At 36.2% G+C, this 72,089-nt stretch overlaps 5 protein-coding genes across 8 annotated transcripts; 1 reads left to right on the plus strand and 4 right to left on the minus strand.

Moving 5' to 3' along the window:
* Positions 1–3,655: 3,655 nt before the first annotated feature.
* On the minus strand, positions 3,656–11,656 carry LOC132308718 (heat shock protein 90-6, mitochondrial-like). Of its 4 annotated transcripts, none has more exons than XM_059806910.1 (20): positions 11,416–11,656; positions 10,056–10,235; positions 9,888–9,961; positions 8,898–9,023; positions 8,722–8,815; positions 8,523–8,606; positions 8,281–8,424; positions 8,076–8,189; positions 7,850–7,909; positions 7,655–7,729; positions 7,455–7,559; positions 7,006–7,146; positions 6,818–6,910; positions 6,633–6,710; positions 6,171–6,425; positions 5,970–6,072; positions 5,448–5,622; positions 5,259–5,364; positions 5,064–5,153; positions 3,656–4,136 (listed from the first exon to the last, which is right to left on the minus strand). In XM_059806910.1, exons 1-20 carry the CDS (start codon positions 11,521–11,523, stop codon positions 3,840–3,842), a joined length of 2,502 nt encoding a protein of 833 aa, XP_059662893.1. In that variant the 5' UTR covers positions 11,524–11,656; the 3' UTR covers positions 3,656–3,839. The 4 variants fall into 4 exon arrangements, with proteins under 4 accessions (XP_059662893.1, XP_059662890.1, XP_059662891.1 ...); XM_059806907.1 differs by having other exon boundaries at positions 7,844–7,909; XM_059806908.1 differs by having other exon boundaries at positions 10,056–10,238.
* Positions 11,657–16,317: 4,661 nt separating this feature from the next.
* Positions 16,318–18,942, plus strand: LOC132308720 (pentatricopeptide repeat-containing protein At2g29760, chloroplastic-like). The gene has a single exon (XM_059806912.1). The coding sequence runs from the start codon at positions 16,492–16,494 to the stop codon at positions 18,544–18,546; it is 2,055 nt and encodes a 684-aa protein (XP_059662895.1). The 5' UTR covers positions 16,318–16,491; the 3' UTR covers positions 18,547–18,942.
* Positions 18,943–19,075: 133 nt separating this feature from the next.
* Positions 19,076–20,443, minus strand: LOC132308721 (chlorophyll a-b binding protein 37, chloroplastic). The gene is made up of 2 exons (XM_059806913.1): positions 20,218–20,443; positions 19,076–19,890 (listed from the first exon to the last, which is right to left on the minus strand). Exons 1-2 carry the CDS (start codon positions 20,361–20,363, stop codon positions 19,239–19,241), a joined length of 798 nt encoding a protein of 265 aa, XP_059662896.1. The 5' UTR covers positions 20,364–20,443; the 3' UTR covers positions 19,076–19,238.
* A 374-nt stretch (positions 20,444–20,817) lies between these two features.
* Positions 20,818–32,749, minus strand: LOC132308719 (nuclear pore complex protein NUP133). The gene is made up of 8 exons (XM_059806911.1): positions 32,113–32,749; positions 31,546–31,670; positions 29,598–31,448; positions 28,253–28,971; positions 26,307–26,459; positions 25,744–26,080; positions 23,777–23,844; positions 20,818–21,759 (listed from the first exon to the last, which is right to left on the minus strand). The coding sequence occupies exons 1-8, from the start codon at positions 32,301–32,303 to the stop codon at positions 21,211–21,213; spliced, it is 3,993 nt and encodes a 1,330-aa protein (XP_059662894.1). The 5' UTR covers positions 32,304–32,749; the 3' UTR covers positions 20,818–21,210.
* A 1,187-nt stretch (positions 32,750–33,936) lies between these two features.
* Positions 33,937–39,400, minus strand: LOC132308723 (uncharacterized). Its single transcript, XM_059806914.1, has 4 exons — positions 39,266–39,400; positions 39,008–39,086; positions 35,398–35,590; positions 33,937–34,336 (listed from the first exon to the last, which is right to left on the minus strand). The coding sequence occupies exons 2-4, from the start codon at positions 39,059–39,061 to the stop codon at positions 34,206–34,208; spliced, it is 378 nt and encodes a 125-aa protein (XP_059662897.1). The 5' UTR covers positions 39,062–39,086; positions 39,266–39,400; the 3' UTR covers positions 33,937–34,205.
* Positions 39,401–72,089: the final 32,689 nt, after the last annotated feature.

The following is a 72,089-nucleotide window of genomic DNA, read 5'->3' on the forward strand; positions in this document are numbered from 1 at the left end:
CTATGTTGTGACAATAGTGTAGAAGTAGTCCAAACCAATGACCCAAGGTTCTATAGAGGAACAAGATACACTGAGAGGAAGTATCATGTTCTACATGATATTGTCCGGCAAGAAAATGTACTTGTAGGTAGAACATTGCATTGGAACACAACTTTGTTGATCCATTATCAAAGGTGTCATTGATCAATAATTTTGATCATCATCTGGATAACATTGGAGTTAGGTGCTATTTGAATTGGCTATGAGGGCAAGTGGGAGCTGTTGGGATTTATATGCCCTGGTATAGCAAATTCCTGTTTGGATTAAGTGACATATGTTCCTGACGTTTCTGAAATTTTTATGTTTTATACAATTGGTGAATTCAATGTATTATATTTCGATTCATTATAGAATTGATAGTGTCCATTTGATTATAAGAGATATTTATATATATGTATGTGATGGCAATCAATACTTGATATATAAATAGTAATCATAAATTGTTCATAGTCAGTAATTATGGATGAACTCATAATTAATTAAGACTTGAACTGGATCCGCGTTAGGTTGAGATATATTGCGAGAGCCGTCGTATGCAATTGCTCCCTATTACCGTCATGGCATTTGACTCTTAAGCATGAGAAAAGTATAGACTTTTTTGTTAATTAATAATTACTTTGATTTGTTCGGCGGATTCTTCGGGATCCTTAAACCGACACTTTGGGTAGTTATGTAATTAATAGTTAGATGGTTATATTTTCAAAATTTGCATCATTGCTACTTGTATTTATTTTGTATTGATTATGGTTGATCACAAAGTAAATTCAAAGGCCTTCGTATGTTTTTAGACAAAATGATTTATTATATATTTATTTATTTAAATTATTATTTTTTGTCAAACAAATGTTTTATTGTGATCAAGCCAGAAATAATCAAAGGTACCAAAATAAATATATTAATTAAGTAGTCGGATTAATGGCATTATTTATCCGATAACTAATTATGCATAGAGGGGTCAAAGTGCAACATTGACTTAGAGGTTATTTATTATTTAATTGGAGTTCAATTAATTTCTTTTAATGGAGTAGAAATTAATTTATGAATTAATTTAATTGGGTCCATGGACCGGGCCAATTATTAATTCATTGTAGTCAATAAAAATAATAAGCTCAAAGGATTCTCACTCATAACCCAACTTGATATTGGAATCATATTAGATTTGAGATATGTGAATTAGAGATTGAGAAGGATTTATAGTTTCCTTTTCCTTATCGTTATGTTGCCTATATATATACATGGTTTATGTATATTTTAGGGTGTGATTTTTATGAGAAGGAAAAAGGAATAAATTTTCTCTCTCTAGAAAATTAGGGTTAGTGTTCTCATCTAATGGAGGCTCCCACAAGCCTAGTTTTCCAAGGTCATTCATGGAGACTTATGAGTGATTCCTAAAGGCAAGACCATTACCAAGAAGATGGAGATCCATGGAAAAGGTGTCTAGCAAAAGGTGTCTAGCAAAAGGGATATACAATAAGTGAGAACATTCACTTTAGAGGAGAGATCTAAGGTTTACTCAAACCTTGATGTAAGTATTCAATCTTTTAATTGAATGATACATCATGTTTTATTTTTGTATAAAACTTGTCTCTATGTAATGAATCAAGATTTATGAATTAAAATCCCTCGAAAAGTTTTTAAAACTTGCACGTTTCTCAACAGTTCACACACCATAGCTGGTAGGTTGATTAACCATATAGGTTGCAGATAAGTTACATTCAAATAATATTTTAACACTTGCTTATCAAAAAAAATATATATTTTTTAACACTTGTTAAGGTTCTCTAGAGAACAAAATGAAGAATTCTTCGGCTTCTTTCTCACGTTCTCCCCTCTCTGTCTCTATGCTGAAAAATGAAAGTCTGCAAATTTCGACGACCAATTTAGTCTTTGAGATTCAATTTATTCGTTCGTCTTTAAATTATTTTTATCATTATAGAGGATAATATTGTAATTTTAAAAATATATAATTTAGGATAGAATTGTAAATTAAAACATCTATAATTCTTCTAATTTATATAGGGACAATACTTACCTACTCACCGACTTATACTCACCACGTATGTGGCGCAATGTTAAACTGACAAGTGTCTTTATATTTAAAATAAAAAAAAAAAACTTAATAGCTATCTGGTTTAAACACAAATGAATCCGAATCAAATTCTAATTAATCAGCTTAATCACTTTCGGTAAATAAATCCAGCTGCAAAACATTGCATTCGACATCAATCTGGATACTCTTAAATTCAATGTCTATCATAATTTATAACCAATTTCCTTCTGTTCGAAAAAACAAAAAAAAAAAAAAAACAATAAAAAACTTGTACTCATGACTAGGAAGGTGATACTAGTTAAAAACAAGAACAATCAAATTACGAAAGACCAACCTCATGCCCAAATTTCAGTTCCTTTATGGCTTGTGAATTTTTAGAAATGTTACTTACAGGTGCCATAGATTCATGCTAATAATAAAACACTAGTTTCTCTATGTAAAAATATGAGTGCGAGAGAGAGAAGGGGAGAGGGAGAGGGACAGAACGGATGAGATGAGGGCTTCTGCATGATAGAAGCATGAGAAAGAGGGAGAGAAGAGAGAATTAGAATTTGATTCGGATTCATTTGGGTTTAATCCGAAATATCTATCAAATTATTTATTTATTTATTATTTTAAATATAAGAACACTTGTTAATTTAGTATTGCGTTACATACTTAGTGAGTATAAATTTTCTATTCATCAATGAGTAGGCAAGTATTATCCTTTATATAGTGGGGTTACTCAATATTATCCTTCTACTCATCCTAATTTATTCCTAGTTTGCTATCTACTTTGGCCAATTGTTCGACTTGATATTTTGTTTGACATGAGACGAGAATAAGGGGAGAAAGGAAGAATAGGATGGAGCAGGATTCTATTGTTTAGTTGAAGGGAGTGTTTGGCAGAGGAGATTTGGTGGATGCAGGAAAGGAGAAAAGAAAAGGATCATTTTGCATGCCTTTGGAATTTAAATGTGGATATATTGGTAAAAATATTAAACCACATCTTCCTCGTCCTTACCAAGCAATGGAATGTGTCGTCACCTTCAAGAAACTAATGACACCCTTTTTTAAGTGTCTTTGTCCACGTTTTTCATCCCACTAAGAGGGGGATTAAAAGAAAAAGAAAATATTACATCAATACCTTACTTTAATGAGAACTTGCTAAAGAAAAGCATAGTGATTTTGAAAGAATAAAACAATTCTCACAAGAAAAAAAATGCAAACAATATGAAAATTCATTTGATTGAGTTTTCTTGAAGGCAACATTGAGGTAGACCCAATTTTAAAAAGATTATTTTCATATTCCTTGAAAAATTATTTTCTACTTCAGTGTTTCTTAAAATTGTTTTAAAGGAACACACCCATTGATCCTCAAAAGCTTAGACCACCAGCATACTAGTATACTCTAAAGCTTAAATAAGTATGGTGGTCTAAAATCTATAGTGCGGCGTTTGTCAATCAAGTATTTCAAAGTTAGTTGAGGTTTTCAATTGTATCATCAGAGTACACACGCCCACGCACAACCCTATCTATCATCATTCATCTTTGACTTATGAGTCATGTCCATCCTTTCCAAGACTCTAGAATAATCAACGCATTACATACCTGTTACTGCTTGGCAATTTCATCCCAGGTACAGAAATGCATCATCATTTGTAATTTAATTAATCCAGTACCAAACAAACCCACCCTATCTGAAATCAATGGTTTGAATCAACCCTCTTTTCAAGTACAAAAAGTAGTTAATGTATTCAGTCCACAAAAATCAGTGAATCTCTACTTTCTGACCATCAGATTCGGCTGGCTCCACTACCTCAGCTTCTACTGTTCCTTGGCTCTGTGGTTGTATCACTGGCTGTTCAAAGTCAGCAGCTTCTACTGTTCCTTGGTTGTGTGGTTGTATCACTGGCTGTTCAAAGTCAGCAGCTTCTACTGTTCCTTGGCTGTGTGGTTGTATCACTGGCTGTTCAAAGTCAGCAGCAGCTGAGGAAGCCCACTTGCCGGAAAGAGCAGCACCCATCATCTTATAGATCTTCCCACCGAGCTGCGCAGGACTCTCGGGCTGCATCAATCAGAAGACCAATGTGTTAAAAAGCTCATCAAAGTTAATCTATCACATTCACGGGCATCAAACTCTTGCAAGGGTCGCTAAAAAAAAAAAATCATGGTAACACTGTGGCTTCAAGCATTTTAAGCATTATCCCAGACTCTCCTAAGACAATCAATTATCCTCAAGGATCACACCAACAAAGTGACATGCTTTAGTATTACTAACTCCTTCGAAATCCTGGTGACAAAGGAATACCAAATAAACTAAAAGAAAATTTCTATAGAACGGTGGTTATTAGGCTGGGAATATTGTATGGAGGGGAGTGTTGGGGCAATGAAAAAGAACAAATACAATGCATCCATGAAGCACAAATGCAGATGCTACGTTGGATAATAGATATCACTAAAAGGTAAATAAATAACAACCGTGTGGGGGGAACAATAGGTATTGGGCCTATAAATGATAAAATTAGGGAAAGCAGGCTTAAGTGGTATGCTCATATTCAATGTAAGCCCGATGATGCATCTATTAATAGAGAAAGAGTTGTTTGTTTAGAAGGTAAGTGACAAAGAAGACGACCAGGACTCATGTAAGATGAAGTAATTAAAAACGACTGAAAAAAATCTAAATTTAAGAGAGGACAGTGTATAATAAGAAGGAATGGAAAAAGAGAATTATTGTGGTCAACCCATCTCTAATTCTCTATGGGATAAAGGCAAGGATGGTAACAATGATGATCTCTAATTCTCTACGGGATAAAGGCAAGGAGGAGGAGGTTGATGATGATGAAATGCATCATTAGAAATATAAACTGCCCTTGGTCTATAATTCATGTAAGATGTTGCCCCTGGATGACAATTTCGTTTGCAAGATAGAAGGTGCCACCACTAGCAAATGCCCAAATCAAATAAATGTAAAGATAAAGGACAATTTACTCACAGTGAAACCACTGGAAATTAAAGCTGTATCATACAACAGATCAATAACTCTCAAGGCTTCTTCATCATTTGGACTATTCTTGAATGCAGCCTGCATCATTTATAATAGATTAGAAAAAGAAAAAGTTGCTAAATGAACAGAATTGTGAAGGATGGATAGGAATCAGGTCTTCCATTATTTGGTAAAGCACCATACATTTAAGGTTTTGATGATGGAATGTTCAGGATTGATCTCAAACACCCTCCTGCCTTTCATGTATTCCAGGCTAGAAGTATCACCAACAGTCTGTGCCTTCATCAGCCTGCAAATATTCAATTTTCTATTAAGAATGCAACAGAAGTTAATAAACCTCATCGCAAGCGAAGCAACAGTAAGGCAATTCACCTCTCCATATTTGCAGACCAACCAAACCTCCCAGATACAAGAACACAAGGTGATGAGCTCAGGCGATTTGAGATTTGAACATTGGCAACTTTATTACCCAACCGCTTCTTAATCCAATCACAAGTTTGGCCAAACTCTTGCTTCATTTCCTTTTCTTTCTCCTCATTTTTATCACCTGCGAGAAATCAATTAAGAAGATATTTATCATGCCTGAGGCTCAAATACTACATAATAGGGTGGAACACATGGAATAAACTTCTACCATTCCCACAGTCTATATGAGGTTAACGTGCTTTAAGGTAGGGAACTGCAGTTCACTGAGAACAAAAGTCACCGTTTAAAATAATGAGCATGGAAAAGGTAGATTGAAATCATCTCTCTTGTCCGCCCAAAAGTTCAACCATATTGACTATCCCATATTATTGGTTTGACCAAATTTTTACCAATTTTTATCATATGATTATGGAACTCATCTTAATTCTACCCTGAAACTACCAAGTTAAAAAAGTCTTAATAAACTACCTATATCCAAATCTTCCTTGCTAATATCAACAAAATTCTTCTCTTTGTATGACTTTAGGTTTTGAATGGCAACCTCATCAATAGAATCAACCAAGTACAGCACCTGTAGCAATGACACCAAATAATAATAACACATTAAAAAACAAAAGCAAAACAAACAATATCATCTTAGCTCCATATTATCTAAAAGACAAAGCATACTTCAAGATCCTTCTCAAGAAGCCGCTCCAGGAAAGGAGTGTTTCTTGCACTAGTCACACTGTCAGTAGCAAAGAAATAGATATCCTTCTGCCCATCTTTCATATTATGGACATATTCATCCAAGCTGATCATATCTTCCTCACTCTGTGAAGAGAAAAATCGAAGCAGTGGAGCAAGACGCTTGTGGTTTTCATGATCATCAATGCAGCCCAATTTCAGGAATTTGCCAAAGTTCTCAAAGAACTTCTCATAATCCTAAAACATAAAGAAAAGGCAAGATGAAAAACAAAAAAGAGAGAAGATGTGATTCTTCATGCTGAGTTGCAATTACATTGGCATATAATGACAATAGATTTAATGGTGAAGCATAACACTGAGGAAAATATGCCACAAAGTAACATCATTAAAGATTTTCTTAGATAAATGCCAAGAAACAGGGAAGATCGAAAAACAAAGACGTACATCTTTGTTATCGCTCATGGATATGCCAAGAATCATGTCAAAGGCCTTCCGCACCAAACGCTTCCTCATAATCCGTACCTTTGAGAATAGAATACAAGGCAAGTTAGCAATTTAAAGTTTATTAGAGCCATATCAACCGTCTGCATCTAAAGGTTCAATATGTAGTATTCATTGGATGTACTTACAATACGACTTTCCTGGAGAATTTCACGTGACACATTAAGGGGAAGGTCATTTGAATCGACAACACCTTTGACAAAGCTCAGATATCGTGGGAACTATTCCACCATCAGAACAACAATGAATATTAGTTAGAATATATCTATAAACCATTATCCCCCTCTGCTGTAAAACACTTTGCCATTGTTCTTACCAATTCTCCATCAAAATCGTCTGAAATGAACACCCGTTTTACATAGAGCCTTATATTCTTTGTCTTGGAATTGAGAAGCTCATCCTTTCCCATGGGAGCCATGCCTGGCACATAGAGTATAGACCTAAACTCCACCTCACCCTTCAAGTTTAAAAGAAAAATATCAGCATATTTTTCACCAAGGAAAGCGAAACCAAACAGGGGAAAAAATCAGCATCTATTTGATTGTTTTTCTTTTTTCTAAAAATTAAGACACATAAGCATGCATTCCAAGACACAAAAGAATGCATTCTCATCAGAACTTGAACCCTGAACCTCTCTCTTTAAGGGTTATCCAGTGACACCACTCAAGCAAACATCTGGTGATAAGAAAATTCGTAAAATTATATAATTAGGTAGTATAAGAAAATTCATAAAACTATATAATTAGGTAGTATAAGAACCATCACCTCTGTAGTGAAGTGTGAAGACGCTAATGGATCCAAGTATTCATTGAAAGTATTCTTATAGAACTCATTATATTCTTCGGTGGTGACTTCCTTGGGGTTCCGAAGCTGTGCATATACAGAAGGACCATATTTGATTATTCTTGAAGACAATGTGATTTTGAAAGCACATTAAGGAAAAGAAAAGGTATTTCAAGGCTCACCCATATAGGCTGGGTCTCATTAGTGAGTTCCCACTCCCAGTACTTCTCAATAACCTTCTTAGTTTTCTTCTTTTTCTGTTATAACACAAAAACAAACAAATTACCATTATTTGCTATATGGAAGTTTCATTTGAAAAGAAAGGGAGGAAAATATGATAAATATAATTAAATTCAGTGAAAGAACCAGACAAGTACCTCTGCTGTCTCATCTTGTTCATCCTTCTTGGCCTCAGTTGGATCCTCTTCAACCTCAACCTGTAATAGATATTAATATTATAAAAGTAGAAAATAAACAGTGATAAATAGATAAACACATATACATAACATCAAAATCTTTGTGATGTAAGGGGCATTGGTAATAGACCCCTATAAATAGTCAATAAAGACCCTCTGGGGAAAAGACATTTGGCAAGTGACGTACCTCTTTAGTGTATCCCTTCTCCTGCCAGGTGTAAATTGGGAATGAAACAAACTGTGAATAGTTTTTCACAAGCTTTTGAACCCTTTCTGGATGTGCATAGCCTTTGTCATCACCCTATAGAGTATAAGTAACAAACATTCAGGTTAGCTAGGAGGTAGTAAAAAAAGGTCACAAGCTACCTTAACAAACAAATTCTGTAGCAAACCTTAAGATATAAGGTTAGACGGGTCCCTCTTGGAATGAGCTTCTCAGGATCAGTCTCCTCTCGAATTGTATAGGAACTAGAATTGGCCTCTCCTTCCCACACAAATTGCTTATCAGATTTTGGGCTCTTTGTTGAGACAACTACCTTCAAATGATCAAGAGATGTGAGATTGACAGAAATCCATGTTAATGAGTAGAGAAGATGAGCATATTCATATTGTACAGCTTCGGAATGTGACATACCCGATCAGATACTAAGAACGCCGAATAAAATCCCACACCAAATTGACCAATTAAATTGCTGTCAGCGCCAGCATCCTTGCTCTCCTATTAAATTATATAACATCCCGAAGTTTGTGAGATTACTCTTAAAAAATTTATATTGCATAATGTAAACACCACTTCACTTTCAACTTTTAAAGGAATAAAAGTGAAGGTACACCTTCAATGCCGTTAAAAACTTCGCAGTTCCACTTTGTGCAATAGTTCCAAGACACTCAACAAGTTCTTGTCGGGTCATACCAATGCCAGAATCCCTTCATAAAGAAAATAAAATCATAATATTGCTACTTTAACAACATTACCCTCAAAAAAGTTTTTACAGCACATAAAGCTTACGTGAGAGTGATTATCCCATTATCTTTATCAGTCTGGATACGGATATCAAGATCAATTGCATCCTTCAAAAGATCAGGTTCTGTAACACTAAGAAATCGCAGTTTGTCCAAGGCATCACTTGCATTGCTGTAGATTCATAATTTGCAAATAAAAATTAGAATTATCTAACATGAAAGTATGAAACAAACTTCTAATTCATGTTTAATGTTTTCTGTTCCCTGTTTAGGGCAGTCAACTAGTCACTTTCAATGCTTGGAAACAAACACAAGCGTCATGGACTACAAAATTAGATATGTTAAGTAATACAGAAATAGACCATCATACAACTAAAATTGGAATGCAGGATGTGAATGGGAAACCATTTCCACGAAATTTCATGGACTACAAGCATTCCCATGATAAATCATATGAATGCCAAGCATGCCCAAAATTGATGGCTCAGGGGTGGCAAAACTTCAAATTATATTATATTGGCCGTTCCAAGATTACAATGTAAAAAAGAAAGTATAAGGAAATGCCCACAGGTAAAAGAAAATAGAAAAATAAAATATTATCAGAACAGTTGTCATGTTAATGACACATTTTCAAGCCAACCAAGAGTCCTTTTCCCAAATCTGCAGTTGAGAAAGGCAGACCACATACAACAATGGCGGACAAAACAAAGTGGACATGAGAGAGGCCATAAGAGACATGGTCTCCACCAAAGTCCAGCCTCTCCTTTCAATATATCACATTACCTAAAAAAAAACTTTGTACAAAAATTAATTGTTTTGCTCATCTAAAAATCAAATGGAATAAAAAATCCAAATGATCTAGCATTCAAGATTTCTTTGATAATTGGTTCTATATCAATTCAAGATATTATTCACTCTCAATTTTGGCATCAGATCTCCTTTCATTAAAATGAAAAAGAAGTTGAAAATGAGAATATTTGATGCCAAACTTGAGAAAACACCTGTTTGTTGAAAGAACTAGTAGATCAATACATGCCTGATAAGCTCCCGAAGAAAAACCTCTTTGTTGCTGTATAAACTGTTAACAATGAGGTCCATAAGGCGGCTAACCTGCCACCAAGCAGAAGAAAGATATAAACTACTGACTCTGCCACATTTTACAACTAAACTCAATCAGCATTTATTGTTCAAGTGATGTATGTACCTCTGCTTGATACTCATGTTTCTCAGCTGGGGCATCTGATGCATCAGATGCCACAGCAGTCGATAAGTATCGGTTGCTGAGAAACTGCCCATTTCTCATGTTAAGCAGCTTAACAGTTGTGTTGCATCTCCCACTGCTTAACACAGAATACCATCTGAAATTGGTATCACTCCCTCCAGCCTGCTAATGGTGTATGGCATAAGATGATGTAAGTACCATAATACATGTGAAAAAAGGAGACATTCCAAGTAACTGGCACAAAAAAAGAAGATATATAATCTATTACTTTAATGCAAGGCAATCATCCTAGAAACAAACTATTTCCTCCCCTACTACATCATGAGGGCCAAATTTGATAATCGAATAAAAAGAATGGATAAGTTGAGAGGAAAAACCTTCAAAAACATCCACATTTTGGACCATATACATATATGGCTGAAATAAATAAAACTTCAGCATGTTAAACAAAATAAAAAGTTAAACTGCTTCAAGTAGGCAACTAGAAGGGAAACTCCAGCCATATATATATATATATATATATATATATATATATATTAAAAAAGTAATATAATATGAACTTGCAAAATAATTTATAAAACCAGAATAAATTCAATTGAATCTCATATATGAATGATCATTAGAAATGCTAAGCATCAGACGTTGCATTTCTAATTTAAAGAGAGGGATTACACACTAATATTATTAGATCTCGTTCCATCTTATTGAAATGTATTGTTTTCTATTCTGGGGTTTACATATACTCATAATTGTTGTTATAATTGAAATGGAGAAGGATTTTTTTTTATTGAAAAAAATCAATACTGATTAGTTATGTATCAATTTGGATTTTCGAAAACATAATTTTAGATTTAAATCCAAGAATCGTTAATGGTTAATAGTTAATGGTTCAAATTTGTCATGAATTTTGGTTTTTGGGACTGAAAATCTCAATTTTCAAGATTTGCTAGGATAGATAGGGTAAAAGGGTGGTTGTAGGCTTGTCTACACTTCTCTTTACTCTTAGGGGTGTGTTTCAGTGAGATTTTTATCTCACTTTCTCTTTTGTACTTTATTGCTTATTTATAATATTTTTTCTTCATTTAGGAAAAAAAAAAAAAATTAAAGAGAGGGAAAAAAAAAGTAAGCATTCAACAAAATTTCAATATAAACAAGTCTTCATCACAAACCTATTGATATAACTCAGAACCGTAATCTCAACATATCAGTTTATGCACAAAATGTATACAGATAAAAAATCAAATCGATAGAAGATCAATAAAAATTAAAACACAAATGATTTTGATGAACACAGAATTGAAACTGGGTGTAAATGTATTTTTAAGGTTTCGAAAGTTTATACCAATTCGTTGAAGAGATTGGAAGAAGAAATTGGGGCAACGGCATTCCGATAACGTGCGGCGCCACCGCGCAAGAGAGTGGAGACGGAACGCCTCGAGACCCTGTGCATGTTAGCAATGACCAATAAACACACAAAAGAGACTATTCTTGTGTTGTGAGAGAAAGAGGTTTTGATCAGAGAGCGTCTCTTGGGATGTGATTAGGGTTTTTGTAAGGGTTCTGGCTTAGGGGTTTATGGAAGCTTCTGGAGATGGCATTTTCTTTTATATAAGAAATGATCAGGGGTGTTTTAGTCATTTCACATCATATAGGCATAGGAGGAGATGATTCACCGTGTCAGCGTTTCTCAATATAATATGTATATTGACCCAATGAGGTATGCTACACGTTGATCTCAACCATTCATTTTAAGTCAAAACTCATAAATGTAAGCATGATGTAGGTGCAGACTCCATTCAGGGTTGGATTGAGAGAAGCTTCTCAATCAAAAGGTGAAGGGTACCCCTTATAGCGGAAGTGCCCTACTTGTTAGAACTTTTATAAAAATATATTTAAAAAAGGGGATCTGTATTGGTGCTCCAAAATAATACTTAGACTCTCCACTTTTATATATTTGTAAATAATATGACAAAAATAACTCTAAATTTTTCAAAAAGGTCTTCCCTTTCATGGATTCTCTCCGATTCCAAATATATAAAAAGATACGATCATACTGTATATAATTATGGTACATTATATAAACATATGTACCACCTCGAAAACTTTTTTTAAAAGGGATCAATTAAAAGTCAAACTCGTAATAATTCTAAAAAACTTCATAACTTCAACCAAATATATAAAAGGTATATACGGTAAATAATAATGGTACATAATATAAACATATATACCATCTCAAATACGGTAAATAATAAATCAATTACAAGTTTAATTTAATAATTCTAATTATGAGAAACTTTGGAGTTTCAACATTAACTATAATGAATCAATCGTAAACAAAAAAATGCACAGCTCTAAAACTTTCTTAGTTTTGTTGTTAATTCCATATTAAAAAAAAATTAATTAATTAATTAAACTTTTGCTCATATGGACATACAACCATTGTGACAAATTGCAATAGAAAATTTCACTTTTGCTCTCTACAACTCAGCCATTTGCTTATTCTTCTAATTGAAAACTTAATTCAAATATTTTTAAAATTATTTTCATCGAGCTTCATATGTTTAATTTTCTTATTATTCTTATTTATTTATGTACTATTGTAGAGAATAAATGAGAATTTATAACATTGCTCTCAATTTCATTGTGACCGGTGAGTTAGAATTTTACAAAAACGATAAGTAATTCGAATATTTTTTTAACGCGTTTTTATATTAATGCATTATATATATGATCTTTGATGGTTTTGTTAGAGTAAAAAAGGAAGAACTCAAAGAGAAAGCAAAAGAGTTATAAAAGATAATTAAGGATGAGAGAGGGAAAAGAAAAAGGAGGAGAATAGGATGTTGGGATAGTAAAGGGTTATTCTTGTCATTTTCTTAATATATATATATATATATATATATATTGGAGTGGAGCGTTTAAAGATGATTTTGGTGGAGCAAAAATATTAGCTTCCTTAAAATAAAAAAATAAAAAAAAAAACCTTCAAAAATCCTCATTCTTTCTATGAACAGAAGTCAATTACTAAATTTGCCTTTAATTTAAAAAGTTAGAGAGAAATGAAATTTGTATTCATTTCTGAAATGAATGGAAAATTGAGGATTATGAGTTACAATGGCGGAATGCCCAAGCCCTTAATAATGACTGGCATGTGACTTGTCTCCTCATATTATACTTGAAAATTCATGTTTCTGGTTTCACCCATACGGACACAGAATAGATATGATACGATATGGCAATATGACAAAACTTTTATTTATTTTAAAAAGGACATGAATATATGAAAAAATAATAAGATAAGATATTATTATATATAAAATAATAATGATTTTACTCATTCTATCCCTACAAATCATGAAGATGTTAATTATTTTTGTTTCTTTTAAAAATTTTATATTATTTTTATAATTAATCCATAATGTATTTTAAATTGCATTAAATTCCATTCTTTAAAAAAAAAATTACAAAAACACCTTACTCGTGTTCAAAGTGTGTTTCATCTGTGTCATAGTTTTGTCGGTCACTACCCCCTAAACGAAGCATCAGTGCTTTTAACTTGGGATACTTCAATGTCTGATTTTTTTTTTTTATAATAAAATCAAGTATAAATTATGTGTTTACCATGTAATTCAAATCTTCAAAGTTATTGAAACCATCTCAATTCTTATTTATATATATAATAAGATTTGACATATAAAAGAGCTAGCCCAATGCACGAGACTCCGATCATAATATAATCAGTAAGTAACAAATTCCTTGCATCTTGTCATCAAAGAAGGTTACCCCTAGCTTCTTGGTTTTCTGTTGCTCATCTAGTTTAGAGTAGGACTTTCTGTTAAACGTAATTTCAAATCAGTGCTCTTCATTATTAATTTTGTACATGGGATTTCTAGAAAAGGGAAATAAGAAGGAAGAAGAAGAAGAGTTTTGAAAATCCAGGCCTTCTAGTCAAGGGCTTTTGAACTTACCTCTGTTGGTATTTCACTACCAGACCTGTGTGTTTCAATTTATGGAAGTTCTTTCTCAATAAGCAATTTAGTGCAACTTGTAAAAAAGAAAAAGAAAAAGAAAAAGAAAAACATTAAACAATAATAATTCATGTGAAAGACCATTATAGTGTAACAAGAAGCTCCCTTCATCCCTTTCAACATAGACAAATGATTTGCAAATAGAATCCTTCACATAATTAATTTCACATACAGAATGATATATTAGTGGAATTTTTCAAAGTACATTAGACATCATTCATCTTTTGTTTTAGAATGACAGGAAACTAATTTCACATGTCAATCTAGCTATGTGAATTTCTGGTTTAAAATGATGTTATTGCATTAGAATGACAGGAAACTAAATTTCACATGTCAATCCATGAACCATTTGTTCATGACCCCCTATTGCGTACTATTTTGATGCCCTCTGATTTGGATGAATAAAACATGATTCAACAATAGAGATCAAAGAGGTCACTGGAATATATATATATATATATATATATATATATATATATTCTAAAAGGAGAGGTTAAACTATGGTGCCTTCCACGGCCATGTAATTGTTGAACATGCACTTGATCATAAGAGTGTCTTCTAGACATCAATTATATTAATTATTCATCTCCCAACCCTCTCTGCCAAAGCAAAAGTACAATACCAAAATGAAATTCTATAAAATTGAGATGTACATAGATGAAGAGAAGACAAGTTTATCTACAGACGAAGAGAAGTATCAACTTCAGAATTTTCAAAATGTTGTGGTGTGCTCACAACTGCCGCATCCGTGGACCATAAGTTTATCCACGGTGAGGTCTTGATAGCTCTAAAATCGGTACGCTTGCTCTGTGAGTTAAGTCCGAGGGAGAGTGAATCCTGAAGAGGTGGTGTCGGTGGGAAGATGATTTCAGGTTGGAAGGACAACTTGGCAGCTTGAGAACGCGAGGTTGGGGTGGTTTTTTCCGGCTCTGAGAACAATTTTAGAAGCTGTCTCTCCTCTCTCTTCTCCCTAACTCTTTCCAATTGTCTGAATCTTTCTTGTAGGAGAGCAATGGAGGAACCAACCACCATAGAATCACCACTTTGCCTTCCCATTGGAATGGAAATAGAGAGCTTCAATTTGTTGGTAATTAAGTTTATTGTATGATAGTCTTGAAGGGCTATATGTGCATCATATATATATATATATATATAGGAGAATAATGTTAGGTGTTTTGGCACTAAATTATGTGTTTTGAGGCTTCTAAATGATTCAGGGTGATTAAGCAGAGGGAAGAATCGGCAACTGTTGAACAAAGTCCAAAAGGAAAAGTTTGTGATCGTAGTGTAAGGTAGGTTGGGGTGATGTATGTGAAGGCAAAAGGACTTGTTGAGGGAGGAAAATGGTGAGGAAAAGAGTCCAAATGGAGGGTGGAGAGTAGCTTTTGGAAGGGTGTGTGCAAGGGAATAAATGGTTAGGTTATGGTTCTGTCTGCTTGTTTTTAGAAAAATGGTACCAAACTTTGGTGGGTATTGGGTGGAATATTACTTCTTTTTCCTTCTGATTTTAACCTCTACTTCCTTTTGCCTTGTGATGGAAGCTCGGGTAGAAAAGGTAAGGATAGGAAGAAAAGACAAGGATTAGGAATTTTTTTAGAGTTTAGTGAATCCATTGGATGATTGATTTTAACCATTTGATCTTTAAGTTCTTTACAATTGTGATATCCATTTGATTATATGATCTAGTTGAACTATTTTCTCAAATGTCTAAGATGGGGTATGAAGTTATGACATGCAATTTTTTGATTCAGTTATATCACACAAGGCAAGTAAAATAAAAATGGACCTGCTGTAATTTTGGATAATTTTTAATTTCATATGAATGTTATTAATACAATACCAATTAACAATGTACCATAACTGGCCACTTGCATCTGAAGTCTGAACAGGTGGATATTCTGTTTCGGATGGCGTTTTGTTTATTCATTAAATTTACATGACAAAGCCAGAGCATTTCAGTGCACCATTTTGGATTTGCTTTTGTATAGTAATAATAATTTTTTTGTCTATTAATCTCTTGTTGAGAATATCATTCATTCATTAATTTATGAATGTAATGGTAAAGTAGTTATATTTATATTTGAAATCAGAAAAATTAAATACAATATAAAATTTGGTAGATCCTACATTCTTCAAATTCTGCAATGATAAGAAGACTTGGTTAACATTATGCATCACATTATTTTAAGAAATAGTCATGTAAAAAAATTTAGATAATAACAAAATTCAAATACTAATAAGACCCTGTTTGGCGTGGCTTCCAAGCCTTGAAAGTCATTCCACGTACATGTATTGCAGTATTGGTGCTTGGTAGTTGAAGATGACTTTGTCAGACCGTTATTCAGAGCTCTTCATTTGTTGCGCTCACTGTTAGGCCTTGATCGTTTGAAATGCTCAAACTCACGTCTCTCCATTCCCTTCAACCAGACCTTCCTCACAACCTCCATTTCTCACTCCTCCAAAACTCCAAAACCCCACAAGAAGTTACTCAACTTCACGCTCTCACGATTAAAACAGCCACCTTCCATCACCAATCAATTTCTTCTCGACTCATAGCTCTATATGCAGACCCCAAAATCAACAACCTCCACTACGCTCGATCTGTTTTCGACCAAATTCAAGAACCCGCTTTGTTTTCTTGGAACACGATCATCAAATGCTACGTTGAAAACCATCGTTCACATGACGCCCTTCTTCTGTTACACCAATTGCTTTCTGGTTCGGTTTGTGTGCCGGACGATTTCACTTTACCTTGCGTGATTAAGGGTTGTGCGCGATTACATGCTGTCGAGGAGGGTAAACAGATTCATGGGCTAGTTTTGAAAATTGGGTTTGGTTTGGATATGTATGTTCAGAGCAGTTTGGTTAACATGTACTCAAAGTGTAGTGACATTGATTCTGCTCGTAAGGTGTTTGACAGAATGGAGAACAGGGATGTAGTTGTCTGGAATTCTTTGGTGGATGGGTATGCTCGATGCAAGGGAATCGAAATGGCATTGGAGTTGTTTGATAAAATGCCCCAACGGGATGCTTTTTCATGGACTGTTTTGGTCGATGGTTTTTCTAAATGTGGGAGGGTTAAGGATGCAAGGAAGGTATTTGACAGGATGCCAAGTAAGAACTTGGCATCGTGGAATGCCATGATTAATGGGTATATGAAATTTGGGGATTTTAAGTCAGCACGCCAATTGTTTGATTCCATGGAAGCAAGAGATATAATCACCTGGAATTCAATGATATCAGGGTATGAATTAAATGGTCTTTTTATGGATGCTATGGAGCTGTTTCAGACAATGTTGAATTTGGGTCTTATGCCTACTTATGCTACCTTGGCTAGTGCTCTTTCCACAGTTTCAGGGTTAACTCTTCTTAGCAAAGGAAGGTGGATACATTCTTACATGGTGAAAAATGGAATTGAAGTAGAAGGCTTGCTTGCTACATTGCTGATCGAAATGTATTCCAAGTGTGGGAGCATTGAGTGTGCTTTAACAGTTTTTCGTGCAATACCCAGTAAGAAGTTGGGGCATTGGACTGCTATAATTATAGGACTAGGAATGCATGGTATGGCCTGTGACGCTCTTGAATTATTTGCTGAAATGCACAGAGTTGGAGTTACACCAAATGCTATAACCTTTATCGGAGTGTTAAATGCTTGTAATCATGCAGGATTGGTTGATGATGGTAGGAGGTACTTTGATATGATGACAAATGAATATGGAATAGAACCCACCATTGAACACTACGGTTGCTTGGTGGATATTCTATGCCGAGCTGGACATCTTGAAGAGGCAAAGAATTTAATGCAAAATATGCCTATGAAACCGAACAAAGTCATTTGGGTGAGCTTGCTTAGTGGTTCTAGGAACCATAAAAACACAGATATTGGTGAATATGCAGCTCGACATTTACTTGAAGTGGCTCCAGAAAGTATTCAATGTTATATTCTTCTGTCCAACATGTATGCTGCAGCTGGTCAGTGGGACAAGGTTTCACAGGTAAGAGAAATGATGAAGAAGAGAGGAGTCCAAAAAGAACCAGGATGCAGTTCAATAGAGCATAAAGGCCTGCTTCATGAGTTTATTGTGGGCGATAAATCCCATCCCCAAGCTAAATATATATATTCTAAGCTGCGGGAGATGAGGGAAAAATTGAAATGTATGGGCCATGTACCGGACACAACACAAGTTCTGTTGTGTATCGAAGGGGAGAAAGAGAAGGAAGCTGAATTGGAAAATCACAGTGAAAGGTTGGCTATTGCTTTCGGTCTCATTAATGTGGAACCGGGGAACCCGATTCGCATTGTGAAGAATCTTCGTGTTTGTAATGATTGCCACACAGTTACAAAACTTCTCTCTGAAATCTATGACCGTGAAATTATTGTGAGAGACAATAGCCGCTTTCATCAGTTCAAAAATGGGTCATGTTCTTGCATGGATTATTGGTGATTGCCTGGCTTGTTGGTTGATATAAATGTCCGACTTAAGAGCACGAATTAGACTTCTCCTAAGCATTGCCAATAGACCACAGAAACGGCTTCTTTGCTGGGTTTGAAATAGCCTTCAGTCTTGTGTATAGAAGTAATCACAACGTATAAGCTTGTTTGGGGCTTTGCAAAATATTCTCTGGTACAACATAACTCCTTGATTAAAATTGTTTCTGTTTGAAGTTCTGCCATAAAACATATGGTTAATGGCTGACCCTTTTAACTTTCGGCCTTCCATATGCTTTAGGCGGTCATTGTTCACTTGTTTTACACTATATATGTAGAAAGATGAGAGAACTTGTAACCTTCCAACTATTCAGGTTGGAGCTAATTTTGTAAACTTGAATATTTTCTTCTCCATCTTGGCAGCATAGATAGCATGAATGTTTTTACGAGACTATATGTTTATTTGTGCATATAATATAGCAGAGATTTTTTTTTAAGTTATATGTTTATTATGTGCAGATAAATACTTATACTGGAAATCAACATTGAGGAGAAATTATTTAGATTATAGCGAAAAAGTGACGGTGGTGGACACTCAAGTGCAATATAGTTCAAGATAACCAGTTTTTGCTAGTAATATTACATCCGTACTGATCAACTCCACTTTAGCAATGTTACATCTCATTGAGGCACAGAACTTGATTACTTTCACTTTCCTGGTACAAAGTTGGTGGCATAAGCCCATGCATTGTTGGCCACTGGATCAGCAAGGTGGTCGTAGAGGTTCTCAATTGGTCCCTTTCCGGTGACGATGGCCTGAACAAAGAATCCGAACATGGAAAACATAGCCAAACGTCCGTTCTTGATCTCCTTCACCTTCAATTCTGCAAATGCCTCAGGATCATCAGCCAAACCAAGTGGGTCAAAGGCCCCTCCTGGGTAAATTTTGTCCAGTCCTTCACCAAGTGGGCCTCCTCCAACCCGGTACCCTTCGACAAAGCCCATGAGCACAACTTGGCAGGCCCAAATTGCAAGGATGCTCTGGGCATGGACAAGGTTTGGGTTGCCTAGATAATCAAGGCCACCTTCTGAGAAGATTTGGGCCCCGGCCTTGAACCAAACTGCCTCACCAAATTTTACGCCATTCTTTGCAAGAATTTCAGGGAAGACACATCCAAGTGCACCGAGCATAGCCCATCTGCAGTGGATGACTTCTAACTCACGGTTCTTGGCAAATGTCTCTGGATCTGCTGACAGCCCAGCAGTGTCCCATCCGTAGTCACCAGGGAATTCACCTGTCAGGTATGATGGAGTTTGCTCGGAAAATGGGCCCAAGTACTTCGGGCGGTCTGGCCCATACCTTTTAAAACATTAACAGGTCATATGGATCAGATTGTATTGAGACAACAATGATGCAGCAAATCTGTGCTTGTGAGTTTTTGTGTAAATCCCATGTCATACATTTTCTAAACTTTTTAGTGTAAAATAGATTTGCAATGCTAATAACATTTATTTATTTATTGGTTGGTAAGCAGAATAAGAAAAAACTCACTTAGACACACCAAGGTGAGACTCAAATCGCTAGCTTTTTTTTTTTTTTTCTTTTGGACAAGAGATTTTGCTATAAGAGTAATATAATGATGCTCTTATAAGATACTATATAGCAATGGTTATAGAAGTTACAAACCATATGCTTTCAGGAGCACTTTTCACGGTTCGTCGCATGGTGACACGGCCGCCACCAAAGCTGCCAACCTTCCTTATGAGTTCATTCTGTGCCTTCAAAGCCGTCTGACCGGCGAATGCTGATCGTTGGATTGCAGAGGTTGCCATGATTAATTTGCTGATGTTTGTTTCTCTGTATGGGTTGTAGTAAGCAGAGAGTAGTACGGTTTGTAGTTGTGGAAGTGAACTGTGGAGGGCGAGGTTATAAAAGGAATTGGAGATAAATTGTAGATTAGGAAATCTACATGTCACCACCATTTTATTGGCTCTTAGATTTCCATCACGATTTTGAGAGAGATTATATATCTGCCATGTGGCCCAGCTGATTGGTTTTCGGATTTCCATGTGATTTTGAGAGTAATTATTTATCTGCCTTGTGGACCATATGATCTGATTGGTTCTTATATTTGCATTATAATTTGAGAGTGATTACTTATCTGCCACGTGGCTCTGACAAATTTGGTTGGTGGATGGTTTCACGAGTTCATCATGCACCACAAACATTTGCCTTCACCTTTTGGCCTCTTCTTTCTAGAGGACCAAAAATGGCTTCGAATGAAAATAGCGGAAAAAGAAATATATTTTACGTAACATTTTACAAATATAGTGTAATGATCCTCTCCCTAAGTGTTGGGCAGGGGAACTACCACTACCCAATACCTGTTGGCTAACCAAATGCAGAAAAGTAGTTTTCATTTCATTCCCTTCCCTTGCACTTTTACTATCAATTTCCAACTAACTAAACTGACCTAAAGAGGGAAAAAAAAAAAAAAAAAAAAAACCTTGGTGCTTAGGGTGGGTTGATACCAATCCATGATCCGATCCATGTACCAATGCCCCACCTATTTCACCAAGTACAACTATACCAGGCTCATGCACGTTACTTTAATTCAAACAAGAAAAACTCATATTGGTTTCTATCTCTAAACATTATCGTATGTGTGAATCATTCTTTTCACTCCATTGGGGAAGGGCCCTCTTCCACTCCAGTATCAACCTGGGCTATGCCCAACATGATTGCAGTCAGCATCAGCTTGCCGGCATCAGGGAAATCCTTGTGCTGCATCAAAATTGCTTCCACAGAAGAACCTGAATCCTTCAATGTTTGAAGCTCTATATTCTCTTGCCTCAATGGAAGCACTTCGTCAAACCCTCCTTCATAAGTTTCTGCTTCGGGTCCATAACACCTACTCGAAGCTTGGAAGATCATGGTTTCTCCAAGGACCCGTATGGTTTCCTCATCGCTCCACCCCTGTAATATGGATGCCTGATAGAGTTTCTCCCAATCATCCTGATCCACAACATTCTTCCAGCACTCCTCCAAAAGGCTTCTGTTACACTTGAGAAAGGAGGAGCTGGTCCATGCAAACACATCAAAAGCCAGCAATGACAGCTCTGAATTTTGTTCTTTAAGGCAAAGCTTAATAAGGTCGGCCGGGGGGAGAAGCCGGTTTCCAATGTTTTGCTTCTCTTCATTGTCAGGAAAGAGTTTTAAAATCTGTTCCTGCAACAAGAGTCAACCAGAAGCAAATGGGAAAAGTTGATAAAAGATACATGATCAAGAGACTAACAAAAATAATGTCTCATATTCTAGTTATCATTGAACAGTCTCAAAGATCCCAGACTAACCATCCATGTCCTTTAAAATCAAGCCAAGCAAGAGAACAAATTTGAGCAGCTCAATACCCGAGCTTGAACTGGGTTTGCAACACCAAATTGAGTCCAGAAAATGTTATTGTATCATAAACTGGGTTTGCAATGTATACTAACACTCTGGATATAATTACTATTTTTTTTTTTTTTTCTCTGCTGCCTCCTTTTCAATTATTTTTACAAACCTATGGAGACTAATTTTCTTTAGAATCTCACTTTATAATGCACTGTAATAGGTGTCATCTTAGGGGAATAAATACCGAAGTGGAGAATGCATCACCCAGTGGTAAAACAGGTAAAAAAATTTAAGGGTGCAGCTTGGCACTGTATCAAAGTCCACAACCAACACAATCTTCATGGTTTGGTTCTCAACGCAACTGGGTTAGACATCCACAAAAAAGACATCAGTTTCTTTTTTAGTTGGCATGACATTAAGCCATCTTTTAATTCAGTCTTCTTTTCCCTTTACTGTTCAGGAAACATAGTGAAGGGAATGAGATGGTACACTGAAGACAGAGCGATTAAGAGAGGAATGAAATTGGGAAACCTATTCTAGAATTTGTAGTGGCATATCAGAGCTATTGTTGACAAGAATATCAAAAGAGATTCTTGGAGAATCAACAGGACAAGGGTCATAATTAAGGAACTTAGTGGTGGAGCGAGGATGTTCAAAACATCAAAAAAAACAAAAATTGAGTGTTCTAAATTTAGATAAAATAAAAAAATGAAAAAACCTTTAAAAACTGCAAATATGAAAAGAAAGTTTAAAAGTACAGAGACAAGTCCAAGTACAGTCCATAAGGCGATCAATATTCTATAATGGGTACAAAATATGAGATAATATATATATATATATACCTGAAAAGTCAAAGGGATCGGAAAACTAGAGACTTTAATAATATTATTATGTACATTAGGAGTGAGAATGTAAGAGTATTAGTAAAAGATGATGATATTAGAGAGCTATTTAATGAAAATCATATGGGAAACTTGGGTTTAGAAGAATATAATAATTTGAGAGAGATTGGGGAGATCAATTTTTTTTTTTTTTTTCCTTTTCAAGATCAGGGAGTGAGATAAATAAAATAAAAAAGGTGTTGAGGAAAATAGAAACAAGATGAACTATTAGACTACATGACATCCCTGTTAAGGTTTGAAGTGTTACCAACAACATTATTAAGTACATCAAGAATGTAAGAGTATTCTTAAAAGATGGTGAAATTAGAGAGCTATTCAATGAAAGTCATATAGGAAACTTTTAGGTTTAGAAGAATACGGCCATTATAGATATGGAGAAAACCTATTATAGGACCCCTAGGATAATAATAGGACTTTTAGAAAAGAGAGAAGCTTCAGTTCGACATTGAGACATACATGTATAATGAAATTGTAATCAAAGTGAGAAAATCTAAGGACAAAAATAAAATTTCAGTTACTGTAGGTTAACATAAAAAATCAATCTTAAGCTTATATCACTCTTTTTCCCCTGAATGACCTTATATCTTTTTGCTTTGGTAAACAAAACATATTCAAGATAAGGGATGTCCGAGTAATTTCCTAAACCATAGGGGAGGTCCCTGTAATTATGGCAAACCATAGGGGAGGTCCGTGCAATTTATCCTAAATAATATGAAAGAAGGGCTAGTTTTGGAAGTTTAAACTTCTCACACAAGTTTAAATCCATTATATCCATGTCTCCTGAAAAAGCCAGAGTTTCATATACGGAGAATTTTTCTATAACAAAGGGAGCATAATATTAATTCAGGAAACTATTGCAAAATTGTACGGAAGTAGAAACCACATCCATAGATAACCTTCAATCAAAAAAGAAAACAAGGTAACCATAAAATCTGTAAAACACAACAAACCTGTAAATTCAAAATCTTTGAATCAGCTTCAATGCGCTTCAACTTTGCTTCATAATCAGAGTTCTTTCCTGTTAATGATTAAAAAACAAAAACAAAAAACCATCTATCACTTCCAATAAGAGAGCCCCATTCAAAAATTAAGATAACAAATACTGAGAATTTGAGTAAATTATTAAAAATTCGAAAAACAAAAGACAATTAAATTTATATAAATAGCAGACATAAAGTTTAAAAATCGAAGGCATTTGCAGACGAAGCATCTCCCTACCTCCATAACCCAAAACCACAGGAATTACATAGAAAATGACACGTAAAAAGAAACTAAGATAAAATGAAAAGAAAATTGATACCAACATCATTTACAGTCTCTTTCCACTATTATTTTATTGACTTTCCGGCAGACAATCTACAGTAAGCTATTTCTAAATTATCAAAAAAAATAACATCTAACTCTCACAACACAACTTCAAGAGGTCTTCAGTGAAGCCTGACTTCACGATGATTGAACACGAAGAATGCCAAGTTCAGGTTCAACCTAAAAAGCTCTGAAAGTTGTTGAATTAATTGCAACTGACTGAACGTGGAAGGTGAACAACCACCTATGCAACTTTCAGTAACCCAGGAAGCCTGGATTAAGTCTACAGAACAGACTAAGCAGCTCCATACCTTTCATCTGAAGTGTCAATGTAGCATCCTCCACTTGGTTTGGACTAGTCCTACCATTGTCAACTTCAGGCAAACAAATACTATAATTCCCATAGTTTACTGTTTGACAGATCTCTAGTCCACTCAAAATTTCAATTATCAGAAATTAAAATAATGAATCACAATCATAATTCAAGATTCAGCTACAAAGGAACTCAAAATTGATGCCTTGCACTCTTGATTATGACATATCCGATCTCCAAATTCAGACTACTGATTTCTTTCGAGTACCAGAACTCCATATATAGACTTGATCATTTGACACTTAAAATCACATAAAAGATTACCAACAAATTTGGAGGATGAAATTCATGCATTTGAAATTAATCAAAACCAAAGCAACTCAATTCGTCCAACATGCTGAATCTAGCGTCCCCAAAAAGAACGTGAGAAAACACACAGGCTTCAATTTGTCCTCTCTCTCTCCTCTTTCACCAGTAAGTGGTGAGTTTCCTTTTTTCCTAGGTAGAAACCTCTTGGATTCAGAGTTTGTTCCAATAGTTGTCATGTGTTTAACAGGTTCAAGGCACATATGAAGGACCAAACATGACATATGCATAGACACATTGTTACATTGATGAAATAATTAGTAAAGAATATAAATCAATAATTAAATAAACAAAAACCTCACTACAGCAAAACATATTAATGAAGATTATATGACCAGTCAAAAAATCAATGATAATATTGGTCAAAGAAATTTTTAAAAATTTTAGCTGTCATACGTGTTAACAGGTTCAAGGCACGTATGAAGAAGGACCAAATATGACATGCACAGACATGTTTCATCAATATGAAATAATTAATAAAGATTATAAATCAATAATTAAATAAACAAAAATCACGCTACAGAAAATATATCAATGAAGATTATATAACCAGTCAAAAGATCAATGATAATATTTGTCAAAGAAATTCTTATAAACTTTATATCATTACTAAACAAAATAGTTTGCTTTGTAGAAAAGAATCATGCGACAACAACTATCCTGTTTCAATTTGAAAGTAAAGCCAACAAATTAATTGGTATTCAACTTTTTTACATTTTATGTCAAATCGCAGGTTATATGTTTTCTGCTGGTTTTCCTATATAATTTATTACATACAAGAAGATAACACCCGTCCAATAAAAACAGAATATAATACAATGGTGAACAGAAAATTAGTACTTGATCAAGGATGTGCTGGCAAAATAACTGGAACAGAAAAAAAGGAGCTAAAAACATATCTCAGAAGTAAATCTACAGAGTAGACAACAAAACCTGCCATTGCAGCTATCTTTGACAGATTCAGAAGACGCTTTCTTTCTGCCAGTGTTGGTTCCAACTCACTGTCATAAGAGTCAGTCCCCTCTTCAGTTTTTGAAATTGAGGTATCATTTTGAGACAGAGATAATACATGAAGAGTTTCGGAAGCCGAGGAGAATTGATGAAGAAACATTTCATGAAGCCAGAGGAGATCCTGATGCTGCTGTAGAAAAGTGGCAAGCTCTTCGGGGAACTCTTCCCCAAGTCTTAGAAGCTTGGAAAACTTCTTGTCCTCATACAGTTGTTTAAACACAAAGTAATTAAACCCTCCTTTAGGTCCCATGCTATCACGCTGCGCATCAAAATATGAAGAATTCTTTAGGGAAGATTAGAGCATGAAAGAAGATAAAGCATAAGGAGGGGAAATGAATCAACAGGCTAGAGTAATCGAGAGCAAAACTAAAACACAAATAGTAACTATACAACGAAGACGTGTTACACTACTTTCAAGAGATGAGCAATTAGAAATGAAGAGCCTAGTAAATAATTTTTTAATTTAACATAAAAAATATTCATACCATTAGATTTCTAAGGAGTTCTGCATCATTGAGATCGCAACATATATTCCACAGGGTTTGATAGCCTTCATGCCGTTTTGCAATAGACAACAAATTTGAGGAAAGCTGTCTGAGGATCACTTCAACTTGCTCTTCAGTTCCTTCGTTTAAATCCTGCAAAGATAATATAATGTTATACTAAAATTCTGAAACAGGTGAATTGCAGCACCATTTTCTTACACAGTATAATTTATTCATTCCATATTCAGATTTTCTAAGAATTACCACTAGCATCAATAATTCAACATTACAGCTCAACAGTTTCATATTCCTGTTTAGGACTTTAGATGATCAACGGTTCAACAAGATAATTAAAAAAAGAACTAGCAAAGGTATCTAGACCAAGGTTCGACAAAATTTTCAAACTTCAGCATCTTTAATACAACAAAAGTTTAATGTCTTCAAACAGTTTTGACTTAACTTTCAATTCTGAATTATTTCAGTTTCAGTTGTGACACTTTTTATTATGTATATATATTTTTTTTGATAAGTAAATTTTATTGAAGAACCGCTCAAAAGGGAAGCAGGGCCCAAGTACAAAAAACAAGGCCAAAACACCTCAAGCCTTCAAAGAGGCCAAAAAAACAACCAACTCCTCTACAGATCGAAAATCCCTCCCTGAAACCCAACAAAAAAGAGTGGACAGAATAGAGAACTTAAGCATAGAGATAGGCTTTTCCTTTCCATCGAAGTATCTCCTATTTCTCTTAAGCCAAATACACCACCAAACACATAGAGGCGTAGCCCTCCAAGCGTCCCGAATGAGAGCCCCCACTGAAAATCCTCTCCAAGCGTCAATCAACCCTCTAGTAGAGCTAGGCATCACCCACGGGATCCCAAACAACCCAATCATCAAGTCCCAACAGCCCCTAGCCATGCTACAATGCAGCAGAAGGTGATCAACAGTCGCCTCATCATGCAAACACAAATAACATCTATTAATCACCACCTGGTTCCTCCTCCTCAAATTATATACGTGATCGCAACCAGTTTTACAGACTTGGAAGTCTTAAATAAAAAAATCCCAGCCCAAGTAAAGTAATTAATAAATATCAAAACCGAAAGAGAAGTTTACTGCTACAGAATGGTAACATGCCCCAGTAAAACAAGATCTGCAAGGTTACAGCTAAAGTAACCTAAATATTTCTTGCTTTTAGTTACAAAAAAAATTGACAAAACTAATCAGCAAATAATGACAAAAGTGCAAATAATATAAGAGACTCAAACTACAACAGACACTTTTGGACAAAGCATAGTGCCCAAAGTCTTAGTTTTTGGCTTCCAAAGAGGATACGTCTTATCTAACAAAGCAATGGTTACCATAATCAAGGTTTTAAGATGTACATCCAACCAGACCCTCATAGCAATCCAAGGTGACCTACATGACTGATTGACAAGTTTAAACAAAAAACAAATTGAATTTACGTATGTGAATTTATAAAAAGTTAAAAAAAAAAAGAAAAAAGAAAAAAAGAAGGAAATATCAGTGCAAAATTACAAATAGAAGGGGAAAACAGAATAACTATCACAAAATCTAAATAATAATACAAGTTTTCTCACTCAGCCAAGATTGAAATGTGCTTGCACAACTTTCACGTCAAAGCAAAATAAGATTGTCGTGAGCATTTATTCGTTTATTCACTCTTTTGGGCAGGGGATTTATCAGAAATTCACCATTTCATGTATAATAGTTGACATTGCAAATTAACTCAACAAATTCTAATACAGAGCTCCAATCCCAATTCCCAACCAATCCAAAAATATAAATTAAATTGAAAGATGGCAAAATGAAGTTTAAATATGGATAAGAAAAGAAACAAACCAATACAATATTTACCGCCCAAGTCACTACAAGGATGCATATAAAGCTACCATCAGGATCACAGCATGGAAAGAACGAGATTAACCTGGCATTTGTCTTTTAAACATTTGACTTGCTGATAAAGGGAGTCAAGAAGTGTGTCTCTTCTATTACAATACTCGTCTAATAGGCCTTTGTGAGCTTCTCCACGCTCAACTTTTGCTGTGATAGAACCAGAATATGCCTCAAGTAAAATTTCAGCCAGTACTTCAAGATGAGAATGGAAATCTGATTTCGCAGACATATCAAGACAAGATGTTTCAGTTAACAGCTGAAGCATGAAAGCAGCAATGCTCCATAATCCACTACGTACCACGGGTTGACAATACCATGGTGTTAAGCCCTCAGGCGAGGGATACCACATGTGATGCTCATTTCTGTAGTGCATGGCCGTGCGAACTAAAGTCACAGCAGCATTTGAGAGTTCACAAGCTCTTTGAATCTGAACCACAAATGGCATCTCTACGCTGATTACATATTCTAGCTGTCCATTTAAGCAATAAAATACTTCTTGAAGGTCTGAAACCTTACTGTAGAATACTTCAGCATTATCTCTATCCATTAAAAGGATAGTATTTCTACGGGCCCTCTCACCCACTAGTTGAATCAAATCCCAAAGAGCACCAGAAATTTCACTTCTCGAACTCCGAGAAGGTGAGCCAACTCCAGTTGAACGGTTCTGGCTGATCGTGTTTTGCAGTTCCCTCAGTTGAATCATGCCAGCAAGCTTTTCACCATGTTCCAAAATAATTTGTAAAGATTGTCCTGATAGCCAAAGAAAAGAACATGAGTCTGATAAGTGCATTAGATAATATTTATGATAACACAAAATCAATCAAGCATGACAGCTCAGTTAAGAAGCTGATTGCATAATCTATTTAAGAATGCTCCAAAAGAAGAAATAGTTCTCAAAAATCTATAGCTGCCCTTCCGGAAACAGTAAAGTGTTGCTTATAACACAACATAGACAATATAAAGGTAGTGAAAACTCAAAAAAGTAATATAAGCACCTTTAACAAAACTGCATTAGTGCTCACCTCCAGACTCCAATTACTAAGGTTTTGCAAGTACTGCATTAATATTCAGACTACAATAACCATTTAACTGCTGCCAAATGTCAGATCCACTTTGTTTTTCATTACTTCATTTTCTATTTTCACTTCTTAACGGACACTTAAAAATGTACCCTAACCCACCCTCCGCTTTGAGATGTCATGTATACTTGGAACCACTATGTTACAACAACATTGGCTCAAAGATAAGGATTCAATGCACACAAACATATGCTAAAAGATAAAAAGCTTCATTAAATATTAGCTTTCAAGTATACCACACGCCAGCTGTATGGAAAATACAGAACTCAAAAGTGAAAATTGGGCCATTGATCATACCCTGTCTAGAACACAGTTCCTCATGGCACTTGGATAAAGCAAGAAACTGAAGAAACCTTTGATGCTTCTGCTGCTTATCCAAGAGTTGGTTAGACACAACAGCCATAGCCACAATCTCAGCACCTCTGGTTGTTGTCCAATGTTTACCTAAGGTGTCGACAATTGATTTGCTTACCCGAGCAAAAACATTTGTTTCTCCATCCCTTTCAAATGCCCCAGAACTTTTAAGTTTATCGAGTGAGCCGTCAACCTGCCCGGAAAGAAGAAAATCATTGAAAAGATGATTCAGAAGAGCTTCAGATTCTTCATCTTGAGAAGTTCGCTGTGCGATCCCAGTGACAACTGCCCTTTGTCTATCACCAACATCCCGCGCTACAGAACTAGCCCTTTTAGGAGCAATGTTGCCTGCAAATGAGAAGTTTCTTCTCTCCTCCTGCACAGATCCTTCATTCGAGCTCCCCTTGCGTGACAGGCTTCGCACAGGTGGTTCAACTGCACCAAGTAAAACAGCCTTCTCAGGAATTGCCCATACTCCAGCTTTCTCAGTGAGTATAGACCATGCTCCATCTTCACTGTCATCTGAAGGGAACACTGATGCATCTAAAACTTTTCCGGCATCATAAGGTAGATCAAATTGATATAGTCGTGTAGAGTTTCTCCAGTAATGCGAGACTGTTGCAGTTCCATCCCGTGAAAGTATAATTGCTGATCCAGAAGGCTTACCCCCTACACGCAATCTCATGGTAAATAAGAAGTCCTCATCTTCTACTCTTGCTCTTTGGATTATCACTTGAAGAGGTGCTTTTTTCTCCAAAACCCTCTCACATATTAGCCCAGTACTGTCTGACAAAATATTCACCCCAGATTTATATTGCATAGTCAGAAGTGAATATTCTATGTAACTTGATCTGCTGCTGGCCCGGTCCTCACAAAAGGTAGCTACAAGAATGGTAATTACTTTGCCATGATCGTCAACCTGCATATCCAGGGGCCATATTCTCTTCTGACCAGCCAGGTCCTTCTTGATACCCAAATCAGCATCAGTACCAATAATTTCATGCGACCAGAGCTTGGACACACTAAAATCGGAAGAAAGTTTAATAGCAAAACACTGAACCTCGTGATCTGTCAACAGAAAGAATTGCCGACTACTTCCCTCTGAAGACAGATGCGGAAAACGCCAAATTATTGACCTCGGATACCCATTGCTTCGAATGGTCTGGCCACCATTAGAGCCTTGCAATGATGTACTAAGAATTTCCTGACAAATTCGTTTACGCTGAATACCATTGGGGCTACAGTGGAATTGCCAGAGCTCGCCATTGGTACTACATGCAAGGGCAATACAGGAGAGTCCAGTATCAGGGATTGCAGAAGCTACCAAAGAATTAAAAGGACTTGCTTCAATTGAACTACTTCCAAGTCTGCTACGTTGCCACGGGTTAGAAATGGTCTTCCCATCACCAGGTGAGAAAGTCAACACTGACTCATCAGAAGATGCAAGGCTCATCACCGACGTAGTCCCACCTTCAGAATAGATGTCAGGCCAGTATACAACAGCTCGAGTTTTCAGATTACAAAGAACAACACCGGAAGAGTTGCGCTGTTGCACAACTTTGTTCGTGCTTGTGCGTGTGCTATCCCAATTGACAACACAGAGGGACCAACTATTTCCATGATAAAAATTTCTGCTAATATTTCCATTTCCTGAAACACTCGAAGGAAGTTCAAGAACGACACAGTTTCTTGAAGCTGCAGATGATAAGTAACTCCAGATAAAGAGTCTGTTCCCACAGACAATCCATCCAAGAGAGGTTCCCTTGTCCATTCCGCCAGAGACGCACAGATCACCTGGCAAAGGAAATACAGATGTTATCACCTCCAAAGGAACATTGCCTTCAAAGAAACTGAGATTGGATAAATAAATGTCAGAGCTAACGGTACTAACCAGGAATAGATTTCTGCAAGAGAAGGGCTTGTTCATCATGAACCACCTGGGGAAGCTCTCCAACATATACAGGTTGAATTGGATCTATATCATCCGGATTACCAGTTTTCTTGACTGGTGGAATTCTGGGTAGAATAAGAACAGATGATCAGAAAAAAATATATAAATAAATAAATAAATTCAGTGACCACAATAGTAAATGGAACTTGATAACATCTCCATGACATGTATTTTACGTTGTCCTCCATTTGACAATAGAAGGAAAAGAGAAATGTTATCTGATACTAACTCCAAACATAAAACAGAGTCCGAAACAATTCCCCAACACTTCCAAGCTTCTAGACTAAATAAAATCTAAAACTCAAAGCAAACACTACAATTAAGATTCACACAAATCATCAGCATTACCACAGTTAGTGTGATAACCATTATAATCAAATTCTGTAAAGTGTGTATAACAAGCACCAAGAACTTCAGTATTTCACAACATCATCCTACAACAAACAATAAACTGTAATTGTGTTGTGTGTGCGTGTATATATTTCTGTACATGTGCTTATGCAATACCTGGCGATAACAGATAAGCGAGAGGCCCATGGAGCGGGAGTGCCAGTGCTGGGGCGATTAGGGATTGAAGTGTCGTGAAGCGAGCTTCGATTCTCTGCAAGTGGAGTTATCGGCGAATCAGGGCGCGCGTGCCCTAGATTACGGTCCTTTCGAGCGCTGAAATTGGACTTCTTCGTCGCAGGAGAGAACATGACTGAGTAAGAGGGGAAAGTAAGAGTGTGAAGAGGGTTTAGGGTTTTAGGGTTCAATGTAGCATGAAATACTAAAATGAATATGGAGTTTATAGAGTTTCTGAGGTTTTGGTACTCGAAGATTTGGAGACTGAAGAGAGAGCTATGGAGTTTTATGGTTTCTAAAATTGGGAGTATCAAAAAAAGTGTGACACTATTTTGAATTCCGCTGAGTCACTCACAGCAAACATGAGAGAGAGAGGGCAGTGAATAATGATGATCACACGGGTCGGATCTTAAGAATTGAGCGCTTATGCAGGGTTTATTGGCCTGAATGATAAAAATAAAAATGCAACGGAGTAGAAAATTAGAATTGTAGGGTATATGGAATGACTGAAAATGTTGGGTCTGACTGGTCTAGCATCTTACTTTAAAGTTGTAAGAAACTTTTCTAAAAGTATTTTTATGGCTTGTTTAGTTGCATGAAATTGTTGTTTTAAAATTAGTATAACAGAATATAATTTTTTTTTTTTTTTTTAAATTTGTTATTAAAAAATTTATTTATTTGCACAATACAATGGAACCTATTATATTGGCTTAAAAATATTATTTAAGAGATGTATAAAAAAAACAATTAATATGATTCCTATAAAAATCTATAGAAATATCAATCACTCTATCATTTTATTTATTATTATTTTTTTTTTCTGGGCACGCTCATTTATCATTTTGCGAACCAAACCCTTAAATCTTTTTATTTAGGAGGAGAGACACCACTTATTAGACTAAAGCTTAGTGGTGTCTGAACTATAGATGCTTTTAAAACTGAAATCTAAAATATTACAACTCTGAACTAAAACCATACTTTAAATAATTGAACCTAAATGAATTATTTTGCCTAAACTAGCAAACAAAAGCTATCTTAATGTCTCCTTGCTCAATTTTAAAGGCCCTCATTTGTTTCAATGGATGATCGAATCCAACATAACTGTGAAATAATTGATTTTGCTTCCTTGTCTTTTGGCAAATGTACATTTTTTAATATGAGAAACAATGTTATCATTGTTGTTATCATGCTGCAACATGCATTAGGATAGTAAACAATGGTTCATCGCAGCCGAGGGTCACGAGGGCGTATATATACCAATTCGATCCGAGCTCTCTTTACATACCCAGCCATTTGTTCCATAAAACAGTGAAAAAAAAAAAAAAAAAAAAAAAAACCACAAATACAAGTAAATATATAATGCAAAAATATGATATCGAAAACCAATTAAATCTAAATCTGACATTATAAACACACATCCACATACCCTCTACTTTCTCCTCAATTTTCAATGTATAGAGATAGTGAACAAATAAAGCAGCACAAGTTTGTATGACAAGATTCACAAATGAATTTCGTATCGAATATTAAGATTACTCTTCGTATAAAAGAAGAATCGCATAAACCTCTATCAATAAAGCATCACCATTTTTATTGCTTGCTTAAAGTTACACAGAATTCAGAAGAACCAGACATCCACCACGAAAATTTTCAAAACCACACAACTGATTGTTGATATAACAAAGCAGCCCAAACAGAAATAAACAACTCACTGAGAAACCTTCATTGGCAAGGGAACTGTCTCACAGCTAACTGACACTACCATCATTTCAGCTAAATCATTATATTCTTTTCCACACATTTAGAACAGAAGAAGCAATTACAAAAACAAAGTTTATAGAAGGGCTTGCATACAAAGAGGGTTTCCTCGAAGAGAAACAAACAGCAATACCTTCCCCCAAAAAAAATAATAATGTTTCCTAATCTTTGTTTTTCTTAAAGAAAATTTATAGTACATGCAGACAAAAAAAATTGTTTCCTAATCTTTGTTTTTCTTAAAGAAAATTTATAGTACATTCATAAAAGCAGAGCTATGATCAAGGTTCCAACTTCAAGGAAACGACTCGTGACTGCCTGTTGCGCTTCGCCACCTTCACAAACACTGCTGAGAGGAAAGGTGGAGCCCACCATGGTCTGCGGACCTTTTGCTCCCCTTTCAGGCAAGCCACTAGAGGAACATTTGAAGGCAGTAAATACAACTGCAAACTAAATCACACTCCAGTGCAAATAGTAGATATACAGACACAACAAATTTTATTGAAGAAATTATTTCACTAGAGTGAAAAAAGGTAGTAGTGCAACAATACTGACACCATAAATGCAACACCAATATAAAATAAAGTGTTTTCCACAATAATTAAGGAACCCACTTTTTTTAATCTTGATCTTCAAGGAATAAAATCTTATATCAATGAGTTTTCAATCTTGTGAAGCAATGACACTAGGAATTGTACGTGTCTTTTATCTCAAACAACCATACCTAGGACCCAACACATAATTTGTAAGTACGAAAGTACTGATTGAATACAATGTGGGAAGGAGTGAAGCACAAAACAGGAGTGACATTTGATATAGTATGGAAAGCACATCTTATGTAAAACTGTTGAATTTGTTTGGTGGGAAGGAGTAAAACACGAAACAGGAGTGACATTTGATATAGTATTGAAAGCACATCTTATATAAAACCGTTGAATTTGTTTGTTTCCTGGTAAAACTGTAACATCTTTGACATATATTTGGACATTCCTTAACATCAGCTCTTCATTTATCTATATACTGCCAACTTCGTGGAGCCTAATAATATTTTGATGCTCCTGTAACTCAGAAATAGGCACACTTTATGTGTGCATAAAAAATCCCACGTCTTAACACTGGGAGTGTGAACTGAAGGGGAAACTATCTACATATATAGGAGTTTACTCCAGTAGCATAGCTCAAAAAAATAACATATGATTCTTTTCATATGACATACGTAGAACTTCATTAAAATAGGTGCTCGAAGCAATAATATAGGCTCAGACTGTCAAGCATGAAAACACGAGTTCAAGTTCAAGAACAGCCACTTTGTGCACATAATACTAAAGGATAGATCTGTATCCAGTATAGTTTACCCTTTCCAAGACCCTATATTGACAAAATAGCACCAGGTAACATGTTTTTTTTTTTTTTTAAATAAAACTTTGTTCAAAGGTGCAGACATATACACAAATGCAGAGAGAGAGGAAGGACCTTTGATTCGCCTCAGTTCCTTGCACAAGGTGATGAAGTCCCCCCATTTCATGTGGCAGCGCCTTATAAACCGAAGTATCTGTTCCGTTGTGAACATGGACATTCCCTCCAAATATTCTCCATTGACACCATTTTCTTTGAAAATTTGGCGGTAGCCACCAAGATTTATCTCTTCCAACCACAGACCAACATCCTGGCAAACCATAAAAGAGGTAAGGAGGCATATCATTGATCCAATTAACAAATAGATCAATGAATCTTATGTCATCAAAACCACAAAGTTTGATTCCTTGTTCATATAATTGTAGAATGTTAGCTTCTAAGTTGAACTTTGTTGGTACAGCTTGCTTTTTGCTCATTTCAGTTATTGAATAAAATCCATTAACAAGCAAATTGCAAAGCAATTTCTTTTACACTTATTTCAAATCTCTTCCTTGCATAAAAGTTCAAATGTTCACAAAATATAGTGAGAAAATGATTAATCACCAAAAAACATTATGCCTAACAAAAAGAGGAGGGGAGGGTCCAGGGGGGAGTGGGTGGAGGACCAATCATTTACTAAATGCAAGCTCTGTCAAGACACTACTTGAATGAACCAATTGTCTTCACACACTTAATGAGATAGTAACAAGCTTAAATATCAGTTCCTGATGAAATGGGTTAACAACTTGGGGGCATTTTTTTCCCTTTTTGGTGTAAGGGTTTGTGTTGGATGATTGATGCACGGTGTTAGATTTAGAATCTTTTATAAATTATGTAAAAGGTATTTTTAGGTGATGTCCGCTTGATTTACTGCTTTCCGGCTGAAAATTAGATCCAACGTGTGTTGCATCATTATTATCCTTTCAGGTTCACGTCATTTATTGTTCCATTCATCTATGTCGTGTGATATCTGTACTGCAGCAGTTATAAGTAAAGAACTTGCTGAGAAAAGCATGCTAATACCTTTGGGGAAAGTCCTCATACAGGGTTAAGTCAGTTCTTATGGAATGAGATACTAATTTCATTTTTGGCAGCTGTTCTGTGTCATCGAAATTGGAGAAATCTGAGGCATTTTTAAATCAAAACTTACTACTCCATATATGTCATTCATTCAGAATACGAAATGTATATTTACACTAAATATTATAGATGTCAATACCCTAAAAGGTGACATTCTCTATACAAATATAGGTCATGACAGATAAAACTCTGACAGCAGACACTTTATACTCGCAATTGGACAATTCCCAGCTTTACATCATTAACCTGACAGAAGACACTTTGTCGTGCTTAAACTTAATAGAGTTCAGAAAACTCCACGTCTCCAATTTCCATGAAGACTGGACATCATTGTGCTACTGGACCCTTGTAGAAGGAAGAAGGCATTTAGTTCTAAACCCAAATTCCTTTTTCCCTATTTGCTTCTCATTCTGATACGAAGGTTATTGTTTTGTTACTTACAATGATAATAATAAAAAACAACAACAATAATAATAATAACAACAACAACAGTATTAGTAGCAGCAGCAGCAATCTCGTCTGCCAACTATTAGGATCTAAATGGGTGCCACAAAAGTATAGATAAACCTTCTGTCAAATGATCTAAAGTCCCACTTGTATCCTTGAGAAGTTAAAGTTAATAAACACACTTTGATAAACCATGATTAAGTATAGAGCCCATAGTAGCTGAATATTAGAAATCACGCGTTCAAAATCTTAATGCATACTATGTGTCCAGGAAAACCAAAGTGCATATGTTAACAAAACTCAACAAAACTTTTTTCCCAACTACTTGGGGTTGCTTAAATGGATCCTGTTTTTCCATTCCGCTCCACCTAAGGCCATAACCTCAGTCAAACCATACATTATCATATTTTTCCTCACTAACTCATACCCACTTTAATTTTGGTTCTCCCTTTTTCCTAACATTAACCTAAACGTGGACCATGTCACTCTTCCTAACTTGTGCACTTAGTGGTGTTCTTTGCACATTTCCAAACCTCCTTAATCTGTTTTCTGTCATTTTATCACCAATTTTTGCTACTTCAACCATATAACGAATTTGTTAATTTCTAATTCCATCTTTTTTTGTCTTGCCGCACATCCATCTCAGCTGCTTAACATTGTGTCCAATAAAGAACGGTTGGTTTAATAGCTGTTTTATAGAATTTTCCTTTTGATCTTAGCTAGATACGCCAATCACAAAATATACTAGATTCCAGTCTTGATTTTATGATTAATACTATCTCCAATTTCTCCTTCATTATGAATAATTTAGCCTCAATCTAAATTTACTAAAGTTACACATCAATACGTCATATATTCAATTTTATTCACACTTATCATTAAAATAACATCATCAGCAAGTAAAATGCACCATGAAATCTCATACTGAATGTGTCTTGTCAGTTCATCCATAACTAAGACCTTTGATATAAACCTACAGTAATTGAGAATTCACTTGTTTCCTCCACAGTTCTAACCATAGTTGCTCATCCATCACACATGTCCTTTACTGTGTCAATATATTCTTTTATGACTTTTTTTTGGGGAAAAAAAAAAAAAAATACACTCCATATTAGATCTCAAGGTACCTTATCATGGGCTTCTTTTAAATCAAATAAAAATAATAATCATAGTTTCTATCTAATGAGTATATACTACAGTTCTACATCTTTTTGTAGTGCAAGTGAAAAGAACTGGAGATCAGTTAAATGAGTGATGAAGGAAAAGAAAAAGACAGTGTGCAACCGATACATTTATATCCAAGTTTCTATTGATTTTAGTACACAGACACACAAGCGTGCACATACACACACACACACACAGAAGAGGGGGGAAGTTATGAATGTATTAATATTATACAATATGCAAGCTTGGAATCTTGGGTGGTGCAGAATACATACCAACACCCCTAGAGAAACACTTTTATCTCATCTACCACAAAACTTGTGAATTAAATCATTAGCTGGAACAAGCAAACTAAACAACATTTCCCCCACCCACCATTGTGTTTTCATTTAATTGGTCAGTATAAGAAACAAACACAACCATATGACAAATGGGAAAAGCCAAAACTATAATTAACATGAAATCCCAAATGCTTAATTTAATAAACAATTATTTAAACAACAATACATGTTTCTATTTTTTCTTATGAATTCGCCAAACATATCATGAACAATAGACCTCCCAGCCAAAATAAATAAATAAACAAATAATGAAACAAAACTCTAATCCCAAATTTACTGATTCTCAGTTAATTGCGAGCAACTGTGAAAGAAAAGTAAAAAATCTCAACCTTTTATTTCTTTAAGTTGAATTTTTCTCAGAATAAGATAACCCATATTTAGTTAAGCCAAATAGTTGTATGAGATTGAGCACCAGTCTTGTAAGATTTCTGTTTGCCCAGGACCCATATCATTCACAAAATTGAATTTTGCTTTCTTTCCCTGAATTTTCTCACCACCCAAACGGTCGAAAAGCAACTAGAGTATTACATAATGATAAATTCAATTACACATGAACATGTAACATATAGCAAATCAAGATGACTGATAGAAAAGACCTATTTGTGCAATAATATACGATCAGCATCAAGTATACACAAAATAATAGCAGAATATACCTCAACAGTCCAAATGAAGAAATCAAGTGGCTCAGGTGGCCGTTCTTTGGTCATCTCCCAAATCAGTATTCAAAAGGCCCTAATCTCAAAATACAATAAAACCTCATTAAGATCGAATCTACTTAAAATTCCACTATATATTTTCTAAATAAATCAGCAAAAAATAATAAAATATACAGACAATTATATACACACACAAATATGTGCGTGGACCAGCGTGGTGTGTGTATTGAAATGAGGAGATTGAGATGGATTTACCCTGTGAAGAAGTCGGTTATCAGGCTTTGCTTTTCAACATTTGAAGGTGAGAGAATTGGCTTCAGAGAAGGAAAGCGGAATGGTTCTCTGTACCAAAGGCTTCACTTTTGGTCTCGATGAACCGGACTGCTGAATTATGTGTGTGTGTGTGTGCGCGCGCGCGCGCGCGTGTGCGTGTGCGTGTGTGTTTGCGTGTGTGCGTGCTTCGATTTTAAAGATATTCACCACGCGATAATAGTGTACGCGCTTTCACGAGCGATCATGTCATCTAACGTGTCCAGACATGTGCGAAAATGGGGTACCGTACACCAAAGTAAATGGAAGGGAAGAATCAGCTGCGGCGGTAGTTTCCCATTTTTCGGTACAACCGCTACCAAGATATCTCACATTGTCTCAGCTCTCACCAAACATTTAAAATTAGGGCAAAATGCAAGAAAATTTCTGATGTTTCAAGTTTTGGCAACTTCTAACAAGCAGCCCAGGGAGCTTTTACTAATAAAAAATAACAATGGCAATCCTCTCACCATTTGTCATGTGACTCATGTGGCACATCAGTGCAAAACCCTATTTTACCATTTATATTGATCAAAATGCCATATTGCACTAATAAAATAATCATTTGTCTTTACAAATCGTCTTATTCACTTAACATTTTAATCAATATAAATGGTAAATGAGGTTTTCGTATAGATTTGTTATCTAAACGCATTGTGCCGTTACAATTTGATCTTACACTTTTCTATCAAATTTAATTGTACCAAAATGAGAGTCCTATAATTTAGATCTCTTATATACTTATCATGAATTTGGATTAATTTTAACAAGCATAGAAGAAACATCATATAATTGAGTAACTTTGGGTTTCATTACCAAAAAAAAAAAACCCTTCAAAAAATAATAATAATAAAAAAAAATTACAATAACCTCTCATGAAATTTCGCCAATATAAACTAAACTATCCCTTTATTTATTAAATTACACTCATTTTTTTAAAATTTATATATAAATAATACACACCTCTCATTAGTCAACAGTCAACAACGATTAAAAAATTAATGTGAAAGAATTAGTAATTCCCAAATTTAAATCTACCCTTAAAAACACATGTTTATTGCAATCGACTTTTGCTATAAATGTATACTCCTGTAATCAGGAGAGGGATTAAAGCTTCATGATTCATGGAGAGAGAGAGAGTACATAAGCTGCAATTATGGGCAATTTGACCATGTACGCGCGCCCCAATATGTGTTGTGCACTTCTAGTGTGGGGCTGGCTAATCGTGTCCCAAACTCCAAGTGGGACCACTCGAATCCATCTAAGATCACAACCATTGGGATTGATGATTAAGAGTGATTATTAAGAGTGGCAAGTCCACAAGGATTTTTAAGTGTGGACGAGAGTACAGTATATATTAGAAACACTCCGTTTTCTTGTATACGTATTACATGTTATGTCCACGTGTCAAATGTGTAGCTGAGTTGCTTTACGTTCCATTTTCCAGGATCACATGGTATTGAGTGAGAGAGCATATAGCTCTTCATTATCAACTAGTACCAAAAAAACAACACTCACTCGCGGTAGTAATGAAGTGAAGTACCACAAAAGAGAGATCATATTTAATAAAAAAAAATTATTTTTTCTTTTTTGTAATTGGTACATGTTTAAAGTTATAAACTTGTTTATAATTTTCATTTTTTTGTAATTTCTTATGAAAAAAAAAGGGATATATAGGCAATTTATCAAGTGATTCGAGTAGTAATAAAGTGGAGTACAAGTGTACAGCAAAGAGAAAGTGTACCCTAATAAAAGCTGGGTTTTTTTTTTTTTTTTTTTTTTTTTTTTCCTTTTTGTAATTGGTAAATGTTTAAAGTTATAAACTTTTTTATTATTTTCATTTTTTGTGATAAAAAAAAATATTTTTTCATTTTTTTGGTAATTTCTTATGGAAAAAATTAAAATGTGATATTTGTAGTGTATTTTTATATTCTAGTACTTTGCTTGAGTTTTTTCTAAACAAAATAATGCAATTACCCATAAAAAATGAAGTATAAAAATATATTTTTAAAAAAAATTGAGAGTACAAGGGTACAAAAAGTACAAATAAGATTTTTATTTTTAACACAGTAATAACATTGAGCAAGTGAAATTAACTTCCTCGTGTCCATTGATTTGACATGTTTGGTTCAAACATGTTATCATTAGATATTAAATTCATCAATACATTTCTAACCTTTATTCTTTCTTTTTCCATCCTTCATATGGAGTTTCAAGCATAAAGTAGTGTAATATATGATGTTGATAACTGGGAACATTTACATATATATATATATATATATATATATATGAAAGTACATTCATACACATATATAGATCTTTACTTAAGATTATTCATTTACAAGAAAAGTATATATATATATATATATGAAAGTGCATTCATACACATATATAGATCTTTACTTAAGATTATTCATTTACAAGAAAAGTATATTCTTATATATATATATATATATATATATAGACATCAATTAATCATAACAATATCACTAAGTTTCCAGCACCATTGGTCTTGTCTTGCTAATTATTGGATTCTAATCATCTACTTTTTATAAGTGCCTTACATAAATAATTAAGTGGTTGAGTCCGGTCAAAGCATTTTCCATGACTAGATTGTCACATACCATATGGAGTAAAGTGGAGTAGGTGCAACATGAAAATCATTTGGTAGGTCCTTAGTTCATATTTTAATTTTCCATCAATTAGTTTCATCCGATAAGAGATATATATATCTGTGTGTGTGTGTGTGTGTCCAACCTCTGTAATCTATGGCAATGATTTCGGTTGACAGGTATGACATTCAAACTTCTAAGTATGAGTAATAAATCAGGTTTGGTTAAGTCTTAAGGTCGACACAGGAAGCATTAGATCATTAACATATCAGGTTGGTGACAGAGTAATTGAATTTGAAACTATGTATATGAATATATATGTGTAACAGATGAACAATTTAAGATGCTAAATTAATTAAGAATTAGATCTTTTTTATATATATATATATATTAAGTCTTAAGGTCGACACAGGAAGCATTAGATCATTAACATATCAGGTTGGTGACAGAGTAATTGAATTTGAAACTATGTATATGAATATATATGTGTAACAGATGAACAATTTAAGATGCTAAATTAATTAAGAATTAGATCTTTTATAATTTAGCATCTTAAATTGTTCATCTGTTACACATATATATTCATATACATAGTTTCAAATTCAATTACTCTGTCACCAACCTGATATGTTAATGATCTAATGCTTCCTGTGTCGACCTTAAGACTTAATATATATATATATATATATAAAAAAGATCTAATTCTTAATTAATTTAGCATCTTAAATTGTTCATCTGTTACACATATATATGGTGTTGATGCGAAAATTCTCGCGATTCGGAACGACGGCGTTTACTTGCAAAACAAAAGGACGTCACATCGAATGGCACCGGTGGAGTGCCGGCCGAGGACCCTCTGACGATCAAGTTAGTTGTGACGGTCCTGATTTTTCAAGCCAGTGCGTTATATGATGAACCGTAATTTGACCCGATAACAGATCCGAAATGCGGAAGCGAAAATAGAAATCAAGACTCTAAGAAGTCAAAGTGACCTTCCATGAGGTTGTGGAACTCAATGAGAACTGATGTGGAAGCAAAAGACCAAAAATATGACAAATAAGCCCCTAGGGGCAAAATAGTCATTTCTAAAAACTGTGGACCCGGGTGCCACTGAGTATACCACTGGAAGGACAACGAAAAACTAATCAAGATGGACTCAAGAATCACTTTATTCGAAGTCCGAATGAAGAAAATATGAAACTCCAAAGCTTCATAAAATCAAACTTTTGGGTTTGAAATCAATGCGGCAAGGGTACTTTATAAGGAGTAAAATGGTCTTTTCAGATATAATTTGATGCAACTGTGCATACAGTTATATAGACCAGCAAAAACTAATAAATCTAGAGTCAAAAATTACTTGATTTGGAGTCCGGATGATGAAGATATGAAGCCTCAAAGTTTTAAAAAAATTAACTTATTTTCTGAGTAAGAAATCTGGGAAGGAATAGTGTTTTTACAGCAAGCAATATTTGATTTTTTTTTTTCTCAGAACTGAGGCTAAAAACGGACCCTTAAATGAGTTTTTCTGGAAAAACACGAAGAAGAAACCCCCTTTAAAATCACGTTTGCTACCCGGCCGCTTGGAAGGAAACAAAAAAACACACACTATAAAATCCCTAAAATGCCCCCTAGATCAGCATAGATTAAGAAAGTCCAAAAAGCTGCTACAAGATTTGTTTTCAGAATCTGCCCGCAACTGAGAGCAAAAACGGGTTAGAAGATGAATTTTTCTGGAAAAACACGAAAAAGAAACCCCTCCCAAAATCAAATTTTTTACCCGGTTTCACGAGAAAAAATGAAAAAAACTCACTGTAAAATGTCCAAAATGGCCCTCCACGAAATCTGGTAATGAGGGTGAAAAAGTTGCTACATTGCAAAACTGAAAATTGAACTTTGCGAGGAATTTCTGGCACCAATAAGACATTTTCTGGAAAAACACAAAGAAGAAACCCCCCCTAAAATCACCTTTTCTAAGCGACCATGTCGAAAGAAGAAAATGAAACTGATGTGACAAGTCTAGAAAGCCCCTAGATCAGATTATGCAACAAAGTTTCAAAATGAGTCCATAGGAGGCTCATTTCACCAAAGAAGAAGATTTGCCCGGAAACGACCATGCACGCAAACGTAACTTACCTATTAGGACGTGCTACAATGGTTCGTGGCTTAAATATACCACCGATGCAAAATCCGACCCCCCAACGAGCAAAAAGGCAAAAATGAACAAGAAAAGGGAAATTTGAAAACTAAAATTAACAAATGATTTCAAATTACCGTTTGACCCTTGGCCACACTTCAAACATGATTTATAAGACCCTATGAAAGAATAAAAATGGAATTCCCACACTCGATGCAAGCATAGTGAAGCAATGACTCGGCATTTTTTAATATTTTCATAATATTTCATGAAGTTAAAAGTTACATAGGATACAAATTAGATGTCATTGGCCTATGGCCTCATCTCATACATATCAAATACATTGTAAAGAGTGTATTTATGTACACATTACAAAAATAGAATCAAATTTACACATTTTGACATATAAAGCTATAAATGGCATTTCAAGCCAACATTTACAAGAAATGAGAACTTCAAGTTTACAAATCATCCAAGCATGATGTGAATCCCGAATCTTGATCCCGGTACCTGAAAAATGTCCCCATTACGTGGGTGAGTAACATAAAGATACTCATAAGAAATGAGCATGCATCGACCTAACATTTTACAATTCTATCACCTTAAGGTGAAACATGTTAAAGGGACTCATGCCACCTAACGTCTATGTCAAAGTGAAATTCAAGGATCATCCTAAGCTACTCATGCAATTGAAATGAACTACGGCATACAAGTATACATGCTTAAGTACACTAAACCGTATTAAAACATGATACACGACATTCAAGTACACATGCTCACAAGTATACTAAATCATGTTAAACGGGATAAGCAATATCTAGAATACTTACACAAGTATAAGATATATGTATAGAGTACTCGTAAATCAAGTATACAAACACAAGTATACCAAGTTAAACACATACGCACAAGACAAGTATCCATGGCACAAGTATACAAAAATGAAATCCGCACACACAAGACAAACATACTAAGAGTAAATACACTAGATAGAGTTTAGATACACCAACAAGGATACAAGTTCAAGTATACAGTTTCAAGTGTACTAAATGAGATCAAAATACATAGGCAAACACCAATTCTCAAGTTACAAGTAATCCATAATTAACAACTTGAAATTGAATGCGAAATCAAAGTAGAAAGACTAGGACATGTGGTCACTAAACCAAGCAAGTGTTTCAGGGTAATTACGACCCACAAGACACTACCTAGTGCGCACATGCATAAGTTATTACAGGTAATTACGACCCACAAGGTACTACCTAGTGCGCACTAATGATTTAGACGACTCTTGTCTCCGTACTAGAGCCAACCCCTAGCCATCACGTGAAATATGTTCTTACAAGCTTTCCAAAATCAAAAAGTCCAAAACTTATACAAAAATCAATAAGTTAGACCAAACTTATACCAAATCCACTAATGCATAAAACCATCTTTCATGCATAAATAAGGTTGAATCCACACTAACTATGTCCTAGAATTCAAGTCTAGATAGCATATCCAATATGCAATTTATACACCAAAACAAGAATATTTTACAACAATTGAACCACATTACCACACTATGCCACAAGTACTAAATAAGTCCCAATTTAGTAACTAGCTTCCAAGGTAAACAATTGTAATATTCTAACAAGTTATACACCTACACAAGATATATCTAACCAAGCTATGCAAGTCAATGATATTCTATATCATGCTAAGTCCAATTACCATTTCAAGATGTCTCAAGTACTAATTCTATATCAAATTAGTAACATGCTCACAAGGTGATTAAACAGACTATATTTCAAGGGATTATTAACCTATTACTTCCAATATCAATTTAAGTGACCAACACACTTAAAATGAAACTTTGAAACTGGAGAAAAACGACCAGAAGGAAATTCCATGAGTACACGACTCGACGAAAAGTGAAAATGAATCCCGTACGAGGATCCAGGATCAAAATGAGGCAATTTTGCAATAACTTTCATTAATTGCACAATGGCCCCTCCAAAAAGTGAAAACTGCACTAATGGCTCAGAATGAAAATATAAAATATTTTCTTAAAAACCCCTGAAATAAAATATCTTCAAAAGATATTTACGAAAAATACCCGAAGAAAAGAAAATAATTTCAAAGAACTTTGCATCCATGCCCCTATGGACATCGGGAGCAACCAGAGTACTTTCTTGCAAAAGTAAATATACATATTTCGTGGAAACCACTTAGAATGAAGATACGTGAAGTCAAAAACCAACTCTGAATACAAAAAATGAGGTTACGCCAACAAAGTGACAAACGGGGAAAAGACAAAATAGGGAAAATGACAAAATAGGGAAAAGGACGAAAAGTGAATAATGTCGAAAAACGAAAAATGTGGAAATGACTCGGTCCTCAAAGGAAGTTGTCAATCCAAAGGAAAGAGTCTCAGAAACCATTTCCGAGCACTCGAGACAACGCTAAGTGACGAGAAACTGAACTCAGAAAGGAAATTTCGACAAAAAAAATTTATCCGTGAAATTCTGAGGAAAAATAAAAGGAAGGAAATGACCGGGTCATTACATTAATACTTGTAATCGTATCACATAATCATTTTGTAATATTCTGTTTAGGGGTTTTTTCTCGTACCTTCTTTAACGGCTCGATGCCCTATTTATGGCTGTCAATTGGAATCAAATTGGTCCCGCAGGAGATTCGCTTGTGCGAGATCAGAGGAGATCGTTTGTTACCAGATTTGTCGAGGATATGATTTACTCCTTTGACTTTCTCAAATTGTGCCCAGATTATCCTTACCCTGTTGAACCACGTCGTCATTTATTATACTGGATAAGAAATGTCATCATTCTTATCCGATGGAAATCTTTATCTCTGATAACGAAATATGTCGAAGAGGTCTGACAGCTGGTTAAGGTAGGTTAGGTTTATTTTTCCCTATCAGTTGCCCTCCATTCCCAAGTTTACTCGTCTAACTTTGGGAATGTAAATTTTTTTTTTTTTTTTTTTTGGCCCTGGGCACTGTTCCCTCCGGAAAAGTGCCCACGGGTACTGTTCATGTGAACAGTGTGATACCCCCGGATTTCCGGATGCGGGTTGGTCAGGCCCACGCCCGATTACCCGAGGATATCAAATCAATTACCAATAATCGAACACAGAATACAATTAAGAAAATAGGAAAAAAAAAAAAAAAAAAAAACTGCTGAAAAGAAACTAGAATGATAATCCAAAACTGAAACCTTCAAATCAAATTTTATAAATAAAGTATTAATCTGATACATCCAACTTTTCCAATTCCAATACAACTCGGGAATCCATCTGGTAGACCCCTAATCAAAACCAATACTGGAAGGCGAACAACTGAAAAGAAGTCCACTGCTAAACCATGAAGAAACCTCATACGTCGTCGGTAGAATGAGTAGTCGTCTCTGCTCAGCACGAACAAGCTTTAAGACCTGGAACCGTCCGTTACCTGAAAAATAATAGTGGGTCAGGCCCACGAACAAGTTCTATCCTAACTACAATCTAAACAGAGACCCGATACGCAGATACATCTTAGATGTCTCAACCATATCTATATAGTCTGTAATAGATAAATATATATCCACACTACAGGACTCTCACTAAACTATGTTGAAGGTCCCAACCTGAATAGAATGCAACATGCAATACGCACCTGAGTGGGCATGACTACCTAAGCCTAACAGGGTATACCTCAACCAACATAGCTAACTACGCATCCTACTGCATATACGCACCCTAACCGTCGACTATGAGACTCAAGCTCATATCGCGGTACCATAATAATATATATATAATCCGTTCACATTCATCCATAAGAAATCTAGTAAGTCGTTCGGCGTATTCAACCGCACCGACTTATATATATAAGGAGGATTTTATTTAACAACTCGTACCCTTTTTCCAAAATAGGTAGGATTTTAGCAACTGGTGCTAATCCAAACCTAGTATGCCACCGTCCCATACCGGTGCATACAATCCTCTATATCCGTATAAATTACAACAATTACATAATAGTTTAGCAATTTACAGTCCAAAACCATTCCAAATAATTACCGAAGAGTATTTAGTATTTCAGCAATTTAAATCTAAGAGTTAAACCATATAGTTGCAGGAAACAATTAATAATTCAGCAACTACCATCCAGAGCATGAATAGATCAAATCTAATAAATCAATGACTCTATCATGCATTTAAAATAAATTCTATAATCATATTATTGTCCAATAAATCAGTACATTAATTTAAGCAATTTAATTCCTTCCATCTGGTAACAGCGTACTAAGTTGTATACTTGTATTCTGTCTTATCTTTTAGCACAGAGCCATGCACTATGCCCAAGTCCAATTTATTAATTTAAAAGACTTCACTGTGCTTTTAAACTTAATTTAGAATCATTATACAACACCCTAAATTGTCAAATTAACACTAGACAATAAACTTTCTTCCCGCCGTTAACCGCACGCAAAGTTGTTAATTAGCGCACTGTTAATTCTATTCACTTAGAGGTCAACCTTACTCAATTTAAAGATTTAACAACACCCTAAACCAACCTTATAATCCCTCTGTAAAACCCCAGAGTCAACAAAACAGTTTCCATGCTCCAACAGTAACAATACAGTTCATAAAAAAAAATTCTTAAAACGCTATTGAAAAGAGCCTTCTCTAAAAAATTGGAGAAGGCTCTAAACCACCTAGAAAAGGCTCCACATTTTAGAGCCTTCTCTTTCTTCCTTTGAGCCTTTTCATTTGCTTCCTATTCCACTTGCATAATTGCATCTTTTATGCACTGAGAGCTTATAACAATACCTAGGTTACATAATTGCATCTTTTAGTTTACTTCCCACATAGTTCCAGATTTAAGAATCATCCACACAGTTCCAAACAGAGCCTAAAAACCACTCCAGAACCCATCCAAACAACCCTGTACATGAAAACCATCATAGAGCCTGCTCTAAAAAAAAGTGGAGCAGGCTCCAAGCATCCTAGAGCCGGCTCCCTAGCCCTTGGAGCCGGCTCTGCAAAGGGGGGGCTGGCTCCCCACTTCTGGAGCCGTCTCTCTCTTCCCCTCTCTAAGAGCTGCTCATTCCTTTTTCGTTTTGCATCATCTGTTCATCTCCGGCCTCTTCCTACCCTTCTGTTATTCTTTAAGACTAACTTTAACAGTCTAATATTTATACATTGCCATCCCAGTACTTGGTTTACAACAGTAAGTACAACAATAACAATTAAAACCATAACAGTTTCATACTTTAAAACTAACCATGAAAAACAAGGATGCGAGGAAAATTTCAGACATATTGTAAACATATACAGATGATTATATTGGCATATAATAGGCATGCAAAAACTCAATTAATATTTAATTAAAACCCTAGAGACCATCTAAGAGTGCAGAGAACACAGGCCAAGGGGAGAGAGACAGAATAGAACTTGCCTTTACAGTTTTGGATTCAAAACCATGTCGCCGTCTTCTTAAGCTTTCCGACAACGTCCGAGTACTGTCAACTCCACCTTCTACTGCTCAGCCCTCCCTTCTCCTAAGTTCGAACCCTAATCCGCAGCCGAAACCCTCACCTAGGTTACTCTATTTTCCTCAAACCCTCTCTCAGTTTTCACTCTAAAAGCTCTCTGTAAACTAAACCCTTATATACGTGAATAGGGTATGTGTTTATTTTCCAACCCTAAGACGACCTATTGTTGTATTTATATAGGCTTAAAGAAAACCTAATTCCAATTCTGAGAAGAGACGGGAAAAAATAAAATTATACTAAGTCGGCTAACTCGTGAGATTAAACGAAACCCTAAAATTATAATATTCATTTAATAATAATTTTCTAATTTAATTATTAATAATTCCTTATAATTAAATTAACACAAACATACATATATTCCCATAAATACATGAATATAAAATCATGAATATTAACCGTACCCATGTAATCCAACCCATCCAATCGGCTAAAATTAAAAATAAAGCAACTAACCACAATTAAATCAAATAGACTAATTAATTAGATACGGAAAATTCAAATACACTATGAACAATTAAATCAAGTAAAAATAAAACAATTAAACACATAACCAATTTGATACATAAGCACCTAGCCACAAAATCAAATTAAAATTGCACATAAAACAAAATTTAAATTCCAATCTTATCCTTTTGAAAACTAGGGGTATTACAAACACTAACTTTTTCTTTTTCTTTTTCTTTTCTTTTTTTTGGGATGCGAAATCATGGGTATTGTTCCCTTGGGTACTATTTTTGGTACCCTTGGGTAATCTTCCCTTGGGTACTATTTTTGGTACCCTTAGGTACTCTGCCCCTGGGTACTATATTTGGTACCCTTGGGTACTCTACACCTGGGTACTATTTTTGGTACCATTGGGTAATCTTCCCTTGAGTACTATTTTTGGTACCCTTGGATACTCTTCCCTTGGGTACTATTTTTGGTACCCTTGGGTACTCTGCCCCTGGGTACTATTTTTGGTACCCTTGGATAATCTTCCCTTGGTAAGGGAATAAATTGTACGAGCTTCACTCAGGTCGTCATTCCTTTAATAAGGGAATTAAATTTTACGAACTTTACTCAGCTCGTCCCTTTAGTAAGGGATTTTTATTTACTATACCTCATAGTAAGGGGATATTGATTACGGGATTCATTCAGCCGGGTCTTTGTAGTACATGACACTTATTTACTATCCCTTATAGTTCGGGGATATTAATTACGGGATTCATTCAGCCTGGGTCTTTTTAATACAGGACACTCATTATTATCCCTTGTATCCCTTTAGTAAGGGAATTAGATTTTTGTCAAGCATCGGAAATGCTAAGTCCTATTGAGTTAAGTATACTTGATGATTACTCTCTTGCCCCTTTTAATAAGGGAAGTGGATTTGCTCGAGCGTTGTGAGCTCTCCCTTTAATAAGGGAGTAGTTAACCCGTCGTCTCTTTACCGAAGTAAGAAGATGAAGTTGACCCTTCATTCCTTTATGGGGAAGGGGTGCAGTCTGAAGGAGGGTGACCCCTTTAATACAAGAGATAATCGTCTCTTTCTAGTAAATGAAGGAAACTTTAATTATCTCACCCTTCTGTGTAGAAGGAGTAGTCAGCTTCTTGTCCCTTTAATGAGGGAAGAATGTGTTGTTGGCCTCTCGTCCTGGACGACTAGTGTGAAACCCCTCGGATCCGAGACACGGGTTGATCAGGCCCAGGCCCGAACTCGAGGGAATATCAAACAATTAATATTTTAACGAACACGGAATACAAATTGAATAAAAGAAATAAAAATAATAAGCTGAAAGAAACTAAAATAAAAATTCTCAAAACATAATTATTTAAATCAGTTAATCTAAAACTCCATAAGTTTACAACTCGGGAATCCATCCAGTGGACCCCTTATTAAAACCCAATAGAAACTAATAATATCTGAAATAGAGTCTAAAGCTAAACATAGAAAAGGTTCCTGCGTAGTAGGAGGAATGAATATCTGTATCTGTTCTGCACGTCCAAGCTCTAACCCTGGAACTGACGGACACCTGAAAAATAAAGAGTGGGTCAGGCCCACATGCAAGTCCCATTCTACTACGATCCAAGCAGTAATCCGATACGCAGATACATCCTAGATAGCTCAACAATATCTATCTAGTCCACATATATATATATCCACACTAAGGGACATTCACTGGACTACAGTAGGGGCCTCAACCTGAATAGAAGGCAACATGCGAAAACGCACCCAAAGGTGGGCATGAGTACCTAGACCTAACAGGGTACACCTTAACCTACTTTAACCAGCTACGCATCCACTGCATATACGCACCCTAACCAACGAGTCTGAGACTCAAGCTCATAAACATATATATAAAGTCCGTCCAAAACCAGGGTATGTCATTCAAATACTTATTGTAATACCCCTAATTTTTAAAAGGATAGTTTCGGTAGTTTTGTTTATTATTTTATTGGATTTTTATTTGTTTAATTATTAATTATTTGTTTAATTGGTTATTCTGGTTGTTTAATTGATTTCTTGCCTTTGTTTATTTATTTGGTGTGTTTAAATTGATTAATTGATTGGTTGGGTTTATTAAATGGTATTTGAGTTGAATTGTTAATGATATTATGTTTTTGTGCATGCACTATTTTATTTTATTTTTGTAATGATAGTTTTAGGTTATTAACTTAAGTACGTTTATAATGCCGACACTTTAGACGTAGGTTTTGTATATGGGCCGACTAAGGTTTATGTTAGGGCTTTGGCTCTAATTAAACAAAGATTAGGGTTTAGGGTTGCACGTCTATAAATATAGTGATTTCGTTGGTTAAGGGTTTGGAGAAAAACAAGTCTTGGTTCTGTAAAGAGAGAAGTTGAGAGAACAGAGCATCGCAATGGTCTATCAAGGAGAAGAACAGAGAGGACCAAGGGAGGATTTTGGTGGATTAGATCAGAACCAGAGGAGGCTAGAAGGTAGTCAGTGGTTGCCGGAAAGCTTAGAACAACGCCGACAAGGTTTTGTTTATAAAACTGTACAGGCAAGTTCTTATTTTCCTCCTTCCCTCTGGCTTGTGTTCTGTGCACCTAGATAACCTCTAGGGGATTAATTGGCCATTAATTGAACCATGCATGATTTGTATATGTTTACTTGAGGGTTTTTTAACGGTGAAAATTATCTGTAAATCCATTCTATCATGAATGTGTTCTATTCTTTGTTTTGGCATAACGTCCCGCTGTTCTAATTTTTATTTTGAATCTTACTGAAATCAACCAAGGTCTGAATGGATACTAGATGTAATTTAAGACCTTCAAATATAAATTAGAGGGAGAACAGAGGGGTTGGGATAGAACTGATGTTGCAAATTAGTTTTAGTGTTGTTCTTCAACAATGCTAGTTTAAAGGTTTCAACTCTGTAATTGTTTTCAAATTTATTATAAGCAACCTTGGGGATGCTTCTAGACTCAATTAAGACTCCTAAGATTAGTTTTAGAAACCAACAGAGCGATAAAAATTGATCAGAGAGGGAGCAGACGGACTGAAATGAAGCAACGGGGACAGAGGCTCTCAAAGGAGGTGAGAGCCGTCTCCATGGATGTGGGAGCCGGCTCCAACAACAAGTAGAGACGGCTCTAAGGACTCCTAGAGCCGGCTCTAGGCTGAAAGATCCTGCTCCCAAAATTTGGAGCAGGCTCCATCTTCAATTTTGTTTTTTTTTGTTATTTTTTTTTTTTTTAGTTTTCTACGTACTGTTTAACACTGTTGGAGCATGGAGACTATTTGAGTGAATCTGGAACTTTACAGAGGGATTAAGGAATGAATTTTGAGTGTTATTAAGGCCCTAGATTGATTAAAGTTTAATTCTAAATTATCGGGACAAACAGTGTAAAAATTAAGGCACTTCCTATGTTGTTAACAAATGGAAGTTAAATTAATTGTTGAATTAAATTTTAGCAATTTGATGGAATGTAATGTGTTCATAAAACTTATTTTAAAATGTATTCAAATGCATGATAAGGTCATTTAATTATTAATTTTGATCTATGCATGCTCGGGAGGCTAGTTGCTGAATTTTTAAATCGTTTCTAGCAACTATATGGTTAATGTTTAGATTTAAATTACTGAAACATTAAACAATCTTCTAAAATTGTTTTAGCAATTTATTGGATAATAATAGGATTTATCTAACCTATTCACATGCATGATAGAGTCCTTGACATATTAAATTTGGTCTATGTGGGCTCTGGATGTTAGTTATTGATTTATTAAATCGTCTCCTGCAACTATATGGTTAAATGCATGGATTTAAACTGCTAAAACTTTAAATATTTTTCTGCAATTATTTGGATGGTGGTTTTGGGTCTGTAAATTATTAAACGGTTATATATGTTGTAATTTAAATGGATATGGAGGATTGTGTGTACCAGTATGGGATGTGACATATTAGGGACGGTTTAGCTCAAAACGCCTAAACCTAACCTAACGGATTAAAGGAATAGATTTATAAATATTGAATCCTAATTTTGGTTAAGATATATCAACTGCAACTAAGTTGAGTGGCTTCCTGGATTAATGGATAATAGTTAAGTCACATCAAATGAATAAGTTGAGTGATTAACTAGTTGGTTTATAGTGGGTCAGTTTAATAAATAGTTGAACTACATACCCTGGATTTGGACGGACTTTATATATATGTTTATGGTACCACGAGTTGAGCTTGAGTCTCAGACCCGTTGGTTAGGGTGCGTATATGCGGTGGATTCGTAGCTGGTTATAATAGGTTGAGGTGTACCCTGTTAGGTCTAGGTACTCATGCCCACCTTTGGGTGCGTAATCGCATATTGTCTTCTATTCAGGTTGAGACCCCTATTATAGACCAGTGAATGTCCCTTAGTGTGGATATATTTATACGTATGAACTAGATAGATATTGTGAGGTGTCTACGGTGTATCTGCGTATCGGGTCACTGTATGGATTGCAGTTAGATTATAACTTGCTCATAGGTCTGACCCACTCCTTTATTATTCTTTTCAGGTACAGGACGGTTCCAGCCTTAGAGCTTGATCGTGCTTGTTGATGACAGTCTCACATTCATCTAATTACGTAGGATTTCTCTCGATGTTTCTAGCATTATCTATTTTCAGTTTCAGTTTCAGTTGAACTTTTGGTTAGGGGTCCACCAGTGGATTCCCAAGTTGTAACCTTGAAGTTTTGGAGGATTGGAGTTTTATTATTTAGTTAAGCATGGAGGGTTTTATAATTAATGTTTTTTTCAGTTTTATTCCATCTTTATTATTTCGTTTTGTCATCTGTGTTTGCTTTAAAATACTTTAATTCTTTGATATTCCCTCGGGTTTGGGCATCAGAGCACTCCAGGTTCAAGTGTCTCTAGGTTGTTTCGTATTAAGTCTTCCGCGTAGCGTTTCCTCTTGATTAGAGCTTAAGTTTAGGATTCGTTGTATTCCTTTACGGTTCGTTTAGAGGTCACTGATGTCAAGTTTATTCTGTAATTGCAGAATGTTTGGCACTAGGAGGAGGATGAGGGCCGCGATGAAAGCAAAGAAGGGACCAAGACCGAGGAAGGTTACTTCGGTAATTCCCCTACGAAGGCCGATCAAGAAGGTGAAATTGGAGACCAAGGAGTTGATTCCAATAGGCGTTGCTTCGGAGTACAAGTCAAGGAAAGTTTCTTGCGTGCGGGATTGGCCACCATACTGTGGACCTAACACAACTTCGGTGGTGCTCGAAGCTGAGCCAAGCGGAGAGGAAGTCCCCGAAAAAGATCAGGATGGAGGAGATACCGGAGCATCCGAGATGGAGGGCACCGGAGTTCAAGGATGACTGCTCTTTTAAGAGTACTTTTAATTACTAGTAGTGAAGGAGGTATTAGTAAGAAGGTAGTATGGATTTAATCACGTACCTTAGGATTATGTTAAAGAACACCTTACGGTTATTTGTTTGACAGTTTTGGTTTGAAAAGTTCTTAATAAAGTAAACATGTGGTTTTGGCTATCTCAATTTTTTTTATTGGAAGTTGTGTTATGATGTATACATGAATAGTTTTATTAAACTGTATTGGAATGTGTACGTTGCGATAAGGAAAGGAAGTCAGTCACAGTAAGATGATTGGTTTTTGGGCAAGCAAACAAAGTTTTGCTTATAGGTTCATTGTCTTGCAATAGGATGATTACCAAGGAGTTATAAAAGAACTTGTGTAAACTCAATATGGTAGGTTTGGTATAGAAGGAAGATTCTCAAAATAGAGCGGCGTTCTAACTCTGAGTAGATTTCGGAGTATTTTGTTTATTTTACGTGTTTTGAACCGTTGGGATTTCGGTTGGTGACACATGTATGCAATAGACCTCAGGGTATTTTTACACCTTTTTGGCAATACCACCATTTTACATTGAAGGATGGGCCTGTAACACTAGATATTGGTAGACTCAGATTTCTTACAAATCTTTTGGTCCTGGATGTGATACCCCTCGATTCTAGAGCCACGGGTGATCAAGTCCGAGTACAAATCCGAGGGATACCAAACAATTAATATGTAAACAAGCATGAATAAAAATTGAATTAAGAATAAATTAATAATACGCTGAAAGAAATCTAAAACAAAAAATCCTCAAACTTTAAATAATAAATTTTAATATAATTTAAACCTTCCAATCCTTACAACTCGGGAATCCACCAAGTGGACCCCTAATAATCATCAACTGTAAATGAAATACAGAATTAAAACCCAAAACTAAAAATAAGAAAGAAACTCCTATATAGTCGGAAGAGTGAGTGTCTGTATTTGCATCACCACATTCAAGCCCTAAGCCTGGTACTCACGATCACCTGAAAAATAAGGGTGGGTCAGGCCCACATGCAAGTTCCATACTACTACAATCTATACAAACCCGATACGCAGATACATCCTAGATAGCTCCGCAATAGCTAAAATAGTCCATATAGATATAGATACACACTATAGGACGCTCACTAGTCTAATAGGTCCGTCTCAGCCTGAGTAGAGATACCATGCAAATCGCATATACTGTGGTCATATGTATCTAGACCTACCAGGGAACAACACCTGTATCCAGTTATCCATCCTAGGTGATATACGCACCCTAATCATGGTCCAGAGACTCAAGCTCATACCATGGCACCATAATAATATGTATATAAAGTCCGTATACTCCTAATACAAAATATCATCCATCTTTTATAGTGGTCTGATATAAGTATAACAATCCATCCAGAAACCAAAGTAGATCATTCAATTCATAATTGATACGACACAAATATGAGTGGAACTGAACCTTTATGGTAAATTCACACCTCAATCCAGAATAGGTAGGTTATAGTGTTTGAACTAATCCATACCTAGTATGCCACCGTCCCATATCGGTGCATACCATCCTCTATCCAATATAGTTGACAAATTCATAATAAATATTTATCAACCATACCCCAAAATAAACATAAATACAGTCTATTATATGTATGACCAAATTATGCATCCAGTATATGATTATAATCATAAAACTTCCATTTAAATTGTTAAATCATTGATAGACAATTTAAACTATCCATATCCATCCAATTGACAAAATAGAAATTTCAATAGTTCATCAATTAACACCCACACCATGGTATAATGACTATCAAAAATATGAGCTGAGCACATTATACTAGACATCCCTAACCATACTCTCATACTAGTTCATTTAAATTATTAAAACAAAGACTAGTAATGAAAATCCTCCTTAATCCTTGACGGCATGAAAATTATCGTTTCATTACATGACGTCATTTTTAATCCTCCATGTTAAAACCTGTGCTTGACATAATATGTCAAATAAGAAGTCTCACAACACATTATATACAACCCCAATGGTATTTTATACTTACCCAAAATAAACTGGTTAAAACAAACCGGCAAATAAAATTCCTCCATTCCTGACAACATGCAACAATGTATTTAAATTACATGACGTCCACAACCACAATCCAACCAACCCTCATGGAACTTAAATATATCACAAATATCTTTGGTACAACATCCCTAAAATATCTTTCAATTCAGTCCATTCAATTGGCTAACCAAACTAGAAATTTAAGACTTTCTCCTTCTTGGACAACATGCACATTAAATTTTTTTTTTTAAATTCATGATGTCCATTTATATTAATACTAACTATTTTATGGTTTTAATAGGTTAATTTTAAACATCTAAAACCCCATGCCACTTTCTATTAATTTCATTTAAGCCCCTAAAATCAGAAAAACCACAAAAACCCACGTATTGGGCATTTAGAAAATTGGAGCCGCCGCCAATTTTAAGTTGAGCCGGCTCCACCCATATTGGAGCCGCCTCAACATCTTGTGGAGCCGGTTCCAGTTCAGTGGAGCCACCTCCATTGAAGTGTGGAGCCGCCTCCACTTCCCCAGCCTCCGTTTTTCACTCTCTACTTCCTCTATTCTTCGTCTTCGCTTCCGGTGGAAATTCCAACTGTCTGTTCTAAGTTTCTTAAGGATTTTAAAGGTTCAATTTAAGCCCAAATACTCCTAAAAACTTCTCTAATTCCATTATGAATTACTTGACACAGGCTTAAACTATGAACGCAATAGTTTATGTTTTCTCCGTTTGTTTTCTTCGCGTCCGGCGAAGTTCAACTCTCCGTTCTAGAATTTTTCTTACATTCCTAGGGTTCAATTCAAGTTCATTCAATCCTAGAAACTCCTCAAATTCTCTTGGGAAAATATTGACAAAAATTTAAACCAAAAACACAACAGTTCCTAATTTCAAAAACGAACAGGGTTTAAAATTGTACAGAGACTCTATCACGCATAAACATCCGTTTTAATAATTAAATTAGATTCCTGGAGACTATAGTGTGATGACCCTGTGGGCGGGTGTGCCGTGGGCGGGTGCGAGAGACACTGTCAGGCTACCACACTGGCGAGCTAGGGTGCACAGTCCCACATCGCCTGGGTAGAGGAAAGGTGAAGTACTTATATGTAAGTGTGTCACCTCCAATTGGTATGAGGCCTTTTGGGGTGAACCCCAAGAGCAAAACCGTGCGGGCTCAGGCCCAAAGCGGACAATATCATACCATGTGGTGGAGTGGGTTGTTACAAATGGTATCAGAGCCTGACCCAGCCGGAAGTGTGGCCAACGAGGACGTTGGGCCCCAAAGGGGGGGTGATTGTGATGACCCTGTGGGCGGGTGTGCCGTGGGCGGGTGCGAGAGACACTGTCAGGCTACCACACTGGCGAGCTAGGGTGCACAGTCCCACATCGCCTGGGTAGAGGAAAGGTGAAGTACTTATATGTAAGTATGTCACCTCCAATTGGTATGAGGCCTTTTGGGGTGAACCCCAAGAGCAAAACCGTGCGGGCTCAGGCCCAAAGCGGACAATATCATACCATGTGGTGGAGTGGGTTGTTACATATAGAGAATGCACAGAACACAAGTTTACAGGAAGGAGATAGAATGAAACTTGTTTTTAGATTCCAGTTTGAAATCTTCACCACCGTCTATGGAGCTTCCGACGAACGGACGACTACCGGCAACCTTCCTACTGCTCCAGTTCTATTCCACCATCAACCTCTTCCTTCCTCTGTGGCACACCTTTAGTCTATAGCTAAAAGCTCTCTATATTTTCCCCTCAAACCTTTCTGTTTCTCTCTTCTCTAGTTTTTCTCTGTTTTTCCTCTCAAGATACTATGTCGTGAATAGGGTTTGTAACCTAGCAGACCCTACTGTCTTATATATATATAGGTTCCTTCTAAACCCTAATCCTAATCCCAGTCCATTAATACGTCGGCTACCCCATTATACATAAATTAAACCCTAAACATAATTATAAACATAACACACATCAATACTCTAAGCTACCAAAAATACACGTCAATTAAGTCACTAATAATCAAATAATTAAATCACAAATACACCAATTTAAATTAAAACATATAACCCATTACAATTAAATAATTAAAGTAAAACAAATAAATAATTTACAATTAATCAATTACGCAAATAATAAAATAAATAACAATTTCAAATGCATACAAATCAAATAATTAATTAATCAATTAAAATGCATATAAAATAAATAAATAAATTCCAGTTATATCCTTTTGAGAATTAGGGGTATTACATTCTTCCCCCCTAACAAAAGGAATTCCGTCCTCGGAATTCACGAAATTCAGAATTCTTTTATTTTAAATTCCTTTCCATTCCGTTGTGGACTTTTGCCTCTATTTATGGGCTCCACTGAATTCCTATTCCTTTAAAAAAAATTCATGGTTCCATTAGTTAAGAAACACCACAAACTACACATAGGTTATTTTGCACAACAAATTATCCTTACCCAATATCTATAACAGGATACCAATCCATAGTCCATAGTCCTCCAAGTACCATAGAATATACGCACAAAATTCTTAGGCATACAGCGCCTAACAAATCGGTAACGCTAAACTATAGGCTACTACCGAATCTGAGAAACAAAAACCGTGAAAAGTCAATTTAATATTTAAAACTGACCTTCCTCCAAACAGCACATTGCTTCCTACACGGAAGACATTCCAACCAACCAGTTCCTGATAAAACTCTACTGCACGAGTTCAACTATTTATAAAATCCAACTACCGCCTCCAAACCACGCGCAGTCCTTTATAAAATAGAGCATTTCTCTCCGATGTATCCTTTAAATAAAGTCAAGGTCTTATTATATAACCTTACTTCCATTTCAGACCAACAAGTGAGAGAGCTGCATTACGTAGCATCCAAAACCCCAAACGTGGTCACACTAACCTCCTTGTGCCAATACTAGCACAGATAATAACCAAAAAGCGAAGTAACACTTTCAATTTCCCATTCACACTTAAGAGAAATATCCGAAACATATCCTCCATGATCAACGATAATAGTTTGATCAAAGTTCCCGTCTAGAAATGCGAAGCATAGTTGTTGCTCCAACATCTTCAGAAAATTCCTGTGACATAGCACCTTTTATCTACTATAATGAGTAACCACATGCTATGACTCCGTTGTCAGTGCAATGTAGAACTGATAAGAAACTTCCACGTAAAAATAGTACTAGAAGTAATATCCACCAGCGAACTTGCTCTATCCACCACACTTAATCCATAGAGGATTAAAATTCTAACCAATGTTGGTAATTTCGACCAACTATCCACTCCTTCCGAGTCCTACTCCCATTTTGACATAGGAAGTGGCTAAAACCTCCAATGACATCCAAGTATCAATCTTCCATCTTGCTAACCAGGGTCAGCTCCAACACTCCAAGTTGACCCTTCCAATTTCCTTAGTAATAGCAAGTGTTATGTTCACACATGCTAAAACTCAACTAATTTCGTACTAATCACCGAAGGTTCAATTACCAAATCGGTTGATAAGATTAGCATCCTCCCAATAACTTCCACCAGACGAAACTTAATGCAAAGCGTGAATCACCACATCTATCCATCTAAGCCGACTCGTGAGCCGTACTATTTGTATGAACTGATATCTTACCAGTTCCAAATAGACAAAAAGAAACTGATACAATTTTATCAGTCAACCTATATCCCAACCAGAACCCCAACCCTTGCGTAGAATCAGTAATCTCTCATCTAGATCCGTGGAAACTACTCTGTCAGTTCCGCTCTAACCTGAGAATTGCCCCAAGGATCTAATGTTTTCTGACAATCCCTCTAGATTACCTACTAGATATCAGACAGTGAGACAATTCACTATGTCCCTCTTCCTACCTGCCATCCCAACATCTGCTTCCTTTTACGAAGCATCATGTTTCCCCCAAGACCCATTAAGAACTAAGAGTTATGAACCTTAGTCCTTACATCCTCCTTCAATTTTGTCTAATTTCAAATGCATCTGGAATCTTTTCAGCCTCCAATTAGTCAACAGTTTCTGAGCAACAACTATTTGTTGCGAATTGTGACCCTAAAAAAAAAAAAAAAATTCCCCCTTATTTATGCCAATAAAGAGACTTTGCTTCATCCTCAATATGCAACTCCGGTAACTCCTCCTAACTACACACCCTCATGAACCAAATTCTTGATTAAGGATAGACCGATGAATAGTTAATCCGTCTACTATCCTCAGTCGATGTCGTTCCAATTAGTACTTAAACCAGTACAAAATCTTCCTGCTGACTTGGGAACACCTGTATAAAACTTCCGAAAAGATATTCAACTAAATCAGTTCCTCCGATAAATCATCGTGGCTTTACAGTTTATCAAATGAATTTATATCATTTGACTCGAACTGCTGGTCTACTTACCCCATCCTAAAAACATACCATAACCACGCATGTCTAGGTTTATTAGATTGGCTTAAGGTAGGTATACTTACCAACTTCTATGACCAAAAGCTCAAAATCCTAGCGTAACTAACGCTATTCCTCCAAAACGGTAATTGGCTGATCACACACTTGTGTCCCCAATTAAACCGCATTCCCAATCCTGAATAATTTACGAAAAATGAAACACATAATGCACACACAATAAAACACAATAGAAATCTACGCAACACATCATTAATCCTAGCAAAGAAAATCTCTTTTAGAAATCAACTTTACCTGATTGGTTCACAATCTCCTTATTACAGTTTCAGAGGTAATCATCCAACCTCTAAACCTAAGCTCAAACCATAGCTCACAACAAAATCCCTTTGCCTCAGCAAATTCCAAAGACTTAACCCTCATCTTCCTTATATACGGAATGCAAACCGTCTAATGTGGCTGTAAGGAAGTAACTTAGACCGTCACAACCTAACTCCCATACTCCCCGGAACGTGATATAAAATCATTGCCTCGTTTTGAGAAGCACTCCATCCGATTCCTGAACCCCTGAAGAGTTCCTTTATCTACCTCTTTTAAAAGTAAAACGAAAGTCTAACTATATGTAGGTCGATCCACACCAACTCTACTAGCATCGTTCACTATACTATTAGCGAATCAAATCACCCTCATACGATCCTTGATTGTCCAGATCCAATACCCTCTTTCTTGGGTATGTTGAAATCTCCTCCCCTACAATCCTCTTCGGACTCAAAATCCTCGTTTGTCTCTTTTATGAGAACAATTGAAATCGTGTTGGTCCCGTTATATGGTGACCTAAAACACACTCCTAAATTCTTCCATGGTTTATACTTCTAAAAGTAGTGCCAACCAGAACTAAACCTTTGATCCCAAGTTTTGCATCTGATAGAGAACTCGATAACGTACTCATATACTCCTTTGGGTCTGAATTGCTATTGCCGTAGACCCTATCCTCCTCCTGGTGTCAACCATTCCATAACGATGAAATATAATTGACATCAGCTCCTCCTAACGAACCGTGAAAGAGTACAACGAATCCTAATATGGCTCTAAGTTTGTTTAAGAGACGCAACGCGGAAGACTTCTAATGAAAGACACTCCTAAAGACACTAGAACCTGGAGTGCTCTGATACCAACTGTGATACCCCTCGATTCTAGAGCCACGGGTGATCAAGTCCGAGCACAGATCTGAGGGATACCAAACAATTAATATGTAAACAAGTATGAATAAAAACTGAATTAAGAATAAATTAATAATACGCTGAAAGAAATCTAAAACAAAAAATCCTCAAACTTTAAATAATATAATTTTAATATAATTTAAACCTTCCAATCCTTACAACTCGGGAATCCACCAAGTGGACCCCTAATAATCCTCAACTGTAAATGAAATACAGAATTAAAACCCAAAACTAAAAATAAGAAAGAAACTCCTATATAGTCGAAAGAGTGAGTGTCCGTATCTGCATCACCACGTTCAAATCCTAAGCCTGGTACTCACGATCACCTGAAAAATAAGGGTGGGTCAGGCCCACATGCAAGTTCTATACTACTACAATTCATACATAAACCCGATACGCAGATACATCCTAGATAGCTCGGCAATAGCTAAAATAGTCCATATAGATATAGATACATACTATAGGACGCTCACTAGTCTAATAGGTCCGTCTCAGCCTGAGTAGAGATACCATGCAAATCGCATATACTGTGGTCATATGTATCTAGACCTACCAGGGAACAACACCTGTGTCCAGTTATCCATCCTAGGCGATATACGCACCCTAACCATGGTCCTGAGACTCAAGCTCATACCATGGCACCATAATGATATGTATATAAAGTCCGTATACTCCTAATACAAAATATCATCCATATTTTAGAGTGGTCTGATATAAGTATAACAATCCATCCAGAAACCAAAGTAGATCATTCAATTCATAATTGATATGACACAAATATGAGTGGGACTGAACCTTTATGGTAAATTCACACCTCAATCTAGAATAGGTTGGTTATAGTGTTTGAACTAATCCATACCTAGTATGTCACCGTCCCATACCGGTGCATACCATCCTCCATCCAATATAGTTAACAAATTCATAATAAATATTCATCAACCATACTCCAAAATAAACATAAATACAGTCTATTATATGTATGACCAAATTATGCATCCAGTATATGATTATAATCATAAAACTTCTATTTAAATTGTTAAAGCATTGATAGACAATTTAAACCATCCATATCTGTAACACCCCCACATTTTCCACGCATAAGTTGATCAGGCTTATACACGAAAAACGAGGGATATCAAAAACAATTGGCAATATACAAGCATGGAATACAAAATGATGGAAATAAAAGAATTTAGACAGGAAAGAAACATTAAATAATACAACATCCATCCATCCTTTATTTAATACAGTACTTCATTACAACTTGGAAATCCTACGTCAGGGATCCCTAAATATAACCCTGAGAGTTCAACGTCAAAAGTAAATAAAAACTGAAACTGAAATACTACATAAAACTTCTACCCTGCACTGGATCGTAGGAGTAGATGAGTTCGGATGATGGTCCCACACTGCTAACCTCAGCCTTGAAACGGATACTGACCGTATCCTGAAATAACAACAATGGTGGGTCAACCCCACGAGCAAGTCCTCTCTACTATGACCCAAATCAGAGAATCCAATAAATTAATCATTATGAATCGGATGAGTACTATATCTGTATACATCCTATGGGAACTATCCGATGTATAACATGACCTCAACCAGAATAGACGGTGATCACTTAGACTCACACTAGGTGGTTAAGTGTCGCCTTTCCCTACCCGGGAAATCAGCTATTATACATGGTGCACGGTACTGACAACACAGACTATAACGAACTACACAGTGATAACACCTCGCAAAGTACTGATGAATATACTGAGCATATAAATTAGGCAACACATGCCAACAATATTAAGAAATATACCGAGTATGTCAATTAGGCAACACATGCCAATAATATTAAACCACATACCCCGACAGCCACACATCTGTCTATCGCAACGAATGCATAAGGTATAAATGAGTCTAAACTTATTAGCCAGCTCATATGGTTCTATATGGCAACACATCCATATAATATAAATGCGACATAATTAAACAGTCCATTTATTTCCTGAAATGCACACAGCATAATAATCATGGTTTATATATCAATTAACAGTATAAACATCCTATAAGATATCATGGATAATTTATCTGACTAAAACCATGGCCTTATTTAATTTAACAGTAATGTTTGATACCATTAAATACGATAATAACACTATTTATATTTAACAATGTCGTTAAATAAATCACATTAGTATCTGTACTGTGAACGAGCCAATAAATGCTTAGAAAAGATTAATCGGCCATAAGAATAAGTAACGGGTATTAAAATAATAATTTCGTGGCCCGTTAAACCCGTAATTACCAACACAGTACCTAAAAATCCAAGTTTAAGGTTCTGGAATTTACAAAACAGGCCCTAGGGGTATTCTGGTAATTTCCAGCAGCTGTAGGGACCCCACACGCGCCCTCACGCGCCTCCCAGAGCCTCCCCACGCGCAGCCCAACCTTCCCCACTCTCCCACGCGCCTCCACGCGCGTCTGGCATCAGCCACGCGCTCCCACGCGCGCGCACGCGCTGCCACGCGCGCACTAAGGGTGCCTTGCTGACGTGTCACTTCCTGGTTGGTTGGCTGCATCCGGACTCCGTACTCGCGTCACACCGGATCATCTCACCCTATCTTCCCTCCATCCAACGCCCACAGATCCGGGTGTACCGCGGTATCATGGACCGCGATGCACCGGATCAATCAGACTCCACTAATGGCCAGGATGCGCGCGTACACCCTCCTATGGTGCGCCGCGTTGCACCGGATCACTCCGGTCGTCTCCCCCACTGCCGGCGACCGGAAAACTCGCCGGAAGGTCGCCGGAAAGTGCAGAAAATGCCCGGAAAAATCTAGAAAATTCTAGAAAAATCCCTAAAGTCTTATTTAATTATTTTTAGCCATTATTAATTTCATAGGACATTAAATAAATATATACCATCCTATATAATTAAAATTCCATTAATTGAATAAAATAAAATTAGTAATTTATTAACCTCTAAACCTTGACTCTATGCATAAAACTAAGCTAAACAATTAATTTATTAATTCAAAGGGGAAAAGTAGATAATAACTTGCCTTTTTGGATTTAAAATAAATCCGCCGGTCTGCGCGTAGTCGGGTAAAATTGCCTACACCGGTCCAAGCTTCTTTCTCTTTCTCTTTTCCTTTCACTCTTATAAAATAGCTCTCTAGAATTTATACTTTGCTTCTAACTCCCTTTATTTTTTTCTAAGGCAAGCTAGTTAATTTATACACAAAATATATAATATAAATATTACAAATATCTTATTTATAATAACTTCTCACCCATTTCTCATACTCCTACCTATATGGCTTTAAGACAATGCTATCTTTAATCAAGATATTTGATCCACCATTCTACCATAGTAAATGAAATTCTATCCTAGTATTTAATTTTTCATCATTACCTTGATTTAATACTAATATTATTATTACTAATATTATTATTAATAAAACTTTTATAATAATTATTATTATATTATTATTAATATTATTATTATTATTATTATTATTAAACTAATATAATTATTATTATTACAAAATAATACATTATATCATCATAATACTATATAACACAAATATAATACTTTACTTAACTAATAATGATTAATATAAGCATAACCAACAAATAAAATTATTAAAAATAATACATGCATATTTACATGAACAAATTTACTATTTTAACATACACAATTAATTTACATGCACAATTAAATGAACCTAATATAATAATGTAGTATGCACAAATAAATAAAATTAATTAACCTAACACAAAATTAATTTAAATACATTCTTTAAAATTTCGGGGTATTACATTCTCCCCCCCTAATAAAGGAATTTCGTCCCCGAAATTCACTACATACCTGTATTAAAAAGTCCTGGATACTTGGCACGGATAATATCTTCCCGTTCCCAAGTAGACTCTGTAGCATTATGATGACTCCACTGTACACGTACTAATGGAATAGTCTTCGTGCGCAGTATCTGATTCCTACGATCGAGAATACAGTAAGGTTGTTCCAAATAGGTTGCATCGGGTTGCAACTCAATCTCACCCACATCAATGTGTTGGTATCGATCTTCATCCCGTAGAAATTTTCGCAGCATAGATACATGAAAAACATTATGTACCCTATGAAGATTATCGGGTAGAGCCAGACGATAAGCTACTGCCCCAATCCGATCTGTAATCATAAAAGGACCCACAAAACGAGGCGATAACTTACCCTTTGACCCAAACCGCATTACTCCCTTCATAGGAGAAACCTTAAGCAAAACCTGATCACCAACCTTAAACTCCAAAACACGAGTTCGACGGTCAGCATAACTTTTTTGTCTGCTTTGAGCTGTACGCATCCGATCCCTAATGATAGCGATCTTTTCTGACGTGTCCTTAATAAATTCAGGACCCAAAAAGCTGTTCTCACCAACTCCAAGCCAACAGACAGGAGACCTACACGGTCTACCGTACAAAGCCTCAAATGGTGCCATACCAATAGTTTTCTGATAACTATTGTTATAAGCAAACTCTGAAAGCGGCAAATATTCCTCCCAATTGCCCTTAAAATCAAGAACACATGCCCGCAACATGTCTTCTAAAATCTGATTAACTCGCTCAGTCTGTCCATCTGTTTGAGGATGATAAGCAGTGCTAAGATATAGTTCTGTACCCAAAGCCTGCTGAAAGCTCCTCCAAAATCCTGATACAAACTTCGGATCTCTATCTGATACGATGGACAATGGTACTCCATGAAGTTTCACCATTTCTGCAATATACAGCTTAGCATACTGTTCTGACGTAAAGTTTGACCGAACAGGCAGAAAGTGAGCGGACTTGGTCAATCTATCAACAATGACCCAAATAGAGTTGTGATTATGCTGTGAAGTAGGTAATCCCTCTATGAAGTCCATGGAAATACTCTCCCATTTCCACTCTGGTATGGGAAGTGGCTGTAACGATCCTGGCGGTCTCTGATGATCAATCTTAATCATCTGACAGGTGCTACATTTAGAGACAAAGATAGCTATATCTCTTTTCATGCCAGCCCACCAAAACTGGCGTTTCATGTCCTGATACATCTTGTCTCCCCCTGGATGTACAGAGAACTGAGAAGTGTGTGTCTCTCTCATCACAACATTTCTCAAATTATCAGCTGAAGGCACAATTAAACGTCCCTTGTACCTCAATCCTCCATCAGTCCCTATAGAATAAAAAGGAACATCTCCGGAGGCTAACTCCGAAACCCGATCAATACACTGTTGATCTGAGAGTTGCGCTTGAATGACCTGATGAATGATAGAAGGAGTTACTACCACACATGCCATAAAAGCGTCTGCTAACTCATCAACCGTCTTCAAAGCATCCCACTCTGTTGTAAACAAAGCTGAAAGGCTGACATAGGGTCGGCGGCTGAGTGCGTCTGCTACAACATTCGCTTTCCCTGGATGATACTGAATAGAGAAGTGATAGTCTTTCACGAATTCCAACCATCTGCGCTGTCTCATATTCAGTTCCCTCTGTGTGAACAAATACTGTAGACTCTTATGATCGCTAAACAATCGAAAAGTCTCCCCCAAAAGATAATGTCTCCAAATACGCAAGGCAAAAACCACTGCGGCGAGCTCTAGGTCGTGAGTCGGGTAATTAAGCTCATGAGGCTTAAGCTTCCTAGACCCATAAGAAACTGGTCGCTCTTCTTGCATCAACACACAACCCAAACCCTTCAGAGAAGCGTCGGTAAATACTAAATACTCGATTCCACTCTGAGGTGTGGCTAAGACAGGTGCAGAAGTTAACTTGCTCTTCAATTCAGCAAAAGCAGTCTGACAAGAATCATCCCATACAAATGGTACATTCTTCTTAGTCAGATGAGTAAGTGGACCCGCAATTTTGGAAAATCCCTGGATGAACCGGCGATAATACCCTGCCAATCCCAGAAAACTGCGAATCTCTGTCGGTGAGGTAGGCTGTCCCCACTCCATAACGGCCGCAACCTTGGCTGGATCTACTGCTAACCCTTCTTCTGACACTACATGACCTAGAAATTTGACCTCTTTCTGCCAAAATTCACACTTCTCAAACTTCGCAAACAACTGATGTTCTCGAAGTGTCTGCAATACTGTGCGTAAATGTCTAGCATGGTCCTTCTCCGACTTAGAGTAAACCAGAATATCATCAATGAAAACAATGACAAACTGATCTAAGTATTCTCTGAATACTCTATTCATCAAGTCCATAAAGACAGCTGGAGCGTTCGTCAAACCGAAAGGCATAACACGAAACTCATAAGATCCGTACCTTGTGAGGAATGCTGTCTTCGGAACATCTTGTTCTCTGACTCGTAGCTGATGATAACCAGACCTCAAATCGATCTTTGAAAAGTAAGTAGCTCCCTTCAACTGATCAAACAGGTCATCAATTCTGGGCAACGGGTACTTGTTGCGAACAGTGACCTTGTTCAGTTCTCTGTAATCAATACAAAGACGAAGAGATCCATCCTTCTTCTTGACAAACAGTACTGGTGCTCCCCATGGTGAAGTACTTCTGCGAATAAATCCCTGGCTGAGCAACTGTTGAATTTGATCTTTCAACTCTCGCATCTCCACTGGTGCCATTCGGTACGGCGCCTTAGCAATAGGCGTAGTGCCTGGAGCTAAATCAATAACGAAATCTATCTCTCGACTCGGTGGCAAGCCTGGAATTTCCTGGAATACATCCTGGAATTCCTGTACTACCGGGATGCTGTCAAGAGATACCGCAGTCGCTTCCTGTGAGTCCTCCTCAAGAACGAATAAATAAGTGCTAGGCCCTCTATCAGGTTGTGGTACAACAAGAAGATACATCTCCTGTCCTGGTATAGAAAATCCAATAGACTTTTCGTAACAGTTAACCTGAGCATGGTACTGAGATAACCAGTCCATCCCAAGTATAACATCATACGAATGCATATCTAACACTAACAAATTTGCAAGAAATCGAAGTCGGCCCATATCTATAAGGATATCACCGCTATACTCTCGTAAAATTGCGCCAACTCCCAATGGTGTATAAATATTAAGAGGTTGGTCACATAACTGAGTCGTCATACCAGATAAGATAACAAAAGATCTAGACACAAAAGAATGTGATGCACCAGTGTCAAACAGTATACGAGCAGTTCTACCATGTATAGAAAACATACCTTCAATAGCCTGAGGAGCCTGCGCATTATGTGACATGAAGTTATAAACTCTGCCATTATGCAACTGCTGTGGAGGTTGTCCCGGAGGAAATGGTGGTGCTGGAAGTGCCGAAAAATTCTGAACTTGCCCACGTGGCATCGGTGGGGCCGGTAGAGGTAACGGCTGATTAGGTCTCGGCTGCCCATACTGTCCCTGCTTAGCTTTGGGACACATCTTGGCCGGATGCCCAATCTCTCTACAGTGATAACAACGTCCCGTAAAAGGACCTGCCTGCCTTCTCTGTTGATTTCCCGACCACTGTTCCTGTCCGGTCTGAGGTATCCCACCTTGTCTACCCTGATTAGGGACTCCATCCCTCTGCACATCTAGGTTTCCTTTGTTTTTCTTCCAAGGTTGATGTCCTTGAAATCTGCCCCGATCATTGGACTTGGCACCACTGCTGCTTCCTTTCTCCCCTGTCTGGTAGTCTCGGTTAGTCCGCTTATCTCCCTTGGACTTCCGGTAATCACTCCTCATCTGGCAGTGCTGTAAGGCGGCATTAACCACCTGGATATAAGTAGTATATGCAGGACTACCTAAGATCACCACTTTAATCGGCCATATTAATCCCTTCACAAAGCGGTCTCTCTTCTTTTCTTCCGTATTGACCTCCTCTGGTGCAAATAATGACAAATTTATGAACTTCTGTTCATACTCAGCCACAGTCATATCTTCCTGTTGCAGATCCAGAAATTCGGTCTTCATCGCTGATCTTACTGACATAGGAAAATACTTGCCGTCAAAGCGAGTCTGAAATTCAGCATACGTCAATCTGGTCCTCTCATCGACAGTAGTAATAGACTCCCACCACTGCAATGCATTGCCTATCAGCATAAACGTAGCCAGCATCTGTTTCTGCACTTCGGTACAGATTACCATCCGAAGATGACGCTCGCTCTCCTGTTTCCACTGATATGCTAACAGGACATCTGTGGACCCCGCAAACGTTGGTGGATTTCCCCGGATGAACGAGTGACGAACTTTGTCCCATGACATTGGCTGTGCCACTGGTTCAGGAACAGGTACTATCGGAGGAGGTTGCTGGTTTCGTAGAGCAGATGCTACTCCTGCTGCCACCGCTCGTGCAATGATATCAGCAACTTGAGGAGAAAATTCCTGATTCTCATTTTGAGTTGGGGAAATACTGCGATGACGGTTCGCATTCCTTGTCCCACGCCGAGACATCCTTCTATTAAATTCAGAAAAATCTAACGTCAGTACATTATAATGGACCGACTAAAAGAATACAAAGAACCCTAATACTTAGGCTCTAATTATCAGAATACACAACGCGGAAGTATAGTAATCACAGATCCCTAAGACACTCGAACCTGGAATGCTCTGATACCAACTGTAACACCCCCACATTTTCCACGCATAAGTTGATCAGGCTTATACACGAAAAACGAGGGATATCAAAAACAATTGGCAATATACAAGCATGGAATACAAAATGATGGAAATAAAAGAATTTAGACAGGAAAGAAACATTAAATAATACAACATCCATCCATCCTTTATTTAATACAGTACTTCATTACAACTTGGAAATCCTACGTCAGGGATCCCTAAATATAACCCTGAGAGTTCAACGTCAAAAGTAAATAAAAACTGAAACTGAAATACTACATAAAACTTCTACCCTGCACTGGATCGTAGGAGTAGATGAGTTCGGATGATGGTCCCACACTGCTAACCTCAGCCTTGAAACGGATACTGACCGTATCCTGAAATAACAACAATGGTGGGTCAACCCCACGAGCAAGTCCTCTCTACTA

This window comes from Cornus florida, unplaced genomic scaffold (genome assembly GCF_030987335.1).
Source record: "Cornus florida cultivar Cherokee Brave unplaced genomic scaffold, ASM3098733v1 CherokeeBrave_3.0.0_Hap2_Chr05, whole genome shotgun sequence".
In the NCBI taxonomy this organism is placed as follows: domain Eukaryota; kingdom Viridiplantae; phylum Streptophyta; class Magnoliopsida; order Cornales; family Cornaceae; genus Cornus; species Cornus florida.

Coding starts and splice junctions, on each gene's coding strand:
- LOC132308723 (XM_059806914.1), bottom strand. CDS start 39,061: ATGACCAAAGAACGGCCACCTGAGCCACTTGATTTCTTCATTTGGACT. Junction 35,591..39,007: donor TCTTCATTTGGACTGTTGAG/GTATATTCTGCT, acceptor ATGGTTTGCCAG/GATGTTGGTCTGTGGTTGGA. Junction 34,337..35,397: donor GGAACTGAGGCGAATCAAAG/GTCCTTCCTCTC, acceptor ATGTTCCTCTAG/TGGCTTGCCTGAAAGGGGAG.
- LOC132308721 (XM_059806913.1), bottom strand. CDS start 20,363: ATGGCAACCTCTGCAATCCAACGATCAGCATTCGCCGGTCAGACGGCT. Junction 19,891..20,217: donor AGTGCTCCTGAAAGCATATG/GTTTGTAACTTC, acceptor ATGTTTTAAAAG/GTATGGGCCAGACCGCCCGA.
- LOC132308720 (XM_059806912.1), top strand. CDS start 16,492: ATGCTCAAACTCACGTCTCTCCATTCCCTTCAACCAGACCTTCCTCAC.
- LOC132308719 (XM_059806911.1), bottom strand. CDS start 32,303: ATGTTCTCTCCTGCGACGAAGAAGTCCAATTTCAGCGCTCGAAAGGAC. Junction 28,972..29,597: donor GGAACTGTGTTCTAGACAGG/GTATGATCAATG, acceptor TTTGGCTATCAG/GACAATCTTTACAAATTATT. Junction 21,760..23,776: donor CAAAGATTTTGAATTTACAG/GTTTGTTGTGTT, acceptor CTCTTGTTGCAG/GAACAGATTTTAAAACTCTT.
- LOC132308718 (XM_059806906.1), bottom strand. CDS start 11,523: ATGCACAGGGTCTCGAGGCGTTCCGTCTCCACTCTCTTGCGCGGTGGC. Junction 7,730..7,843: donor ATGAGACAGCAGAGGTACTT/GTCTGGTTCTTT, acceptor GTGTTATAACAG/AAAAAGAAGAAAACTAAGAA. Junction 6,426..6,632: donor CCATGAGCGATAACAAAGAT/GTACGTCTTTGT, acceptor TTTATGTTTTAG/GATTATGAGAAGTTCTTTGA.